We start from the raw sequence: 66,473 nt of genomic DNA on the forward strand, positions 1-66,473 counted from the left end.
TGAGAAGTGTGTCACCAGCCATTCAGCCATGCCTCAGTGATGCTGCTTAAAATTACAGCTGACAAGAGTCAAGAAGTGACATACATGCACTTTGTGTAGCTTTATAAACAATAGGGGCAACACTTTAAAGGTATAGTTCACCAAAAATGAAATTGCTTTCATCCTTTACTCTCATGTCATTTCAAACCTGTATGACTATATCTTTCTTGTGCACAACACAAAAGAAGATATTTTGAAGAATGTTGGTGACCAAACAACACTGCCCCCCCATTGACTTCTATTGTATGAACACAAAACCACTGAGACATTTCTCAAAACATCTTACAGGTTTTGAATGACATGACGGTGAAAAAACATAATGAGAATTTTATCTTTGGGCTGAACTTCTCCTAACCTTTCATATCCACTCTTGCAAAGTCCAATAAACCGAGGCTTTTATCCGAAGCGTTCACATACATTTTGAATATATCCTTTATCAATCTAATCATTCCCAAGGTATATGAGCTAAGCGTGAACCAATGAGACCATAAGCATTGCTAGCATTATGCTAGTTGTTCTTCAGGAACATTTCAAAAACACAGTGGAAAAATAACAGCAAAAGTGACTTTGTGTGATTTTTAGTACGCTCCAAAACATACCATGCCATGTTATTATAAGAACAAGGGGTCTATTGCTAGTTGAGGGAACAGGATGTGATTCCAAGAATGTCAAGAGTCTTATGCCACATGTAAGTAGTCGATAGTTCTGTTACAACTTGCCAAATTGCAACAACTGGGAATATGAAGTTGTGAACTTTCACATACTTGATGTCTTTTTTAATAGCAGAATTAACTATGTTTTAATTGTCTATGGTTTGTAACTAATATAATAAGATGACATTTGTAGATTGGCTCACAGCTCTTTAAAGTCTCTGGGCAGTGGGCAAGCTGGTTACTTGAGGAGGAATTAGCTGTGGTGCTTTCTCTCTGTTCTTGGGCTCTGTTACGGCTCAGCTCATGGTAATAGGAGAAAGAGAGACTTTCAGCTGGGAAAGTAATTATTGACACCCCACACAGCCAACAGTGAATCCTTCCTAACCAAACTCATTTCAAACTTTGGAAGCTTGAAGCCTTACCGGAATTATTTTTTTTCTAATGAACACAGTAAACTTATCACAGTCAGATTAGGTTATTACTGACAGCAAAAACTAAAATGAGCATCAACGTCTTTTTAAACTAAAAACTTTCTTGCAAAATCACTTTCTTACTGTTCCTTTGGACGTCATTAAAGCCTCTGAATCAGTTTTTGAGAACCACTGGAGAGTCATTCGTGCTGAGTCGGCAGTTCACATTAAGTGCATTTACACATACTTAAAACACCCACTGAAGTGCATTGAAATCTGCAGCTTTGTTTGATCCACTGACAATTTCCTCTGAAACAGGAAATTAGGGCGAGACGTACCAAGTGGCTCATGCCCTTTTAAAATAGTCAAAAATAAGAATGAACACTATTTTTTCGATTGAGCTTTTGATTGGTCAGAAAAATCTGACGAGTATGATGTCATAAAATGTGATATCGTCACATTTTCGCCTTTTTTACTTTACTGAAGGAGAAAACATATTTACAAAACACATTGAGCAGTTTGTCCATTTAGAGCTACTGTAGAAACAACATGGTGAACTCCATGTGAGGGGACCTCACATGGCTGTGTATGTAGATACAAATTGCTCTTTCTGAGGTAATAAAAACGAAATGCTTCATCATGTAAGGTCTTTATACACGTCTGAACACATAGTTATGCATACTGCATTGCATTTCTGTCAATACATCCTCCCAAAAATTGCACATAGCACCTTTAAGCAATGATTCAGCTTTTTAAAACGAATTGTAAATATTACAGTTACAATAAAATTCTGAATTAAATTGTATTAATTATGATTGAATCTCAACCATGTTTATCAAGCCATAGCCTACAGCTCGATATAATTTGATTCGGCTTTGTTCTCCAAAACAGAGGTGAGGCAAGATATGTAAATATTTTCACCCACTGTGTTATGTATACTTGGACGGACAGATTAAACAGTTCGACTAACCCAAACCATGTGGCTATCTCGATTGCAGCCGCCCATGTAAACATATTTATATTTAAAAACAGTGTTATATTAATTGCGTTACGTAGTTTTAAACCCTAATGATTTCAAGTGTGTTTGTACAGTCCTTAAAATCTGTTTCAGTTCCTGCTAACATGTGTTCTCCTCGACCTTCATGTTTGCCCTTGCTTTGTTTAATGTACACAAACGAAGGTTGAACTTGTCAGTTACAGTTAGCAATGCAGGCTGCTAAATATCACTCCCTACTGTCTTTATCTGTTAGTAAGGGAAAACTGTTACTCATTTAGAGTATTTTGAAGACTAAGCAGACTAAAAGATCTTGTCATTACCACGAGTCACCAAATCATGGGTCTAAATGGAAATCTGTGGAAATGAATGTTTTGACAAACACACACACGAACAGTCATGCGTTCTGAGCATCATTCAGTTAGCATTTTTATTATTAACTTGTCTTTAGATTTAACGTACATTGAATGTTATATTGTCTTGCAGGTACAAAACAATACTTGGAAAACAGACAAGCAGTTTTTATGTCTCTCTCCTATTACCTCAGGGCAAAGCTGAAGGGTTATACCCAAATATGATAAATGGATTTAGGTTTCATAAATAATGTTTTCAAGTGCTCTAGGAGCTCGAGGAGACAGAGAATGAACACTATTAGACAATTTATAAACTTAAAATGACATAATGGTCTCAAAACAATATTGTATATGTCAACATACATCAATCGAAACATGTTCATCAGTTAGCTGGTATCGGGAGATTTTAACAAATCTAACTGAAACCCTCAGGAAATAAACTTGTCAAGAAGTGATAAGTTGAGAATGCACTATAACTGTTTAAACACTGCTGTAAACAACCAAATCATCAGGATGACTCACAGCAGGCTTGTAAAAAAGGCATTTTTATTCTTTAGTTTTACAGCTCATATAGTCCCGCACTGGAAAGACCCTCTGTAAGTGTGTAGTTGTGTTAAAACTCCAACATTAGAAACGTAATTCACTCTTATATGAAATACTTTTAATAAACAGAAAAAAACACTGAATTTGCAGGGGCAGAAAAATCACAATAACACTAAATTGTTTTACAGTGCTTGTAATTGCTAATATCTGAAACGTCAAGACATGCAGTAATTCTTGTGCTGTCACTGGTGCACCAGCTGGTTTGTAGAGACACCATCACATTGCGTCTCACGTACAAGGCAGAAGGAATATGTTTACTGTTTCTTGCTCTAAAGTTATATATAGAGATCAACAGAAAGTTTGAACAGAAACAGGGTGCATGTCAGGAGTAAATATAAAACAGCCCTCACTGCTGCTGCTGTGTTTTAGTGACATATTGAAGGATCAACCTGTTGCTTTAATGCTGTTTGGTATTTTGGTCACAGAATACAGATATTTGTTGCAGTTGTTTTCTGTTGACCTTTCACTTTATATATTTGTAAAAACAAAAGGTCAACTTTCTGTCTTTTTAATAAGGTGTTGTACCACCATTTGGTTTCAAACACCTCACAGCATATTCATACAACATTTGAAAAGTCTCCAGTGGACTGTGGTACCATTCGTCTATCTCAACATCTTCCATTTGGGAAACCCCCTTTCACTCTTTTAATAATTGTGGAAACTGTTGCTCATAAAAAACAAAGTTGGTCTGTTAAGGTTACAGATAGTCCTGCTAAATGGGCTCCCGAGATTTGTCCTCTTTGGAAAACTGACAAAAATTCTGTACCAAAAAGGTTTTGTAAGTAAGACAGTAAGTAACAAAAGGTAACTTTTTTTTAGCCTACACAATTAATAAGACACTCTTAAACAGTATTGGGCCAAAAGGGGGAAATCTAGCCGTTGGGTTAAATTAACCCAGAAAATGTTTATATTTGACCCAATGCTGGGCTGAAAATAAACAAACCTTCTTTTGAGTGGTTTTGCTAAAAAATGAGATAATGGGATTACATTTTTTATTCATCATCTCATTTTGGAACCACACTCTTCATACCGTATATATATAGAGATATAAACACACATATATGTACACACACACACACAAATACACACACATTTTCATGAAAATTACATGTTAAAGCTGTCATTTAAAATTTTGCATGATGTTATGGGAGACTACCATCTACTGATATTTGCATTGAAAAACTTCATGCAAACACATGAATTGCCGAGGCCATTGTAGAAATTAGTTTTTCTAAGTCACCCGTGATTCATTTATTCCATGAGTGACAGTGTCCAATAACAGGGGGTTACCGAGAGACCAGTTTATGATTTCAACATATCGGCCCGCACGTGGCGACCCTCTCCATCTAGAATATAAAAGCTTTTATTTGGTTCCTGGTGAGTCTTTATTTCGTGAGCGTTCATGATTTGAAACAAAAGTACTAATTATATCTGATTGGTAATACTTCTAGGGGTAAAAGCGACTGAATGGGACTTAAAATGAACTGTAATTTAAAGGTGGAAATTTGTAGTGTGTCAAAAACGTTTGGCCTCTGTTGAGAGCATCTTTCCAAGATTATATGAAAGGACCAGCACATAAGATTTTTCTCAAAGGTGATGGTGAGAGGTTCAACCGGTGAATACCAGCCTGCTTCCATATGTAGACCTTAAAGTAATTGCCCCGATACAAGATCCACCTGAGAGCTGAAAATGATGGATTTCATAATGAACACGCAAAATAAGCGTATATGAGAATTTAAAATGGCATGAAATCTGCAATAGTAATTTATTATCATATTGTTTGGCAGATAACGATAATTTCATTAAAATTCTATTTGCATTAGGCCCATGCTTTTATTCAAAGTAGTACGTTTGATCTCTGGGATTCGAACACGTGACTTTGTCATCGCTAGTGGCATGCTTTACCATTTGGGATTCATCTCTGGTTTTCTTTTTGTTCGTTCTTTGTTTGTTGGTTACTATTGTTCTCTCATGATCAAAAAATGTCAAAATCGATGACAGGCATTAAAAAACTATCATTTGTCACCACAACAGATAACCGTGAATGGTAAGACGTATTAAAGATGGGTGTTTACAAAAGAATGATCTTTCACCAAACTCGCTATTAAAGTTGCCTTGACGTCTGTTGCACATTTGAAAGAAATTGTAGAACCTGACAATACTGGTTTTGTTGTTTAGATTTGCCGGTGGGCTCAGTATGATCTAGCATGCTGTAATGGATCATGCTCTTTGGCTGGCTACACTGTCTTTGTGGTTATCACGAGTCCATCACACACTGCTTACATGCCCCTGTGATACAGCAGTTTGGCCTCGGTACACTCCAGCCAACTTGTTATTTACTTCAAATAAATGCCAGAAGGTTTTTTTTCACAGTGGATCATGAATGTTATAATATATGTGGAGATACAGTCAATGAAAAAATGTATAGAGTCCAGTTTAGCTTTTAACAAGCATATCTACATGTATTGTGGTCATTCTGGAAACAAACCTCACACTGAAAAAATCACCTATTCCATCTTATTTCACCTAGTTCAACAGCTGCCTTAAATCTTTTTTAAGTTAAATCAAATTGAATAGATATTCTAATTTTTTTTTAACTTAATTTATATTATATATTAGTTGAATTTTATATTTAAAAAATCAAGTTGAATTAATTTCAACTTAATTTTATAAATTCAAGTAACTTCAAAAGTCAATTTGATTTAACTTAAACATTTTACACAGATTTTGAACTGAAGTTTCTAAGTTGAATTTTTTACAGCAGTGTCATAAAGTAAATATTGAACTGATTCTAAAAGACTTATTAAGTTGTTTAAACATGAATATGTACTTGTTTTTTTCAGTATTCAAGACCTGAAAACATTGCATCTTTTTAAACTAGTTCGTTCCGTTTCAATATTCTGGAAATAAATGCAAATAAAAAAATGATAGAAATCGACTTCACAGAATTAAATACATAACCTATTAATAGTAAATTTGGATAAATGTAAAGATATTTTGGAGTGGTCTCTTTAAATTCTAGCAGCAACAATGGCAAACAGACTCAGCAAAGATGACTGATTTAATATTGAATCAATGTTAAATAGATTATTCTGAACATTGTTTAAACATTAAACACATTTTCTTTGCTATGCTCCTGGGCTCCAACTATTATCTATGGAGGTAAGAGTAAATAACCATACAATTTTGACTAAATAGACATCTTTGCATACTGGTAATGTGCATACTGGACTGGTAAATTATCAACGATTTCAAAGTTAGATGAGATATATAGAAATAAAGATCGAATTGGCTCCATTGACAAAGAATGCCCTGCAAGATTTAAATTTTATGATCCATGTACCCTTTTCAGGGAGGCAGGTATTACCGCGTGGCAAACCATTAGTCTGCATTCTTTGTATCTGTAATGCTCCTGTTGTGTGGGAGAGGAGTATGGCCATGCTGTCATGAGTCATGGGGTCAGGGATACAGACACACACACATTAGACTGTAGCGAGCATATGCGTCAGTTTAGCTCTTAACTGAAGCCACATGCCGCCCTCTCACAGCCAAACCAAATGAATGAATGACTATTTTGAATAAAAGCTGAGCCCAGCTCCACGTATTTAAGGTGCCAGGCAGTCATGTGATTAATTTGCTAGCGTGTTTGTTTCATCGCTTCCATTTCTCTTCGTCAGAATCTGTTGAAAGCCTTCATATTTTGAGGGGAATCTCGCAGCGATGGTTCCCGAGCGATAGTTCTTGAAGAATTCCTTCCTTTGTGCTTTTGAGACCGCTGTTTCTTGGGCCTTTGGTAAAGTGAAATTAGAAAAGAAGCCAATGCACATGGCTTTTATTTCTGAGTCACATCCTCAGTGTCTCAGCCCAGCAAATGGATTAATAGGGTTCAAAGTGAAGGACAAGATGTGCGGGAATGATACGACAGCGTGTGCGACATCTGTAAAGATCGGTCGTAAAATTTGCAAATCTACCGTTTGCTTGTTAATGTGACAAGGGCAAGGAAGACTTTAAATTTCACCTACTTTTGAGTCTGAAACAGATGAGACAGGTTAAGACTTGAGTCACTGCTCCCAGAGAAACATCCAGTTGCTTCAGGAAAGATTCTATCTATCTATCTTTCTACTGTATCTACAGTATCTACCTACCTACCTATTTAGTATAAATCTATCTATCTACCTACCTGTCATTATATTGATGTTGACTATTTAAATTGAAATTATGTCAAAAATTAAGAACGAAGAAACAATTCATTGTAAAAGGCTATATAGCAAATTATACTTATTTTTACTTGGTAAAACAGACAAGGGTGGAGATTTGTTTTATCGTTATAAATGTCTTCAAAATGTTCATGTCATACAGGCAGGGGTGGAGCTGTGATTTCTTCGGGCTCACCTTTGTCATGCCTGTAAAAATGGGTGACTCATGTATAATTATATGGGTTTAAAACTTGAAAGAGGGTTTTACTTGAATCACAGGAAAATATTAATGCATTTGTGGATTCAAAAAAATAAAAACTCCCATGGGTAAAACAAAAAAAATTATTCCCTAATCCTATTGTGACACATAGAGGATTTTTATTTCAACGCCAGTGAAATCCAAAGAGCAGTTTGGAATGGTTTGTTTACAAAAGCAGCGGCTAAATCAACTGTGCCAAAGAGGCGACAGTTCATTCAGTAAAGATTGCTCAGTGGTAAGAGCATTAAATTAACAACGCAAGGTTGTGGGTTTGATCCCGGGTTATTGCACATACCTAAGTATAAATGTATAGGTTAATGCAACGTAAATTGCTTTGGATAAAAGCATCGGCCAAATGCATAAATGTTAATAAAATGTTTAGTACGCGACGTGGCCTCTTTGAACTGGCAATGGTGTTATTAGCATGTTGGATTAACAGTGAATAAAAACAATAGTTCATTCATCCAAACCTGAACAGCCTTGTTTGTATAACATGAATAGAAACCCATGAGAATATACAGCAGCGAATGTTCTTAATCCTTGTATGAATGGTTGGCTTCACTACCAGTGAGTTGCAAATAAGCATTGAAAAATAAAAACTACCGCAAAATTAAAAACGGTTGATTTCAGAGTTTGAACGAATGTCATAAGACCACAGATCAGGAGATGCAACATCATCTATAATACCCAACAGGCAGCTTTGTTCTTAAAGGGACATTGAACCCAAAATGAAATCTACTCTGTCATCATTTGCTCGCCCTCATGTCTGGCCTATATGACTTTCTTTCTTCTACAGAACACAATATTTTGACAAACGTTTGTAACCAAACTTTTTGTACGATTTTGAATGATATAATGATGAAGTTTTATTTTGGGTTGAGCTATCTCTTCAAACCAACCACTAGAGATTCTTTCCCACTTGCCAGGTAGGAAACAGTCAGGGGAGCTCCATATGCTTGCTGTGTTCTTCGGAGACTTCATTACATTCATCTCACATGGTGTAAAAGCCACAAAAACAATTAGACCACGGTCAGCCTCACTGGATGATCATATTGTTCATATGAGTCAAGAGGGAGTTTTAAGTAGTCAATCTCTAAACAAACCCAATGATGCATGTGCCTTCAGCACCCCTTGAACTTGTAGAGCTGTCCGGTTGCAGATCATTAAACCTTGAGAGTAATTATACGGCTTGCTATTATGAAGGTGATCATCTAGGCGGGATTACACATGAGAACAAAATTATATAGTGCTTACTGAAGAGAAGCAATTACACCCCCTATCCCCACCCCTGGTGAAATTGTATAGTAATGTTATAACATTTTATGAACTGTTCTTTCTTTATAACAGCTAGTAAATTGGTCAGCACTCATGGACTGTATGCTATATTTATACTTAGCAATGTTATATTTTTTAATTCGTTATGTGTTCGAAGACATTATCGCAGACATAACTCTGCCCTTCTTGACAGATTTGAAATAAATAGTGATCCCCCATATTATTTCCATTCAAAAGGTCCTGTTGTTTTGGAGTGAATTGCACAACTGTATACTCATGAATTCAGTAACATGTTGACATGTTTTCATTGTCTTGTGATGTGAATAGGAACATGAAAAAAATTGGGCATTATTTTGTAAATAACTTAATTGCATAACAAATATCAAATCAAGTATGTATTTAAAGGGACAGTTCACCCGAAAATGTTCATGCCATGAATAACTCAACCTCAAGTTCTTCCCAATCTGTATACTTTCTGGTAGCACTTCAGTATAGTGGATAATTCTCACTATTAACTAGTTGTTATTAGCATCCATATTATTGTCATATTGGCTGTTTATTAGTTCTTATAAGCACATATTCCGCATGACCATACTCTACTTCCCTAATCCTACCTAAACCTAATAGCTATTTACAACAAATTAAGAGTTTATCGGAGGAAAAGTCATAGTTAATGGTTTGTTAATAGCGAGAATTGCCCCTATACTGAAGTGTGACCAAATTTCTTTGTTTGGTTGAGCACACAGCAAGATAATTGGAAGAATGTTAGCAACCGACAGTTCTGGGGCACCATTCCCTGCCATAGTAGGAATTGTGTAATGATTGTGTCCAAGATATTTTGAGGAATTTAGGAAAGCAAACAGTTTTGGGTCACCTTTGAAGACCATTTAAAAAACAATATGTTTTGTAAGTCAATGATGCCCAAGAAATTCGTCCAAATATCTTTCTACAAAGAATTGTATACGGATTTGGAACAACTTTGGTGGGTAATTAATTTTTGAGTAAAGCCGTATTTTTTTACAGATGACACCTGGTTTGATGTTTTTGACACGAGCGTGATGTGAGTGTCCAAATTATTTTTGTGGCCACTGTATTAGAAACAAGATCTATGAACGCTGTTTAATTGTCTATCTTGAATCAAATCTAAAAGTGTTTGGATTGATGACAAAGTGGGAAAGTCACAGTAACAGAAATTCGGTGAATAAACATATTAAGACAATGTTCATGCCATCGCTGTAAAAAATGATTTCAACAAAAATAATTTCAACTAAATTATGTAAATTATGCCAATTTTTTTCTAAAAATATATTGAAAAGGCTTGAGTTAATGTAAAATAAGTTTTAATAACTCAAACGCAAGCTGACTGTTTTTTTGTTTTTTAACAATGATTCTGTCCCACATTTGTATTGTTCATATCTTTGACCTGTGCATAATTTCACAACACAGAAGAATGTAATTTACTGTTGAGATGTTTTTCAGGTTTCAGTAACCAGATGGACATGGCGATAGATAAAGAAGAAACCTTGTGGATTGAGTAAAAGCCTTTAAACAAGTAAGGGCATTGTCGACAATTTCAAAATTGTCTCTGAAGAAGTAAACAAGAAAACATACAGACGTGAAGGCACCCCTTATTCCCCAATTCCATGTGACTCCAGAAGCATATGACTTCCATAACTTCATCGCTTATCAACCGCTGATGGAAGAACACAATTGAGTGAGTGTTTGTGGAACTTTCCCCAGATATTCAGGTCCCAGCGGTTGGGCAGATCTTCTCCTATTTCACACAGCTTCACCCTGACTGACAACAGAGCGCGAGGAACTTCACATGTTTACCGTGGAATGTGAAGACCACTTCTGTCCATTAAAATCCAGCATCCTTCAACAAGTCTCACACAGAAGATTATTTACCATCCCTGTGTTATTAAATTACCTCATTTACACTTTAGTATCTATAAAGTCACTTTGATGGCTTTGTGTATAGACAATAGTTGTTATAAAAATGCAATGTGAATTTTTGTTCATCCCGGGTTGTGGATAGAAAAGGTGCCAGAAAAGGCTCACAAATGTTTAAATGTGAGGATTTCCCATAAAGATCTTATAGTTTATATGCATCCATATGTGACTAAAGTCATGCATGAATAGCGACACGGAAACAAAACATATTTTTTGTATTTGTTTTAGGAATTGAATATATTGAGTAATATCAATAATGAATATTTTATAAGGACATATCAGTTGAAGAATATAGCTAAGTGAGTGGTGACCAAAATTCTTTTGTTGTCTATACGTTATGTTTAGATGAAAACTGAACGAATGGTGCCACCTACTGGTAAGTCTCGAGCAAGCGTCAGTCTGGTTCATCACACAGGCCTTCATCACTCTCCAGGGTTCTTGTTCATTCAGATCATACAGCTTTTAATAACAACAGGCCCTTTAAATGAACCTGATGTCATTTCTGTGTAATGCTGGGAATGAGAGAAAGGATAAGCGCTAGTCGCGGACATATATGAAAAGACTTTTAAGGACACGGGTTGAGCTGGATTTCCTCTTTGGCCTATGAAGTCAACACAAGCTTTGCCAGAGTCAGGATTCCCATCATTCCCTAGATATTTTTTATCACATTTGTTTTAAGTAAGGGAAGTTGCACACCGAACCAGCTAAGGTAGTGCTTCGGTGTGATCCATTCATTTCCTGTCAGATCTGCTCAGTCGTGTGTGTACAGTATTCTTACTATGTGTTGATGATGTAACATTATTACATTATTTATTTATTTAGATTTATATCATTGAGGATCATATTTTGTAACAGTAAACAGGTCTTACAATTCTTTCAGAACGCAAATTAAAACAACACACCCAAACTGACACACATTAAGGCAGGTGTCAACTCTATAATAAAGAACGATGAGCAACAGATTTAATTCCAATTTTAGGACGAGTGTTTTTCATAAATATCATGTCTGGATAGGTCCTTTGTGAGTGTGATTTATTTGTTTTATTACAAATTCTATTGGCCAGACCAATGGTTTGATAATTACATAACAACATAACAATTGACAATTTGGCTCTGGTCTCTCCCACAGGAAACACTTTTGGGAGCTTATGTTTGACTAAAGGCATCAAAATCTAAAAGTAATAATAAAAAGATAATAATATAGACAAATTGTAACTAATTTGATCATTTTAATGAATTTTCCTGGTAAATGTAGAACACTGCCTGTGAAAACCTAGTTTGTCTTTTTTTGTGATTTACTGTTTTAACATAAAATCACCCTACATAATCTAAAGAACATTCTGTTAAAACATAACCTCAAAATACTGACTGAATAATACCATCTTAAACATTCAAATTCTGGAAGCCATCCTCCGATATTTCTCCAAAAGAAGGCAAATTGTCAATAAATCCATTCATTTCAGTATTTAAAATAACTAGCTTTAGTATCAAAAATGAAATTCTAAGAAGAGTATCTTAAAATCTATTAATATGCACTGATAAACACAAATACCTATTTTTGTATTTTTTCAACCTAGCAGGGTCACATATTTAAAATACAAACTATGCAATGTTCTCAATTATTTTTTTAATAAACATATAAAATTAAACTAATAAATGTTGCAGGTAGGATGTTCATCACCACAGAGGAAGTCAGGCCACAAAATGTATTGTTCGTTGAATGGTGCTTTTCCCAGACATTTGGCTGCCTCTCTGTCACATCGGCACAGGATTTTCGCACATCTGTCATTAAGCGAGTCTGCATTGAAGAAGCATCAGAGAAATTTCAATGATTGAAAAATATTACAGCCATATTGTGGGTATTACAGTTTTTCTCAGTCGCTTTGGTGCGTTTCTCAAATCATTCTCAACATCATGCTTTATTTATCCTTTTTTTTTGGGGTGTAAGATATGGCTTCGGTTTGTAATGACACTGATTGATAATGCAAAAGACTGTATATGCGACACTGATAGCAAAAGATTTAACAAGATTCACTTTACACTTGTACTGTTGGTCTATCAACAAGTTACACATCAAGCTTGAACAAAGTATCTGTGATGCAGAAGACAACCTTATTTAACAGCACAATGGGAAAAAATGCTATAAAAAGATAAACATAGGAGAGACCCCTCAGGCAGAACTGCATGCAGTGCTGTATGCGAAATCAAACTTCATATATTCTACACCCCCTTTGGGATTTCTTATTGTTGCAATGCAGCCGTAAAACGCAACGATATCCGAAATGACCACATGCTTTTGCAAATCATCGTGAAACAGAGCCCTCTCATAATCAGAGATGAGATCCTTGTGAAAAATCTCTGTACAGTGTGCGTGTATGTGTGTGTTTATGAATGAAGGATCGGAGTTTCTAACAGTAACCTGTGAGCAAAGTAAATCTAGTCACAGTTCGGATCAATAACCCTGTAAGCGTCAGAAAAATGAATATGCCTGTCAGATTATGACAACGGATCCAACAATTTTACATTGAATGACTAAGACGATGAACAAATGACTAGATGTTAAGCGTGGTAAGACAATTGCACATAGAACTATATGATTCATTTTAAGCAACATGACATACGCAACTGATAATGTCGGAAAAAACTGTCAATTGAAAATAATCAATTGCATGAATGAATTAAAGCAATTGCAACTTGTTCAAAAGAATTCAAAAGAAAAATAAACTACTTTCTGATGTGCACAAGTGACAAGATGATGCTAAAGTTGAATAAGTAGTTTTGAGAAATTCATTTCTGATCTGAGAAATACGCCAAAGCCACTGAGAAATAAATAAATCATAGCAACACGCTGTAAATCTCATGAATGTTTCCAGGTGTTTACTGAGGGAAACTAAAATATTGTGTGGTTTGGTGAAGAAAGCGCCCCTTTTAGCCTGAACTCTTCAATCTGCTATAATACACACCCTGTATTTGTACTACCTCCTGAAGTTGATGGGAAACCCAAACAAAACATTTGTAGCATTTCAGTTCCACCTCCGGAGTTTCATTCACAGGATTAATAACCATGTTGAAATGCAGTCAGTGTAATCATGCAAAAATATAATGTAGCCTATAAAGATGATAACACATACCACAGTCAACCTCCTCATCTTCACACTTCCACTGATACATTTCTGTCTTAGTTTGACAGCCTGCAAACTCTGCGTCAGCATAACAGCAGTCGTGCTTGTGGCAACACCTGGATCAAAGACAAACAGAATAGACGACCTGCATAACTGCTTTATGTAAAAAATGTATCTGAGTAAAAGCCTATTTTTATAAGACCTTTATGTCCTTTTAATATTAACCTTAATATTTTAAATAGACTAGACGTTGCCAAAGCGCAATGTGATCTCATTTGTGAGGGAACGTTACAACAATGACACAGTCGAAAGATTAACAGCTGAATGTGTAGGATCTAAATTAGTGCTTGTCGGTGGAATCTGCGGTCATAATATGTTCAGGTTCAGGTGTCGCTGGCTGTCATATGACGGATCTTTGCATCCTAAATAAATCCTGTATTCCCTGTATTTTTGTGTCTTGAAATACACTCTCATGGTTTGTTTATGTAAGTCATGTGCTGTCCTATTCGTGACCCCACCCTTGTTACCCGAATAATTGATCTCATTATGGTTTTATGCTCCTCACCTGCCTTTTGTGATAATAGGCTTGTTCGACTGTCGAATCTGTGCATTACCTTATCAATACGAATAAGCCTAATGTTTTGTTTGCTGCCATGCTTATTGCCATTGTGTCCGGTGTTGGTTTGTTATGGGGTCTCCCTTGTCTGGTGGCTTACTGCCCCGAAGAAAGTTTTGAGGTTTAAGTTCTGGCCATACTGGTTTTGCCTGTTTATGTTCAACGAATAAAATATCCACTGAATGCTGTGTGCGACTGCATTCCATTTTGCAAAACAGACACTGGTAAAATGGCTTTCATTTTGCATGTGGGTGTGCTAAGTGTAGGTGTTTTCCAGATGTTTGAGGAAATGCCCCACAAAAAGCCACTTGGACTAAGATTGGGTTTATAGAACGGGCAAATCTAAACACTGCAAAAAAATAGTGCAAAAGTGAATAACAATGTTATTTTACCAGTCTGCGCGGTCCCTGGGCCACCCTTGACCTCCAAGGCCACAGTAACATCCATACATCGTATAAGCTAGCGCTGATCTTCCCGTGCTGCACTTGATAACCCCGGCCAGTTCCAGGAGACCCCTTTTGGTCCGTGAAGACCTCTGTGACTGCAGGGAAGCCATGCTGACTGAAAAAGGTAAAACGCTGACATTGAGAAACACAGAAAATCCGACAACACTTTAAAGCGACAGTATTATCCAAAGTAACTTGGAATGGCACAGTACTTTTAACATATCTTGGTCGTGCAATTATTTGCATTCTGAGCAGGTTTGATTTTTTTTTCCATTTGACTTTGTAAATAGAAACTTTTTGTAAACAATGCAAAGACCAAAACATGACACAACGTAAATAAGATGTCAAAGAATGAGGAAATAAAACTCAATTTTTACAAAAATGTCACAAGGGAGGTTAGGTTGTTCTGTTTTAAAACCCGATTCAACATACCTATCGCATTTAAGCAAAGAATATTGTGTTTTTTATCAATGGAGTGTTAGATTCCACAGAAGTGAAGTGTTAGAGTCCTGAATGTGTCATGTTTATTAAGAGTAAAAATGAAGAGTTAAGAGTTATAAATAGCTATACTTGTAAAGAGGTAGATGGTTTCATTTACAGTCATTTATTGTTTTGATCCAGTTGGGTCTCATAAATACCATAGGTTTACAAAACCTAGCCATTTACATTATTTACATAGCCGAAGTGTTTTTTAACTTGCACATGACTTGTCTTTAAAAGGTCATTATTAAAAAATGTAATATTCTAAAAGCTACATTGGTTTACAAGATATTATATAATAATGTTGCAGTTATATTGAAGTGCAGTCAACTGCTTTTAAATAAAATCAATCTCTAAACAGTTTGTACACTTTTCCGTTGCCTTGCAAAATCGAAATGTTTTAACCAGTCAAATGAATGAGCACAAAAGAAGAAATTAAGTATATAGTGAACGGATGAGAGCTGAGCTGACTCACCTGTAAAGAGCAGAAAGGTCCAGTACAGCGCAGACATTGTACTGTCAGGTAATAGCCGAGTGTCTGTTTACTGTGGGATATACAGGCTGCCTTCAGTGCTGAGCGTTTTATAGACGTTAATATAATTCAATGAGTAATCTTAGGGAAACACACTCCTTCCAGCGTCTCTCTCTCTCTCTCTCTCTCTCTCTCTCTCTCTCACACACACACACACACACACTTGAAGGCTACACTGGGTTAAATTACGAAAACTTTGAAATGAGGTTCATTCAGGGAATATCGAGTTACGTTTCTCCATACGGGTTGGATGTTTTTGTCAGTACCGCCCCATGTCATTTCTGTTCATGAATTCATGGAATAGGCAGAGGCCAAATGTTTGCTTTAGGGCGTTTGCAGGTGAGGACAATTAAGCCAACAAACAACCTTTATGTAAAATACCCTTTGTTTATTGCACAGGTTGATATCCCCATTTACGGTTGAACTGAAAGTTAGATCTATTCTGCTAATCTTTTTGTCAGTTGCCTATTTGTGCAGAAATGAGACTATATTTACTAATGCAAATTAGTCGCATTCGTTAAACCTTGCTTTGGTGAATCGCCGTCATAATTCTAGCCTACAGATACTTGTTTTATTAAAACTTTTGTCGCCTTGAAATGATGAGATTCCCAAATAAAAAGTCTCCCTTCTGTACACAGGGTGAAGAATAAACAGCACATGTAAATGAGTTGTCACAGAATAAAAACTGGCCGTGTGAATAACTCATTTTGACAAAAATGTCCAATTTCAAGACGTTTTGTTTAAGGTGGAACATATATAAGTGATTGACAGCCTTCGTCCTCGTTTACTCTTGTTTTGTGGAAAACCATTTCCATCCATATTCACCCAAATTTCTCTCGTGAAAGGAGTAAAAACGTGAAGTCTCGACAGAAGTTGCGCCGTTTGCGTTGACGACGGGCGCTGTTGTGGAGCGCGCTCGACAGGGGGCGCTCTGACCACCTTCAACTATTCACCAAAAAAAGTGAACAAGACGTCATGTGGATCACGTTGCCCATAGATGGGACTGATTGAGATACACATGAAAACATTAGAGTTTGTATGAAGACCTCTATTTCCTACTGATTACAGTTATCTTTAAGGTGAGTTTGTACAGACATGTTCGCGTACATGCGCTCGGCTGAACGCTGTTTTAGCTGGTCGTGGGGCCACAGCTGCGCGGGTAAAATGCTACCGCGCTAGTCTACCTAGCGACTGTCTATGTAACGTTAGCACAATAGGTTGCATGGCCATCCATCAAGCTAACACACATTTAAATACACACATCAGTCCTGATTTCATCGAAAAACAAGCCAAATACATTCGTGGGCATTTTAGCACAAGTTAAAGATAAAAACGTATAAATTATTTTAACTTGGGAAGGTGTGGCCAGGCAATCGACCTGTCTCAAACATTGGCGAGATACTTATCTTAACAGTTTATTAAGGCATCGAATGTGGGTTTATATTTCCCAAATCATTGTTTGAACGATAATGTGACGTCGTTTTTAACGCGCATGCTGCGATTCATGCCGCTGTTGCGTTGAAATAAAGATTTTCCTAAGTGTCTGCGTAAGAAGTTTCCACAAGTCACGCCACCTCGCATACTTTGGGATGAAGTGGTTGACGCTTATCTAAAACGTCGGGCCAAAGTTGAGGAAGTGTGTTGTTTAACTACTTTGCTGCCGTGTATCGCGCCATGTTGATTGTTGTTAATATCGCCAACCCGTTGTGAGACATTTGCTGGATCGAGGCGTTGTTAGATGCGCTTGTTGAACCGAGCGGAACAGGAAGGATTTTCCATAAAAGGATTCGCATTACGCCATAGGAATTTTAAATCTGTATGTTGTCGTGTGACCTGTCTGTATATCGAAATATTTCCAGGTGAGAACAGAGTCGAGTCTCGCATGGGAAGATGTCAGTCACATCACAGGACAGAAGAAGCCGGTGGCAGGACATTGAAGAGGGACTTAAGTTTATTCAGTAGGTTTGAACGTCTTCATGTGAACTTAAGTTACTTTGATAATAAAGAAGAGACTGTCAAGTGATTCACTTTGGGTTGTACCTGTGAAAGAAGAGGGGAAATTGACGTCATTTCACGTTGGCTGTATTTTGTAATATGATGTAAATGCAATTCAAACAGGAAGGAAACTTTATATCTTAGGTTAGCTGGTGCTGATTTTTCTTGCTTTCTTAACAAATGTTTGTTTTTCTGGTTGTTATTGTTTAACTTTTTTTTTTAACTTAAGTCACATTGTATTTTAATGCCTTAACATTCCACTTGTTGTTTTTTAGGTCCACGTTGCCTTTTCATGGCACTCAGGAGCAGTACGAGGTTTGTTGCTCGCGTTCATAACAAATAAATGAACAGATAAACAAAGTTAACAAATAAACTTTAAAAGCCGTAGAAGTTCTTGAATACATATTTATCCATTCGTTCCTCCAGGAATTCATTCAGGCTCTTGTGAGAAATCTGTTTGCCGAGGGAAATGACATGTTCCTTGAAGGCGAATGGACGAAATCTGTTGAATTACACACGGAGGCCTTAAACATTGCCGAGTATGCGGAATCGGAGGATATCGGCATCTCTCAAGAGATAAAGGAGAAGCTTCACGCTAACCGTGCCGCATCCTACTTAAACATTGTAAGATTATACGTTCTTTGTTTTCAAAGGGTTTTAATGTGTACGCGGAGGCCAAGACCCACCCGATGCGAAGGCTCTGCAAAGTGCATTAAAATCCTTCAATGCTTTGCTAGCTATGGATTATCCCGCTTATACTATGGTCAGTTGCCAAGTTAAAGCTTTAATTGATGTCATTATTGACCATACAGATGAAGTTATTTTCATCAGTTAAATTCAAATGTTGATCAAACTGACTAGAACTACTTGTGCATAATACCGTTTTAATGCACACCATCCAGCCAATCAGAATCAAGTATTCAGACAGGCCATTGTATAAAGTGAATTATTGTCCAGGTTGGTTTGTTAATGCGTTTGTTTGTGGTTACCTATCCAGGGGCTGCATGATCAAGCCCTGGAAGACTGTGAAAAAGCTCTTCAGCTGAACGAAGGCAACTACAGAGCACTTTACCGGAAAGCTCGGTGTCTGAAAGAGATGGGAAAACATCAGGCGGCGTATGACGCTGTGGCTAAATGCTCGATGGCAGTGCCTCAGGTCAGTGCACTTTACTACGGAGATTGAGAGAAATGTTGAAATATATTATAAATATTTACTTTGAATTTTTGTTGCAGGATGCCCACGTGATTGAAATGACACAGGAGCTTGCCAAAATGTTGGGCCTGAAAATCCGTAAGCCTTATGTGAGAAGCAAGGTAAAACAACAAAAAAAACACACGTTCACATTAAGAGCAAATTCGTTTTTTAAGACCTAGAAAATAGATGTGAACGATAAACGTCAAGTATAAGCCAAAAACTACATGGAAATGGAGATTTTTAATAACCATCCCCCAAGTTTGCACTAGATAGAATTGTAGCTTGATGATCAGTTCTTCGTTCTCTGTTTTTTTTTCACACAGCCTGCCTTGAATGTTTTGCCTGGCACAAGTCTATCAGGAGCTGGTAATGATAAGGTAAAACTTATCAAGGTCATGCACACAGTGTCTTAAAAAGTAGAAATGTCAGTCACCTCACAAAGTCGATTTTTTTCCTAACAGCATTCTCAAAGCTCTGCCTCTGTGGAATATATTGAAATGGGTATGTCAGTGTTTTTTTTACATACGGTAGTTTTTCAAAATGTATTATTTGCAGTAATCTAATTTATGCTTCGTTGCATAGAACTGGGCTCGTCTGTACAGGGTTTGGAAGGCTCGGTCAGTATGCCGGTGTGTTCTACTGTAAATGAGAATGTCGAGGTGAAGTCTCAGCCTATCGTCGGTGTAATCTCGCCACAGATCATTCCAGTTGAATCCTATAACCCAGAGCCTGTTCCATTGACCATGCACATGCCCCTGGTTAATGGAACCAGACACACTGACTCATACACAACAGAGACCCGGTTGGACTATGATACCGATATTATTGGGGATGATCTGGATGAGCTGTTGGACAGAGCAAGTCCTCCCGAGCCTTCTTTGGTAAGCTACAGATCCACATTTTTGGTCACAAGCCCAAAGGTTTGATGCAGATGTGTGTACAAATAATAGGCTGAAGCAAGAATTTGTTGTAATACTTTGCTTCTTATCTTATCTCAACAAGGATATTCCCACAGCAGAGGGACCTATTCCTTTACCCACCAGTATTGCTGTCAGTAGTTCCATGCAAAGTACTCTCCACATGCCCTCCCATCTGAGTCACCCGTTTATGACCGTAAATTTGCCAGCACCATACCACAAGCCAATTTCATCTTATTCTTTTGGTCTGGACACATTTTCCTCACCGTTGGATTCGTTGGATAATTTGTCAATTTCAGAGTCTCAAACAGGTATGTTGACTCTGTGAGTGTAAAATTATGCATCACCTGCAAAATGATGGGCGAATTGAGATTTGTATCCGTAATGACTCAAAAGTTGGGATCTTTGTGGTGAATCATTTGTGCCTCATTATGACCTCATATTTATATCACATCATAAAAAAATATGAATCCCCTCATTTATGCTTATTGTTAATAAAGACATTTCAATTGGGTCTTTGTGGTTTTTGTTTATAAATTCTGATTTCCCTTTTTATCTTTTTAAATCTCAAAAAGGACCAGATAAAGGTTTTAGCCAGCATCATTTCATGTCGGTAAGAGTTTATTTTCCCCGTGGTTAACGTTTTTATAAAAATAAAAAGCTTTCTTTTCTTTCAAAGTCACCTTTTTCCTCTTTCAGCTGGCCAACAGTGACATGTCCATGTCAAGCATTCCACCCATCAGGATGGGTTTCAGCACATCCGACGGGCTGTACGCGCAGCATTATCCCCCTCAGCTGGATCTTGCCAAGAACCCACTTGCTGATAGCCACGAATTCAAACAAGCCTGTACTTCATGCTACATTAAAACTGGTAAGCGTTAATCAATCATGCAGAAGCGTTGCTAGGCAGCGGCTGCCAATGCCGTCTTTTTGAAGCCAGAGGTTTGCATGTTCAGTGTTATTAATCACCCGGTGTCCACAGGACCTGGAGTACTGGATTACAGCTACCATCCAGAGGACCACAAATGCAAAAAAGATTTGCTGTTGGGCAGACGTAAGCATGTTGAGATCTCAACGTGGAAGCTTATTCGCCCGAGACCCAAAAACCAGTACATGGGTCCTTTTTATGTTTGCAAAGGTAATTGTTTGTGGCTTTTCTGCTTTTGTGACATTTTCACCTATGCATTTAGGTAGACGCTTAAATATAAAGGGACTTACATTAAAGGTATGTGTGCTCCCTGGTAATCAAACCATTGACTGCTGTGCAGTCAGCATAATTAGCATAATGGTCTGATTATTCAAGGGATAGTTCACCCAACAATTAAAATTCTGTCATCATTTACTCACCCTCTTGTCATTTCAAACCTGTATGACTTCTTTCTTCTGCAGATCACAAAAAAATATATTTTTAAGAAAGTTGAAAACCGAACAGCACTTGCACCCGTTCACTTCTATTGTATGGACACAAACCTAATTCAAGGAAATGGGGGTCAGATAACATTCTTCAAGATATATTCTTTTGTGCTCTGCGGAAGATGATAGCAAAATGTATATTTTTGGGTGATTTATCACTTTAATGGAATGCACCTAAACGTTTTGTAAACTGTTGTTTTATAGATGTAGCAATAGGGGAAGAATGCAGATATCTTGGACACTGTACCTTTGCTTACTGCCAAGAGGAAATTGATGTTTGGACGCTGGAACGCAAAGGCTTCATTTGTAGAGACAATCTGTCCGATCCATATGGACCTAGACCTAAGATCAATTTGACGGTTCCAAAAATCCTACAGGAGCACCATGGGATATTTATGTTCCTCTGTGAGGTACACCACACCTTTTCTTACAAATGGTTTGCTTTGAACAGATGGAACGATCAACTAACACCTTAACAGTAACTGATCACTTTAAGGGACATTTTAATGTTATGAATTAGAGAAAAGTATTTTTTCTGTAGCTAAACTGACTTCTAAAACACTTCCTGGGATAATTTTTTCTGTATAGATACGAATTTCCGTATTTTTTACCTTGTTGGGATCAGCTGCCCAAATGGCATAAATTATATATTATTTTAATTTGTGACGGGGTGAGGGAATGGAGATGTGCACGTAGTTATCATACAGCCGGCCAACACGATCCTTTCTGCGCTCTCTACGCTTGTTATAAATGCAGAGCGACTACTTCATTCAGAACATAATTTTGGGAGTTATCTTTATTTATCCAAAGAGTCTGTGAGAATTAGATGCCAAACACAGCTGTTTATATAAATTGCAAATACCTTTATTATTATTTATTAAAATGTCACCTGCATCCTCTGCTTCAAATAAATTATCCACCTGCCAAGCACCTGTACGTATAGTTTTCTGTGATATAGATATCCGCACCAGACCTGCATTGGAACTTATCTGCCAATCTCTGATACTAAAATAAAACGCTGATCGTGAAATGCTTTTAAATTAACATTAATTTATAAAACAAAAGTTTTATCTTAGGCCAGATTGGCCTACATATTCTTAATAAAATAAACACAGACTTTACTCCCTTCATACTTTGAATTATGCCTTTTCTATCACTGAACTTTCGATTTAGCACACACATGATGAACAATATTCGAGGTACCAGTCTTGTGGCTTTCATAACAATTCAGTGCATCACAGTCGTTGGATATAACACACCCAGCACTTGATTCATCCTTGTTAACCACTTCGCTAAAACTTCTTTCTTTCTTTCTTTCCTTCCTTTTGTTTTGTTTTTAATTCTCCTTTTTAAATTTCTCGGATCTGTTTTAAGAAATGACCCCCCTCTACCGCCGACACGCACGTATTTATTTTAAATGAGTGCAAATTGGCGTCTGCCTGCTGAAAATGCATTTAAAACACATTCTTATTTATAGAGAAATTTTGTTAATATTGTTATATGATCTCATCCAATCGCGACCCACCCGCAATTAATCAGAATGTATTTTTTATTACCTGACCCACCCGACCTGCGGATCATCGGCAGCGCCCGCGGATGTAACCGTCATCCGCGCATCACTAGTATGGAAGTCTCAAGGCCACAGTTTTCTTTTCTTGTGTTCAATTATTCTTTCAATTGTATTGTAATCGGCAGTAATTCATTAAAGTTGGTTTAAAATAGGTCTTATTTGACATTAGAATAAGATATTTACAAAGCATCAACCTAGTATTATATATTGTTTAGGTCACTGTTAATCTAATAAACATTTGAACATATATTTCCAAAATTGCCAGTCAGAATTAGTTAATTGTAATAGATCTTTTTCACTAAGCAACACAAAAATAAACTATTTTTTGCAAGCATGTTTTTAAACATGTAACATTAAAGACTTGTTTTTGAAGGGGATTGGGGTTGGGCAGGGTGTGTGCAGTTTTGTGCATTCCTCCACTTAATTGCATCATTAAACTGGACTGACTGGTTTTCTAATGAAATTCCAGTTTGTTCTTAATCTAACATTTGACTTGCTCTGTAGGTTTGCTTTGATCACAAACCCAGAATAATCAGCAAAACCAATAAGGACAACCCCGGTCTATGCTCGCACCCTGTGACAAAGCATGCATTTGAGGAAAAGAAGTAAGCATCTCTTCTTGTGTTGACGTGCTTTACAGTGAATGGAGTGATTTTGAATAATCACTACACTGCAAAGAAATCATTTTCTTGGTATTTTTGTCCTGCTTTCTAGTACAAATTTGTAAAAAATATTAATTCAAGCTGCATGTACTTAATAAACAATATAACCTGAAAAATTCTTAAAATGTTCCTATTTTATAACTATAATAATAATATAGTATTATAATATAATATAAACAATTGAAATAATTAAAATATTTTTTTGCTATTCCCACTGTAGGACACATGAATGGTTTATTTGTAAACTACCGATGTGTATGTATGTATCGAATTTGGACAAAAATACTAAGAATTCATTTGAATTCGTTTGTTGATTTGTTTTTTTTTTATATACACGTTATGCATGTACATACATGATGGAGTCTGCAAACTGTATCCGCTTCCATTGTTAGAGCAGAACACTACTTTTACGTTTTCATATAGCAGATGCTTCTATCAAAAGCGACTTATAAATCAGAGAGCTTTTAATTTAACCTCAGTGCTTTTGTGTTACATTGGTACAAATACATTGTGTTCATCAGTCATAGTAATGTATAGCTTTCCTGGAGATCAATGGTTAGAGCATGGCGCTAACAACGCCAGGGTCGCAATCCCAGGGGATTGCACGTGTTTAGAAACTATGATGCATTAGATGATGCAATGTAAGTCGCTTTGGATAAAAGCGTCTGCCAAATGCATAAATGTAATGTAAATGTGTATTCCTGGGATCTGTCAAAAGCGTCTTTTTAACTGATATCTGTTATTTCTCAGATGCCTTGTACATATTATGAAGGATAAAACGGTGAAGTACACCAAAATTCGTCCCTACCACAGTGCAGGCCAAATGGATTTGTGTAGGCACGAGGTACGTTACGGCTGCCAGCGTGAGGATTTCTGCTTTTACGCCCACAGCCTCATCGAGCTTAAAGTTTGGATGATGCAGAGTGAACAAGGTGACAGTCTAACATCTCATGAGTTATAAGACATCAGAGCTGACAGAAACACTAAACCTTGTGTTTTTTTTTTAGGCATCTCGCATGAAAATATTGTTCTAGAGTCCCAGAAATATTGGAATATGAACGCTGCTCCTCAGGTAGAATATATATATATATAATGACCCACAGACGTGTACTCGTGTCTCTATGAATGAGCTCTTGGAAATTCTTTTTTGTGGCAAACCCACAGGAGAGCCCAGCAACCTTGCGCAGATTTGGTCCGCCCAACCTAAAGATGCAATTTGTATGCGGTCAGTGTTGGAGAAACGGCCAAGTCATCGAGCCAGACAAAAACAAGAAGTATTGCAGTGCCAAGGCGAGGCATCCGTGAGTCCCTTTTGTATGCTAACTTGCTAAACTGCTGTTATAAATTTAATCTTGTGCAAATGTCTGATCGTATCACTTTTCTGTTGACCAGTTGGTCTAAAGAGAGACGGGTGGTGCTGGTTAGCTCTGTTGAACGGAAGAAGTGGACCACAGTTCGAACTCTCCCAACAAAAAAGCCTGTTCCTCTGCAGTTTGAAGTAAGTGTAATGTTTTGTGTGACTCACTCTGAAATCCAGGTTTAAATTTACAAATCTTATGTTGAAAAAAAGTATCAAAGTTTGATTAATACCATTGATTACATTATGATTTCATTGTTTAACGTGGCCTTAGTTAATATTAGAATTTCCCAGGTTATATTTTATTACAGAATGTTCTTAATATTATGTTGGATGATTTTATGAAGAAAACAATAAATCGCACAAAAAATTACTTGTACAAACTGGGTCTCGTTTGACAAAAGAACTATAAACAAAAATAGTTTTTGTTTTTAATAATATTGTCTCTTAAATAATCATTATTTCTATGCTTGTTTAGATTTGCATGCATGTGGCAGCTGGTAAAAAATGTCAGTACATTGGAAACTGCACATTTGCGCACAGCACAGAGGAGAGAGATTTATGGACCTTCATGAAGGAGAACAATGGTAAGTTTATCATGCTTCGGACTAGCAAACCCTTAAAGTTACTAGAACATAATGTACATAAGGAATGTCACATTTATTTTATTACATTTATCATTCACCTATAGGAATGCACTGCAACATATATATCATTTACTGATTACTTTTTCCCCCTTTTTTGTGTGTAGTTCAGCTTTACTGTTAATTATTATTGTGCTATGGCAAAAAAATTATATATTTTGGGTAATGTTCAAATCTGACTTTTTTTTTTTTATTTAAAGTTCAGATTATGTTTGGAACATCGAATAGTGTAAAAGATGTTTGCATGCTTAATGATCATTTGTGTTTGTAGTTTCAGACATGGAACATCTATATGAGATGTGGCTACAGTCTCAGAGGCCGGGCTGGAGTGAGGAGACCTTCAACAGTTCTCTGAAGGAGAATGGCAAACAGATTCACATGCCCACAGATTATGCTGAGGAAGTGGTATGAAAACACGTTATCAAAATACAAGTTTTGTTTTGTTTTTCTGTATTATTGCTTGATCTTAGTCCGTGCTTTTTCTTTTTTCATTTATATAGAACATTTTTTTAATTTAAATGATTTGATTTCTGATTATTCATTCTAAAAGTAACACGCCACCCAAATATAAAAGTTCCTTCAAGATTTAATCACCCTCAAATTGTTCCAAATCTGTATAATTTTTTTGATTTGCTGAACACAAGTAAAGATGTTTGGAATACTCTTAGCAACTGAGATTTCTGGGGCACCATTGACTTCCATAGAAGGAAAAATATTTATTTTATGGTACTTTTGAACACAATAGATATTTAGAAAATCAAACCAGTTATGGAGCACCTTTGATGTCCCAGAACTGTCCGTTGCTAACATTCTTCCAAATATCTTTGTGTTCAGCAAAAAAATATACATGTATACAGGTTGGGAACAACTTGAGGGCGAGTAAATAATGACAGAATTTTCAATTTTGGGTGAACTATCTCTTTAATTCCCTAATAATTTCCCAACCTCACACCATAAATTGCTTCCTAAACAGAATCTTTATAACTGAAATGTTGTTTTATCAGGCTGGAAACCATTGTTGGTTGTGTGGGAAAAACTGCAACAGCGACAAGCAGTGGCAACAGCACATCACCTCCGAGAAGCATAAAGAGCGAGTGTTCAACTCTGAAGATGATCAGAGCTGCTGGCAGTATCGCTTCCCAACTGGCACTTTCAAAGTCTGCGAGCGGTGAGTCGAAACGTCAGTCGGAAACGTTTGAGACAGGTTGAGGTAGTGTCAATGCTAACGGATGGGTTTCGATCTTTTTAGGTTCCTCAAGGGCACCTGCACGGAAGGGGAACTCTGTATGCTGGCACATGGAGAGGAGGAGTTGAACGAATGGAGGGACAGACGGGAATTTCTTTTGATGAAACTTGCCAAAGCCCGTAAAGATCACTTAATAGCACCAAATGATGATGACTTTGGCAAATATAGTTTTCTGCTTAAAGATATTATGTAATGTTTTAATTAATTTGACAGTTATCGCAAGGTGTTCTGGAACTAAAATGTCTTGGGTTCAGTATTGAATCGGGCGAGCATGGTGTAGCTCTCCGTGGTGGATGAGACGATGCTCCTCCTAGATTTTCGTGACAGCACAGAGTTGGCCTTGTGTTCTGAGTAATCACGGCTTTGTTGCTTTCATCACCGGTTAAAATCAATGCACCGCCGCCTTTTTATGTTTCTGTTCTTAACTAGCACACAGAGGATCACCTTTCAGGGTCTGGAATTCTGATTTTGTTATAGAGACCCCAAGCGGTAGGTATGACAGAAGGTGTATTAAGAGGCATGTTGAGAAACTCCTGAGATTCCCGTGGAATGTTTACGCCACAGAATGTCGTCTCCGCTTGTTTGTTCTTTATTTTCTTTTGGCCCTGTATCTCTGTTCTTTAAATTAGTCTGTTGAATGAGTGTTGTTCGTTGGTATTATACTTACCAACGCAAACGCAATAAAGTTTTTATTTTCTCATCTGTTGATTCTGAGAGCAAAATTGTGTTAGAGAAATGATACCATCTGTGTGTATTAATAAAGGATTCGAAGATTGAAGGTTTATGTCGAGAACCGTTTTGGATGTTGGAAAAGTGATTACCTGCTAACTGCACTTCTGTGATGATAATAAATGCATTGTGCATCGAATCTGGTGTTAGTTACTTTTTATACAATGAAAAAAAACCTGGTTGCAAAACTTTTAAAAATAAAAAAGTTAACGCATTAACACACCTCGCGGTACTTCGCCGTACATGACGTCACACACTGATCGTTCTGCGCAGCGCTGCTTCAAGTCAAGGGCGCCTACGGGTTTTTGCAGTGACGCAACTGCCGTTTAGGAACCACCCACTGAAGGGCAACAAGCCTTTGTTTCGCTGCCCGCCAGTTCTTTTTAAAACGTTTTTTCTTTTAACCCAAAATGCCGGACAGTTGTTGTTCAGTAGGATGCACGAACAGACGAGGAGACAAACCCGGGTTGTGCTTCTACAGAATTCCGTCGGAGAGAGAAAACCCGGAGAGGAGGAGATTGTGGATTTGTGCTATCAGACGCGCCTTCATCCCGGAAGAGGGCACACAATGGCAACCGTCAAAGTACACACGACTTTGCAGCGAACATTTCATCAAAGGTAAGCTTAAATAAACATCAAGTATAAAAGCTGTTGTATACGTAGTCGTTTTATCTTTAGATATCCGTTCATACGTGAGATCGTTTTCGTGCAGAGACGCAACCAATTGAAATGGCCTTGATCAGTTAAAGGGATACTTCGCCCAAAAATGAAAATTCAGTGATGAATTACTTTACCTCAGGTTGTTCCAAACGTGTATAAAGTATTTTGTTGTGCATGGTTGAGATGCACCCGCCATTCGTAGGTTATTTCTTAAATGTGAACGTAAAGTCCGCACTATGAGTCTTAGCAACTTGTTCGTATCAACTCTGTACTGTACGTTTGTCGCTTGCACTATTGGTCTATTAGCTAGTAGTTCGTAAACTCTCCGTAAAGTAATGCGTAGTGGCATAAAATGACGTGCATGCAAGAGTCCAATAGCAGCATTGAAATTTGTGAATTTCAAAGCGTTCTTGATTTAAACTTATTTCACCTGTTCAAATGCTGTTTAAAAACATTACAGCACAATAAAATTCTTCTAAATATCTTCCTTTGTGTTTAGCAGAACAAAGAAATGTATAGAGGTTTGGAACAATCTGAGGTTGCACAAATGATGAGAAGTTTCATTTTGGGGTGAAGTATCCCTTTAACACATGTTGGTTGTGAACCCACGTATATTATAGGTGCCAAATCTGACGACCCGTCGTCCCCTGACTGGATACCATCTGTCTTCTCGCAGTCTCCAGTCACCAAGAAGAGGAAGAGGAAGAAAGATGTGGATAGGTCCGAACAGAGCAAGAGTGAAGAGGAGATGAAGGAGCAGGCTGCAGTGGATGTCCTTCTAAAACTGTCATCAGCATCACATACTACGTATGACCGAAAGTGTAACAGCAAAATGTGCAAGGAAAAGATCACAAGACTTCAGGAGGAGTGCAATGACCTCAGGAAGGAAAATCGAAGGCTGAAGGACATTATAAAAACAGGAACATTTAATGAACTGGCTTTAAAAACAGATGACCACGAGGTCAAGGCAATGACTTGAATGGCCACAATTCATGTTTGAGGTTGCAATTAAATGTTCCACTTTCACTGCTTAGTTGTATCAATCTTCAAGGTCTAGATTACAAATGCTAGTGGAGCGATAAGAAGATCCATTGAAGTGTTGACACAAGACTTGTGTCTGAACGAACCGAGAGCTTTAGCCGGAAACACCTATGATATTTAAATAGGTCCTCATAAAGATGTTGTTGGCAAACATTGAGTACATTTTTATCTGTTATTAATATTTTGTTGATCCGCTTGTATAGTAATATTCTGGAGTCATTCACTTGGGCTTTGTCTTTATAAACCTTGCACATGTGTTCAATTCTCAAAGTTGAGTTTCAGTTTATACCCCAAGTACAACTATGTAACCTGAATACAAACTTATACTTCTTTAATAAGATATTTCAGTTTAAAGCAAGGTGTCTATTGTCCAAAGTTGTGCATCAATTTTGGTTGGGACTGTGCTGCTTCTACCAATTGTGCTAGAGGAACAAGGGGTTATTTGATCTAAATTGATTTGGTTATGATATCATAAATACTTAATATCATAAGGCAACATTCATAAAATAGTTATAACGGTCTCACAAATGCACATGAAACCCATGAACAGACACTTAATAAACATTTTCCCCAGTAGAATTTTTTTATTGTTCAAGTAGAGTCAAACAAACACTGGACAGACTGAGCAATACAAGCAATATACTGTCTGATCACCCTACTGGCAAAACACCCTCAAGTTGACATGCGTGTACTGTCCATTTGGATTGCGCTTCTGTAAAGTCAACAAATAATTCTCAAATTCACAAAAATGTAAGTGACAGTTCCCTAAATGTATAAATCATATAAGTAATGACAATGAAATCATTTTTGTTGCATATTCTAGTTTTGGCTACCTGTTTAAAGGCCTGATTGTTCATTTTGTTTAATACATTTTAATAGACAACATTTGAATGGTCACTATATAAAAATAAATCATTTCTTTTTTTCTTTGCGGTGACACAAAAACTAAATGAATGATAAAAAATAATACTGTGAAAGAACTCTGTATCCGGCTGCACAGCACACAGACCATCTATAAAAATAATATTTACACTTTAAAATTATCAATCTCACAATTTAGAAATGTGCTCAACCACAACAACGAATGCCTCTGATGCCCCCACATCAATAAAAAGGCTTCAGTCATTGGCTTTCACTCATATTGTGGCTTCCTAGCAGGTCTGAACCGAAAAGAGCAATCTCTGTAACAAAATCTCTTGTATGCCAAATGAAAAATAAAAACTGCATATGAAAGCATGATAATGTAAGAGCATTGATTTGGTTTTTACTTTACAACATTTGGCAATTTGTCATATTGTGAACGACTTATATTACTTTTACTTATGTATAAAGTGAGTCATAATACATGACGACAAAAACAAGCTTAAAGCATCTTATTAAAAATCACCAAACAACAGTGCAAAATATATTATGCGAACAAAAAGCCTCATAATCATCTAAAGCTGACCATGTTTTTGACATGGTCAGTACAATCAGTCCATCTTAAGCCCAGAGCCAGCTCTGGTCAAAAGCAGCACAAACAGAATCTGTCCTGGTTAAGCGTCAGATCTTCGTTCAAGCTCTACAAATAATACGCATTGCATGTGATATCAAACGCAGCCGATCATCAATTTCACATTATAATAGGGTTCTATTAGACCACCACAAAATGGGGGAATCAAAACTCATTACAACAAAGTGACTTAACAACTGCATGCAATAGGTTTGTCTTTCACCATTTAAAAGGGATGTTCACATCAGTGTTGAGTGGTTTTGAAATGATTCGAGACATGATAGTCTGTACACAAAAAGTCTGATAGTCTGTATACAAAAAGTTAGGTGTGGCTTTCAGTGCCATTAGGGGTGAGCTTGGTCTTGTGCTCTACCTTTGGGCCCTTGGCTGAATACTGGACCAGCAGGAAGGGCTCCTTGGTTTCACCTTCACCAACAATGCTTTCCTCATCTTCAGACTGACTGATGCGCTGCAGCCGCAAGTAGCACCAACAACCAAGAATTAATGCCCCTAGTGCAGCAATGGCAATGAGTATAACGATAATTGTCACAACCCCAGTGGTGGGGCTATGGTCCATGATAGACATCCTGACAGCTCAAAGAACAATTTTATTGGGTTCTGTTTTTTCTGGTCCACGGGTGGCGGATTTGGAAAGGTTATAGGTAATGTCCCCTCCTACATCTGAAAGACATTAATAAGACATACGACTGCAACATTTAGAGGGAAAATCACACAGAGGCCTACAGAAATTAATTTTGGTCCCTGGGTCAAGTGAGTAGACATTAACATTGACCAGGGGGTCAACAGTGTTGGGTGTACCTAATCACTTAGTAATTAGTTACTGTAATTTAATTAATTTACCTTTGAAAAAGTAAAGTAAGGGATTACTCTAAAGAGTTTTCTGTCCACTATTACTGCCGAGTAACTTGAAAAACATGGAAAAATCTGTTCTTTAGTTTGAAAACAGCTGGTAAATAAAAAAAGTGTTTGTATTATTAATAATACAATGGAATTGGAGGACAAAATGTGAAGATAAAGATTTACAACTCTACTTTTAATTTGAGACGTTATGTATGTGTTTTATATGTCGGTCATTAGGGGCTACTTGGAATAACATTTTTTTTAAAGGTGGTACTTCATCTGAAACGTTTGAGAAACCCTGCTCTAATGTTTCCTCCTCACATTTGTTTACTTTGGTCGGTTCATAAGAATAATTTATGTAGCTGTTTATTATTTATTTGAATGGAGCTGCTTTGGAACAATGCACATTGTGAAAAGCGCTATATAATTAAACCTGAATTAAATACACTTGAATTGAATTAATGAATTAAGCCCTTTCATGTATATTCTGGATGTAGGTTGATGTAGGATATAGAATGTAATCAGTAATAATTAATAAAATACTTTGTGGAGAGAGTCAATTTTACAGAAATCTAATTACACTATTGAATATAAAATTAATAACTAGATAGTTAACTTACCCAACACTTCCAGTCAACCACACTATGCTTTGTTTTACTACTGGCTGTCAATTTGGGTCACCTTAAGATTACTATTTGTGAAGTTTAGATATCAAGTACATTTTTTTCCTTCTGTCCTCTGCAAAATATGGGTTGTAATGCAAAAGCGTATTGAGGACCAAAGTGATTCCCCTCATCTCTTGGAAAACAAACAGCATTCTAAAATTGTCCATTTGATACTATAAGCAATTAAACGTGCTTCGTTTAACTGCATAACGAAGTAGGCACACGACCTCAATAAAGCTACAGGTTATGCAACACATTTGCTGTGAGCATCTCTTGAAGACGTCAACGTTGCCCACGCGCAGGTGTTAAATGCGCATGAGCTTTGATTATCGCTGTTAATGTCACTGAGCCATGTTTCATATGTTGCAACATTAATGCAAAAGTGTGACAAATAAAGCCAAAACAATTCAAGTAAAGGAAAGTGTCAAGTAATGCCGCAGCCATCATTTTTGCACACAAGCGCTTTCTAACATCAGTTATGTACTAAATAGATGCAGTTGCTTTTTATGTAACGTCACGATCTATGATCGTAAACTGAAACGTAGCTTTTTATGATACAATATTGAGATACAGTTAAGGACGAAAGTGAAGCTTACCAGCATCAGGAGACGGTCCATTTTATCGACGAATAACGTTTATGTGCTTTTTCTCACCCTGAGACATTTTGCGGACACTTAATGCTTCACGCGCTGACACAAGATACACACGTCATTCAAACAATCGTCCGATATGTAGTATAAATCAAATCAAACGCGTATATTTCCGTCAGCCTAAGCATAGAAATATAAATAAAAATATATAGTTCATTTGTCACTGTCCAGGATATGACATCACGAATAAAAAAGCATACATCCAATCACATAACAGTACATCCCTTTGATAGGGCCATATGTAATATAAAAGTCCTGTCGCTTTTGTGTAAGTTGTTCTATATTTGCATAGATATGGTTTTTATGAATTAAATAAACTTATAGGTAAAAAAAACTATCCATGAACTTTAGACATAGATACGATGTTTTCAATAAAACTGTCCGTTAAAACGTTTTTATGCTTTTATAAATTTTATTTGCAACCAATAATAAAATAAAAGCACTTTTAATTGCTGCTTTAAAGTTGAAGTTTAATCAAATTGTTGCATGTGATTTGAAGTAAAAACTTAATTGCTCTTTCTGACCACTATGAATGAACGGATCTTGGAGTTTGACACCACATGATGTCTATATTTGATACTTTCAAAACTTCTTCAATTAATAAACTGCTTTTTTATAAGATTACAATGTATGTTTAATAATAATTTAAATATTGATTAAATCATCCAAATTCGTGCATTTTTTGTGACTTTTTTTCTCAGACTCGTAGTAAAAAAATTACGTTGGGTTTGCTGAAAACATGCTATGTATCAGAAACGTATAGCCTACCACACTATAACATTTACACAAAATTCACACCAAAAATCATTTGGATCATCAATCTATAGGTGTGTATAGGGTGACGATACACGACGAAAATTTTTAACATTAACGTTGCGTTTAATACAAACACAGGCCTTTGTTGAACTCAGTGGATGTATCTGGTGACCAAACACGGAACTATAAAGTATCCATCTGGTTAACTTTTCACCTTTTTCCGCCACTTTTAAGAAACATCTTCACATATATATTCCGGGTTTTACTTTATGCGTGTTTAGATCACTGTATCAACAGCTTACTCCACATTTTCTGGTGTTAAATGATCTTTTATCGAACTGGATATATCCCCCTTCACGTCCCACCCACCATCAGTTTCGGGAAACAGCAAGTGCGTAACAAACCTAAGCAGGAAGCGTCTTTTGTTGTGATTGTCCTATCAAGAAAACACGAACAAATAGTAAGTTTTTGTTAACATTTGTTAACACTTGTTTTATCAAAAAGGTTAGTTATTGGTATACTTTTGAGAATATAACCCATTGCGAAAAGCTTTGATAACTTAAGTTTCACTTTGACGGAAGTTTGGGATATTTGTATGCCTTCGGTTAGACTTGAATTTAGAGATATAGCCTTAACTAACCAAGGTTGTAGTAAAAAAGTTGTAACCATATCCTTTGACGTGTCTTTTTTTTCAAACCATATAGTTGAACTACAATTTTCATGGTTCAAGTATGGCATATATAGTAAGACTATGGTAAATTGTGGTCACTGGGGTTTTACTACAATACCATAGTTAAACTATGCTTAGTGTTGTTAAACCATTGTTAATTTTCATAAGGGTGGTTTTAATAAGTTCAACCACTAGGAACTTAGATAACATATAATGATACAATATTTTTTATATGATCTATATCATTTTATTTGTATATGTTATTGTTAATACAGCACCAAAGGCAATGGCAAGCGCACCTCCGTTGGAGACATCAACTCTCGTGGGATTCCCACCACCTCCACCCTATGAGGAGACAATGGGTACAGTCCCACTGTACACACCAGGACCGATGTACTATCCTCCAAATGATGTGAAGGGAGCTCAGCCTCCATATCCACAACAAGCCTATGGAGAGATGTATCCACCACCCCCAGGAGCTCAACCGGTCACCACACCTGTTGGTAAGACCCCTTCTCTCTCATTCTCAAACAGAGAATACACGGGACAGATCGGTTAAGATACATGGGTAATAATTTATAATTATGGTTAATATTTGGATTTGCCATCTTGTTAATGGGTTTTAAATGGCAGAATCCTCGGAATCAGCAGATTCTTATTTGTTTAATAAAACCTTTTTGTATGTATTACATCCCATCCCTCTGTGTACTTGAGAGTCATTTAAAATGTTGAAATAGATTTTAGTACTACTTTAATTTTAAGCAGATTAATATAGGAATAGTTTATTCATGTTTAAATAACATAGCCCAAGTTACAAGCGTTTGAACAAAACATGGTATGACCTATTTCTGTGAATACAACTTTAGACATTGTTCTGATAAACGTTGTTAACCTATAACCATTTTGATTTCCGCACCACCGGCTGGTAGTCTAGATAGTAAACCACACAAACCAGCTAGTTCAGAATAGGTTTTTCTACAGGCCCCTTTATTTAATTTGAACAGTTGACAGCACATGTGTCAGTATTTTAAGGTATTTCTGTGTTCTTCAGTGTCTGTTCAGACGGTGTATGTCCAGCCTGGTGCGCTGTTCAGAGATATCCCAGTTCAGGTACATTGTCCAGAATGCACACAGAATGTGACGAGTCAGCTGGATTTCACATCAGGTACATTAACCTGGCTCTCTTGTGCAGGCCTGGCCATTTTTGGGTAAGAAAAACATTCATACATCAGTTTTCATGTTTTTCAACTTTTACTGATGACAACTGGATGCTTGATGTCACATGAACACGTTTTTCATTGTTCCTCTTTGGATCGTTTCTCCCTTCCTCTAGTTGTTTCTATGGGTGTTGCCTGATTCCCTTCTGTGTGGATAGTTTGAAGGATGTAACCCACCGCTGTCCAAACTGCCGCAGAACTTTAGGTGTTTACACAAGAATCTGAAGCATTTGCAGAGGAGCTGTGAAACATACCTGATGTGTATCTGAAGAACAAAATCTCATCAAATTAACTTGAGCATTTTCACTGCTGTTGACACAACTGAAATACATATACATGTTTATCAATCTATCTATTCCTTAATATGCATTTTACACTGACATTCTTAAATTTATACTCACTGTGATAAAGTAAATAGCACATATACATGTTTACCTGTTGGAATGTTTATTGTATACAGGTTAAGTATCTGCAATACTTTTGCTTTACTAAAAATGCCCTTAAAGTTGAACAATTCAAGAAAATTAAACAAGCAACCAAAATAACATTAAGCTTTATGGCAAAGTCTGCTGGAGATCTTCTACTTCATTTCTCCAGTTTTTCCGGTGAATGGTGGCATTGTCAGAAAGATCTGCCATCTTAACTGCACGCAGAACTGGTTCTGGACTATGAGACTGAATGACCCCCATAATCATTACATATTTACCTGTAAACAAAATTTAAAAGCATTAACGTTGCATATATCATACTTTCTTGTCAATTAAAGGTCAGTAAATGTTTTGTCAACTTTGTTATTAAAATGCGCTTAATAGTTTCAAAGTTGATTTGTGTGACGTCATTATTTCCCACAATAAACATAAGTAATCCAGATTTGGAAGTAAAGTTATCGTAAACAGGGTGTAGATCGGCGGCATTAGTTGTTATTTTATAATGTTAATGTAGTTTAATAATGTCACCAGATACAACTTAGGTTGAAATGCTTCAGAAGGGTTTAAATTATTATACGATAATAAATACTGTAAAGCTATTGTTATCATGTAAAATAATGTTAAATGTTACCTTACTGTAACCAAACCGTCAGCGTCAGAGAACAAAGTATTAATGTGATGCCTAACATATGTCATAAGTTCTAACTGACCAGGACTGAGACACGGCTTTCCCTTTGGCACGTTGTTAACGCCATTAACGAGGAAGTTTCCGGTCTCGTCCAGCATCAGTACTGTGTTGAGATCAGATTGGACCTCCACCACCGTCCCCTGCATCCAGACCACAGAAAGCCGTAATAAGTTGTCTTTGTTTGAACCCAGTCTTTTAATTATATACTCTGGCTTTCCATTTGATGCCTGACACTCGTTTCCCTCGCGTAGCTGGCTGGATAACACTTTCACTGGAGGACATCGTGTCTTATCGCCACTGATAAAGCTCGAACCGATCATCCCTGCGCTTCTTGAATCCGCGGAATCCCGCGGTAATTTTCTGAAGAGGCAAAACCGGATATGGGGAGATCGTTTCAAAATAAAAGACACCGTATCGAGAGAGCAATTGAACCCATCGAACCCACATGCGCCTATGCCAGTTGAATACATGAGACGCACGGAGACCGGAAGTCGGACAACTGTAGGTTTCTCAGCGCCATAGTATGGGCTTGTTTGAGATGGCCAAATTCTGTGCAGCATCGATCACAGGTGACCATAGCAAGATGCATAACGTTACCGGTTAACGTAAATGTGTTGATATCTTTTTTCTTAAGTGTTCCATTGATAAGTCCATTAACTGAAGTAGTTTAAGTTGTTTTTATGTGGAAAAACACACCTATGGGAAATATATTGTCCCCACAAACAACTTCATGTAAAAGCATTGGCAAGTAAATTGCACCTGCGATAATAGCACTTTTTATATTTAAGTATAACAAAAAAAATTACAAAACAAGATGGTATGCAGTTTACATTCAAAAACATACATTTTAATTGGGGCTAAGACAAGAAAAAAAAGATAATACAACAAACCAAGAAAAAAAATCACAATTTTCAATCCATCCATTTTAATACACTCAAAACAAGAAATACAATTTATATTATCGAAGAAGTCTAAAAACATTCCAGCTTTTTATTTTTGCTTCTGAAAGCATTTTTGAATATTGTCCTAAAGAATTCTTAAATATTATAAACAGGGTGATATAAAAAATACATTTGGGAATAAAATTCTTAGCTGACAAAAGTTAGTTATTCATTTTAATTAAAAAAAAGTCTGACCTCCTTTTCACAGTTTCCATATTTTTTTTATAAACGACATGTTAAAGTCTAACACATTTTACTCATTTAACCAAAATAATTGCATTTTGTCCAGGAATGAAAGAAAATATTGCTTTGAAAGGAAATCTGTGTTTTCTGGACACGAGTTACAGAATTTAAACAATATAGTTACACTCCTGAAGGACAAATATCAAATACCAATTTTAAATGAATTTCTTTGATTTTTGGGATTAACTGGACACTTTAAATAGAAGATTCTTATGTTTAAAGTCACCATGCAATCTAAGATGATATTTCTGTTGTTTTACACAGTTTTTTAAAATTTAATTCAATTAAATAAAAATTGATGCAATCAAAAATACAACTAATTATTATAATATGTGACCAGTAGGAAACAAACCAACATATTCAAAAATAAATCTCAAAATATTAAACTTTATTTAGGTAGGAAAAATAATTATTATAGGAGTTTACCGCCACCTGCTGTACAGTATATGTTACGACAAGTGAGAATATGTCTTGCATTTACATTTAGTCATTACGCAGATACAAAGTAGGGGAGGACATGTGCAACAAAAGAACAACAATGCATAGGTGCAGTTAAACTAGTCTCAGTTAAGCTACCACGGTATACGTAGCTAAGAATATGGAGGGGGGAGTTGGGGAGGAAAGTAGAAAAGAAGTAGAAGACTGTACTAATGGGTCAGACGTTGACGGAAGAGATGTACACATCCCATACCACTTTCAGATTTACAACATCCACTGGCCTCCACTTTATGAAATAAACTAATAGCAAATGTTCAGGGAGCACCAAAAATATCAAATTTCTATGCTTGCCATTTGTTGCCTTAAATCGCATCTATAGGCAACAAAACCTTTTCTTTTCTGTTGCCTTATATAGGCTATCATACGAATGAAAAATTGGTGCAAAAGTCTAGCTAACGATCAAACTTTATTAATCAAAATCAGTCATGTTTTGGCATCTGTTAAAGCCTAATATAGTAGTCAACATTTGAAGTGGATCAAAAAAGTTTATCAAAGTTGTCCTAGACAAGAACGGGTGTTGTTCTCGTCTTAGGACAACTTTGATGAACCATTTTGATCCACTTTAAATGTTGACTCATATTCACCTTCTTGTACCTGATAATATATCAGAATATTTGATTTATTTTTGTTATTAAAAATAATTTTATTTGGCAACGCTTTCTGATAAGAAAAAAATGAAGTTATGTATGCTCAACACATAGTTTATTTTGAAAATAGCATAATACATTTACATTTAATTAATACCATGAAACCAATATCTCACCTTAAATATAAATATGTCATCGCATTTATTGTTAATGAACTAGGTCTAACTTGGTCTCAACAGTTTTGCAATAGAACCAGGCCAATCATTTAATAATTTTAATCTTATTCTTAAAATAATAATGAACCATTTGTGAACAACTGCAAGAATGAGCTACATCCCTCAAGTACACATTTACCTAACATACTTTTCACTTCTAACCGGATCTCATTAAACTTCTAACAAACTATAATAAACAATAGTTTGACAAGTCTTTCAAAATGACAACCAATATCTTTGTTCTTCATGCATTACCTTTTATTTGTTTCTGTACCATAGACTAAATTTCCCATTATCAGATATGATCATCATCACAAATAAACAGATACCAATCATAGAACATTATACACAGAAGATTATTTTTATAACAATTTAAAGTTTGAGAAGTTTTTGTGTAGTATAAAACAAAGGGCCTTATGAAGTTCCAAAGTACGGTCTGTTGATAGCATAATTTATTTGTCCAACATATTAAAATGAGTATAACATCCAGATAGTGTGAGACAGCACATTGCTTTAAATCAAAAAGCTACATATACCTATGTGTTTAGTGCAATATGTCTGATTGAAGAGATGTCAAATATGCAATTATAACATGATTATTGATATTGTATAATATACAGGAGTACATAATGTAAAAAATTTAAAATTGTAAATAACATCGAAGATGTAGGAGAGGATATCCCTTTATAGAATGGGACCAATAATAACCAAACAGAATGAGTAATTATAGGCAAATGGTCGTTTTTCATTGGTTAGTATTCCACTTTGATGATTGTAAAAATGAGCAGAAGAATGGTGAATGAGAATGACCATTCGTTGGCTCTGATTCCTACGAAAACAAAAGACCAACAAAAATGTTATTGAGTTCTAATAACAGCCGCATTTTAAACCTAATCCAAAACTTGGTGAAAGGCATGCATGGACTATTTGTACCATGTCTTCAGTCTTATATCATGTGTGTGAGATCCTACCTGAAGCTCCTGAAGGGGTGGAAGGGGTTATTGTTGGTGTAGCGTCAGTTGTTTTGCCTCCAATCAGTCCGATTTTCAGTAAATCCAGGTCCGATTGGAGCTGCTTTGAGATCCAGCTGCGCACGAGCGTTTGATTTTCATATGTTTTTAGTCCCCCCAGATTCAAACCAAGAAGCCCCTTAACTTCAGAGACGGTGAGATTCTGTAATGCATCATGTCAGGTTAATCTTAAATTCATTTATAAAGCACTAAAAACACCGTATAGCATAAATTAATGTAAAAAGATGCGTTTTTAACTTTGATTTAAAAATATGAACTGTTTGTGCTGTCCTGATATGAGTGGGAAGACTTCCAGAGTTCGGGTAGAGCTACCACAAAAGCCCGATCACCCCTAGATTTTAATTTTGACTTTGGGACAGTTAGTAGTCTTTGATTTGCAGATCTAAAACTACGTCCCGGATGATGTTCATGGAGTAGGTCAGCGAGATAAGGCGGGGCAAGATCATTCAAGCATTAAGAGACTAGCAAAAGCACTTTAAAATCAAGTCTGGAGTGAAAAGGAAGCCAATGCAATGGGTTATATGTTCACGTTTTCGACCACCAGTTAAATGTCTTGCAGCTGCATTTTGGACCATTGGAAGCCTGGATAACAGAGAGTTGTTTAAACCAAGATACAGGGAATTACAATTGTCCAGTCTGGAGGAAATAAAAGCATGAATTGGAGATTCAAAGTGTTTAAAAGAAAGAAAAGATCTCACTTTGGCCAGTACTCTTAATTGATAATAGCTAGACCTTATAACAGAATTTATTTGCCCATCAAATTTAAGTGCACTGTCAAATAAGACACACTGGTGTCTTACACATGACTTTGCTGATGAAGATAAAACACCCGAGTTTAGTTTAGCAATGTTTGGGATAGCAGAGGAGCCAAACACAATAATCTCAGTTTTGCTCTCATTTAGGTTTAAACAATTTGTTGATATCCAAGCTTTAACTTCCAGAAGACAAGCAGAGAGAGAGTTTACATCATTTTTGTCTTTTAGAGGCATATTCTCGTTTGGCTCTCAGCGGAGGCGGTCGCATTTTTCACTCCCCGTCCTTGCCCTTATTTTCCCTGCTCTGTCTCCTGTCTCGTCTCATCTATTGAGAGACTCTCTCTGCACTGCTCTCCAAACTTGAAAATTATGGATCTGATCAACTGGTCTCTCAACGCAATTGACACCGATGGGTTCGGGGGAACCTAACTGCCCTGATGGAACTGCCCTGATCCGCGTGGGAGAGATGGCGGATCGTGTGTCTGGTGGCTCTTTTCGTGGAGGACATCGAAGACATCTACCTATTCGGAACCATGATAACAGGTCTTATGCTGATTGGATTTTGCCCTGGGTTATCGAAGAATTTCATAAAACGGGAGCAGCTGTCCAAAGCCTCACAAGGCTGCCCGTATCGATTGAAGCTATTGGAGATCTAAATGGACAATAAGAGTGGCCGTGAATTGGATACGGTTTCTCGCCTCAAGACTAAAAAAACGCAATCTTATCTTTTTCGGCTCCCTGGAACCAGCACTGGCCTTGGCCAAGGCCGCAGCTGGAAAATCAACCCTGTGTAGAGCACTGCAGTGAGACGCTCTTGCGTTCCTCCCCCCCTCTACAGACTCATGATGATTACAAACTATTACACACACACACATTGCCCTCACCCGATCCCACGCCTCCGTCGCTTTGAAACGCCAGCCTGAGAAGCGGGTCTGTGAACGGTGCCGTAATGGCACTGGACCGGATGGCTGCTTGCCGGAGCTGGATTAACTTCCCCTGTTGCAAGTCTTGTCTATGGTGTATTATGTGTATTTGTTTTTCTCCCCACATTCCTCATGTTATGCTGTATCTTTCTTCTTAATCCATTTCGTTACACTGTACTTGTATATGTGTAATGACAATAAATTGAATCCAAATCCATCCAAATAAAGTTGGTTAAATGGGGAATGAGGAAAATAAATGGCATGATGTGTAATGTCTGTCTGTGCTCACCTTGACAACGCCTTCATCCAGTTTAATAAAAGTGGGCAAGCTCATGCTGACATTTAAAGATGTTAAATTCCTGATGTACGTTACATCAGCACCCCCTGCAAGCACAGAAGCGGATAATGCTTATTTGATCTAAATGTCTTTCAGCATGTGCAAACCAATGCTTGTATTGCAAGAGTGAGACGTCGTACACATGAAGGTGCATATGCATATTTTAAGCGGTTCCTTACCGAGATAGGACTCAACTAACTGAAAGGCTGTAAGGATAGAATTTTCCCCACTGGCAGACGCAATGGGGAACGCTGTGTTAGCTAGGGAGAACAACACCTTTTTGTCGTCAGAAGAGCATTTTGACACATCCAAGCCTTCAGCCCCTCTGTTATTGAGAAAAATGATGTGAATTTACAGACAATGTGGGGTTTATACCTAATGAGAAATATAGTGAAAAGAAACAGTGGAAGTGGTTTCATAGACACATAGTTTGACTAACTTGATGCTATCGGATGATATTTTTTTCAAGGTGCTGCTGTTCAGAGAGCAAAGATTTGGTCCTTTCACTATATTCAGCTCAGTTGCAGTCAGATTATTGTTAGCGCTGAGGTACCTTGTGATGATTTCATTGGCCTAAAAGATAAAGTCCATTGGCAACATACAACAAATGTTTCAGTGGCACCTCCAAGTGAGCTATACATACGATGATTACGCACGAAAATTATAGATGTAAATGTCAGTAGAATGAAAATCTGCACCTGTGTCGAGTTCCAATCGCCATCACTTGAGGTCATCAGTGCTGCCAATGTGTCAGATTTAGTGATGTTCCAGTTCTGAATTTCATCCGTTGTTGCAGCTCTAGACACCGGGCCCAGTACCTGGACCTGACTCTCCGAAAGGCCACTTGGTGATATCTGATGGATAAGAGCATGCAACGTTAAAACTATCCTGGATGTCATGTTATAAGATTTCACCAAACCTTAGTATATTCCATATTACCTCCTTGAGTTTGTCCAAAACGACTCTCTGGAAGGTATCATCATCGATTTTTTTACACAGGCTAGCAAGGTTGTCCCTCACCACATCGGCACTCAGGCAATTCTTGAACTGTGTAGCATCATATCCAAAGGGGAAGTCCTCACCGCTGATCTCAATACTGGTGATGCTGCCATTAATACAGGTGTTATCTTAAAAATAAAAGTTTGTTAGTATTTTGGGGGAGTATGAAGAAACAATATCACAAAGAATCCTGAGGTTTCAAAGATGATAGGAGACGGTATACCTGCTCTTTTGACCCGTGGTGTTGTTACAATGAGAGCGCCAAACAATTTCTTCATTAGGACTTTTGGGGTTTTATTGGTACGCAGGGATTTCAGGAAGCTTTTCAGGAACATCTTTATATTTCCCTGTTTAAAGCAAGAGTGACATACAAAAAAGGATCAGAAAAATATTTTCTGTGTGGTCAAACCACGAATGTTTGCGTATATAGAGTACCTTGTTGAATGATCCCCAAAAAGACTTGGAGAAATACAAAGGAAGAATTCCGAGATCGTCAAGTGTTTTCTGATTCCATGAGCTTGCTTGTCTGCAAAATGTAATTGTAAGAATTTGTAATAATTCTGTTTTTTCTGCATCAAAGCTAAAATGCTAAATAAAAATAAAAATGATGCAAAACCAAATTCTATAAGTATAATTTACCCGTATTTTGACGTTCCCTTCAAGAGAACTGTTTCCATGGCTCCCATCTGCTCATTTGAGAGATCTTTGCAGTTCTTCAAGTTCTCGAGGATATCTGGGTCGGAGCTTTCGATGTAGTCTTTGTCCATTACGCATGCCAAATTACCCAGCACTGCCAAATCCTTCTTCTTGATGTTTGTTCCAACAATGTTCTTAAATAAAATAATGCACGTATAAATATTAAATCTAATATGAAATAATAACATCAATTGGTTAATAAATGTCTGAAATCACTTACAAGGCATCCTTGAGCATTACTCCACAGAGTCTTCTTTTTCTCTTGCAGTTCACTTGACAGGACTGAGATGTCGGCTGAGCCAACCTCAGTAAAATATGATGTACAGTTGCTTTTTGAGATTGTTTCGTAACTGAGAAAGACAGCAAACTAAACGTTTAAAAATCTGTAGCTTAAATCGGTTGTCAAAACACAACCATTATCTGTCAGCCTAAAGCTTTACATCAAATGTATAGACATGGTTTAAAAAAAGAGTATGAATAACTCTTACTTGTAGTAAAGCAACATTTCTTTTGGATAACTGACAAAATCCTGTGACGAATCATCTCTGATTAAATTGTTCATGCATATCAGCTAGAAGAAATAGAAGAACATAATTTTATGGAGATTATTTGGTCAATTGCTAGAGTTCTGTCATCATTCAAAATAAAAGTGAACAGATTTGGGGATTTTTTTTTACCTGTGACTCACTCAGTTTGACATTCTTTTTTTTTCGGCAGGCACTTATCAGGCCCTTTGTTTTAGTTTTATCGAATTTCTGCACTCGGGAGCATGTGAATCCTTGCAATACATCCACTGACAAACTGCAGACAATTCACAGTACACCATTCATTCTTACAGTGCTAATCATAATGCATTTACACAAACCTTATTTCAAAATCAGTTTGCAGAAACACTTACTCGTCAGGATTACTAAATGTGCCAGCAACAGAATCGAAGAACAGAGAGGCCTATACAGAATTTAAAGTAAAAAATGTTTAAAAGAAAATTGATTTGCATGTATTTTTTTGTTTATGCAGTGTACTTTAGCCGAAGTACCTGTTCAGGTTTCCACTTTTTATTGTTAAACTCTTTCAAAACTGATGTGTCTACTGTGGTGGGAATAATCAGAAGGTTTCTAGGAATTTGAAGGGCCATTTCACTGGGAACATTTGACATTAGAGCAGATACTGACGTGTTGACTTTGATTAGCTGGAAAAGACAATTAAATAATTAATTTTAAACTGTTTCTTTATTATACTGCATTGATAAACCTAGGTTTACATACGGTAACACTGAAAATATACATGAATCTTGTTGACATACAGTACCTGGTTCACAAAGGTACTCTGAACAATCTCTGGGGCGGTGAGGATGTTTTTAACAAACACTGGATCACGAGATGTTTCAAGAATTTGTTGTGGAGCAATAGTGACCAGGCTTTCTGAAGGGAGTCCTCCAATCAGAGATCCTAGATTCACCAAATTGGTACTGTTGAGCTGCACACAAAAAAACATTCTGCATAGGTCGAACAAACAACTTCTAAATCCATTCAAGTGTTACCCGCAAACTATTGACTCCCATGTGCAAGGTAGCGCTATAGACTTCCATGTTAACCTGATTCAAGTTGAAGTTTACCTTAAAGTTTCCATTCAGAAGCACTGTTATGATGGCCTGGGATTGTTCAACGCTCCAGCCGGTCACATTGCCAAGTTCTGACAGCACACTGATCAGAACTGACGGAGGTGCTTTGTTTATTTGCACAGTGGTTAGACCGACACTTTCTTGTCCCAAGTTTTGAATAGCACTAGCATCAATGGTTTTGATGTTTCCAGCAAGAGCAGTAGATATCTGAAAACATTATTAGAGAGTTAGACCACTAAGAAAATTGATATACGTCATTCAATACAATGAATATGTTGATTGCCAACAAAAATAATGTAATCTGGTTTAGGGAGACCATATGAGCCATTTCTCCCGGATGCGTCCTTGCCAGGATTCGGATGCGTCTTCAGTTATATCCAACAATGCAACTGAATTGCATATTTAATTTTTTGTTTGTTTGTTGCCATAATCTACATAATAACACACATGCTGTCAACTGTGGTCAACTCTATCAATCCTGAAACATTCCTCAAACTAAATATTACTTACTTGAGGATCTACGCCGGAGCAAGATGTTTTAAAGTTTCCCAGAATGACATTAGTCTGACTCTCATTTAGTTTAGTGAAGACTGATACCGGGGCATCACACTGCAACGACGATGGCAAGCTAGAGAAACACAGAAAATGGGTAAAATTTTGCTACATGAACTCATCGTTATGCATCGACATTTTCTTCTGTTTTCCCGTGCAAACGTACAAAAACAGATCGAAGCTGGGGTTTTGCAGAAAGATGAGCTCGGTGTAGCGATTCAACACTTTCTTCTGGATCCCAGGTTGATTGAACAGCTTGATGTTGTCAGGATCCACACTGAACGTTTTAATCTACAAGAGACAAATGGAGATGTGACCGGATTTGTCATATGCGAATTTGAATGGCAAAGAAACTATGTTGTAATGGGGTAAAGAGGTCATACCGCGCTCTCAGGACCGAAAGAGTACAGATCATCAATGCTCATGAAGCGGATGAAGTTGACACCGATGAAATTGACAAACCATGAGGTTGAGTTCAATCTTGTGTCATTGACGTTGAAACATTTTGGATTAGAATCTGAAATTGATCAATATTATATATCATCACTGCAAACTTAGGTTCTTGCATTCTGTACATCATTGAAATCTTATAATCCTTTTGTTCACAAAGAGAAAAAGCAAAATTTACCTGTTTTGAGATACTTCTTAATGGTTGTGTTGTATATATCCTCACCGGAAAGCTGAGAAGCATTAAAAGATTTGCTGCCCAGGACATTGACCCTAAAAGAAGAAGGAAAGTTATTTCATTTCCAAACTTATAAGCGTTATTATGTTAACAGCTTAAAAACACTCACATTTTTCTGTACGACAGGCACGGAGCATTCAGGGTGTCGTTTGATCCTATCAGAGCCGTGTTCAAGAACTTCAAATAGACCTTCAATCGACGGTCAAACCACAAGTCAATCTCAGTCTGATTGTCACTTGACAAAGCCAAAGGCCAGACGCAGGGCAGGATTGAACGTTTCACAGGATCCGGTACCTCTACCTGTGAAAAGAAAAAATAAATGACTAAATAAAAGTTTTGTTTATATGCCACAGCTTTTACAAATGGAAAAGCGGAACTTACATTTTCCAAAAACTCTGGGGTTTTGCGCATGTTTTTGAAGATGAAACAGATCTCTGCATCACTGTCCACCACGTTCGGCTGTGAGAGGTAGCTTCCCAGCTCAGAAGGAGATATAGAATTTACAATCTGAAATACGTGAAACCAAAGTCAGTTCACGTCTACATTGACAACACAATAGAGCCCTTATAAATCTTGCCTCTATTTTCTGAGATTGTGGGACCAAAGAGAGGAGGGTGGTCACATTCGGAGGTGGCCCAAATCCTAGCAGGCTTTCATTTATGAATGCAATGAAGCTGTTATTCCTGTAGCATCTTGGAGGCTGTTGTCCTGCAAAAAAAACAGAATTCTTAATATAATGTATTGAAAAAGATTCTATGAGTTGCTTCAAAAAAGTTGTTTTTGATTTATTTTGATGCTAGAGTATTTGATTTCCCTGACTTCCTCATACCTTTGATAGACTTTAGAATGCTACTGTAGATTGCATTCTTGGTATTATTTGGCATGGAAGGTCGGACGCCATCTAGCAGCTTCACTCTGTAAATGAAAAGTGAAAATTGAACGACGGTGTTCAGGATGTTCAGTCATTGTCTTTGAATATCCACAGGTCTTACGTATTTAGAGTGATATTGCAGTCTCTTGTGCTGAGGATGTCGAAAAATGGATTGACCAGGCTGTCTGTAAGGTTGGTGAGCAGAGGCTTTATTCTAACGTTGGTCCATGTTACAAACTCCTCATTACTGGTGTTCGCATTAGACAGGTTAGCTCGATCAAATATCTGTGTGATCAGTGCTGCTTTTACGGTTTGTGTGAGAGGGACGTCCTGAGAAAGAAAGAAACATGAATTATTGTCAAAATCTTTAATCTTTATGATTAAGTCTATATTAATGCCGGACTTGTTCGTACCTGCACTGCTGGGGAAAGTCTGTCAAAGAAAGCACCCAACTGGCAATCCTTCACATACTTCATTACATTGGTGACACCTGGAGGGTCCATCAGTGATCCAGGAGTGGCAGCAAACTCGGATAGTTGTTTCAGAGACAAAATATGCAGGACCTCCATCTATCACAATAAAGACAACTAAATCAAAAGAGATGTTTTGCCTTATAATGATGCCTAATGAAGTATTATTCAACACTCACGGCCGTAAAGTTTTTGTTTAGTGTCTGAAGTGTCTTTAGAGGAGCTGACTGTGAAAACGGCCCAAAGTTTCTTACAAGCCACTGTGTGCTGTTGGCTGTATCTCTTAGACACCTGGGATCTGTGGAGAGGCCAGAAGAATATTTATCATTTTAAATTATAATAATAATAAACTATACATTACATGTTTATGTCATTTTTAGACTTGTTACTTGGTACTGTTTATGAATGGAATGGGAAACCAACAGCCAGATGACATCAAAGTCCCCTTATATGTCATATCAAAACAGTCACACTGATATATTTGAAGATATGTCAGTGCGAGGTGGTTTCGATTGAGACACCTCTTACATTTTAGTTAAATTGGAACAACTTATTTTGTACTTTTCTAAACTTTGCACTTTAATTGTGCAGAATAAGTGCTAAGGTACAACTAAATCTATACTTGATTGTGCTAAAGTGGAACTATTGCAAGTATACTTCAGGTACACTTTAAATATCTTGATTTAATATTAAAAAAAATCATACAATCCTTATCAAAAGTGACATTAAAACACATTTTAGGCTTAAAATTAAGAAATGTGCAAGTAGTACTCCAATTAAAGTTTACTTGTAATTTTATATCAGTAAGTCTTAAGCGATATGTCAATAAATACATGTTAATACATTTGAACTACTATTTGAACTCTAATATATTATGTTTATAGTTGTTGATGCCATTGTAGAAGGCCCCAATTTACATTTATGTCGGTCACTACACCTACAAAATAAAGTTTATTTATAAGTGGGCCTACCTGAACTTTGCTTAAGTATACTTATTAAAATAAATTTGAAGCATGCATATTTTTGGAGTATAAGAGATAAAGTGACTACCAACATGTCTTTTGGACATATTAACAACATCCCAATACAATTAGATTATAGCTCTGTCTATTTCATGTTCTCCAAAAATGTTTTACTAAAAGTGTGTTTAAATAACATCACAAATCAGCAAAGAGCATCTGAAAACAATGATTTCATCACTTATTCAGCTCAGGCTACAACAATAACACAGTATTTTTGTATTTTTTTTCTACAGTCTATAACATTATTTTATAAGGTCTCTGGTAGACGGGAACACCTCAGTTTTGAATATGGGACCCGGATAAGCACATTCTTTCAAACTCACCGTCAGTGTTATTGCGAGAGAGGAATGCATTAATGAATTCTGTGTAGATCAAATCTTGTTTTTGGGTGACAGGATAGGGCTGCAGTGGTTTGCAAACATCTTGTCCATTTTGTGGAACTGCATTTACAAACGCCTCAACACTGAAACATTACAAAAAAACATATTTACATTTTATTTGATCAGCTGCAAAACTGCGTGCTTTGGAAATGTAAACAACAGATCAACTTACATTCTGCGATAGGTGTCACAAGTTAAGTTTTTGGTGCTGAGACAGGACAGAGATTGCTGAGACAATGATGGTAAGAATGGTTTTAGTCTCCCCTGGAACCATGTGCCAATGAACGCAGCATCTCTCAGTCTCTGGGGACTTAAGCGATCAATTCGGACGTCGAATATCACATCCAGAACATTGGACAAGGAGACGTTGCTGGGACTGGGAGTCTGTGTATTACAACATTAAACATCACATCAAAGACAAAAAATATCCAACATTGTATCATATAAAGCAATTTTTACGTGCGAGTATCATACCGTGTTGGAGAATCTCTGAAGTGCATCGTCAAGTTGTTGGACTTGACATTTGGTGAAGAAAAGCTTCCAGGTTTCTTTTGTCACATTACTGGATAGTTTGCAGGCCAACATATCAGCCACTTGTTGAGGAGTTAATCGTGAAACCTGACGACACAAAAATACTTGTGTAAAAAACATAACAAGGACACACATACAGAGATAATAGCAAGACACAAAGACAAAAAGAGGGTTTGTTTTGTGATCTTACCGTCGGCAGACAGGCAAACTCTGAGACACTGAAGTTGCAAAGAGTCTGAGAGCCTGTTGCATTCACAGGTTTACTCAAGAACTGATCCAAAGCAGTGCTGTAGGCCAGAAAAACATTTAACTCAGTTTATTATAAACTCAGTTTGTGTCTTCAGAGTTGTGAATCAGATCAGAGAGAACATCTCACCTGTTGACACCCGCACAAATGGCAGTTTCTAAAGGAAGAGAAGACAGTGAGTTTTAGAGAACTCAATAACATCATTAAAATGAGTAAAATCATTATTATTAACACAAACAGAATCATTTACCGTTTACTGGAGTTGATACGCACTGCAAGAGAGAAGAACAAACTCTATTAAAACACCATTGTTTTTTACACTTATATATTATAAAACAGATAAACATTATAGTAAACAAGAACACATTTAGATTTTGTTTGTAACAACTTACTTGGACAGATCTTTGTATGCAGTCTAGAGGGAAATAAGACAGAATTTTGGATTCAATGACTTTGTTGTAATGAATTTATTTGAGAAGACAATTGCATTGTTAGATGGTGTCTTACCATCAGGAGGAATCATCATCAGAGAATCTCTGTATTTCAGCAGATCTTCAGTCTGGTTAGGAAGAAGTTGTGATAATGTCTGGTCCACCCTATCAAAGCTGATTCACAGAGAAAGAAAAGCTTGAATTTATGTCTAACGTAACCAGAACTTTATTTGTTTTAGTTATTTTGAAAAAGCCACTTACATGTTTCTGTAATTTTCACAACTGAAGTTTGCCTGCAGAACAAAAGAAAGTTTACTGTCTTGTTGTACTGGAACAAGAGTGACAACAGTTGAACTAAACTGATATTTACCCTGCGGGCCTGAGTCTGAAGAGACGGGAGGAAGTCATTTCGTTTGTCCCTGTTAGGTGGCTGAAGAAGGAAGTCAGAGACTCTTCGGATGATTTCGTTTCTGTCTCCTGCTCTGGCAGGAGGTGTGAACACCAGTTCACTTAGTTGTTCGGGGGAGAGAATGTTAAGAGCGTCCAGCTGTAAATGAGATAAAACTTAACTTACACAGATTTCGACTGACTTGCTTCAGATTACATTCAGACTTTAAATGCTTCAAGGCAACCTTTATTTTAATTGATAATCTATAGACTCACAGCTGAGAAATTTCTAGTCAAATTGTAGAAATCTTGAAGTGTTGCTAGAGTAGAAAAGGACCCAAAGTTCTGCTGGATGAAGTCTGTACTGTTGGTAAATGGCAATGTACAGTCGACACCTAAAACAAACAAACACCAAACCAAAAACGTCTTTATAATACGTCTGAATTGGTTGACATTTAAATAAAGCGAACCAAATAGTTGTAGTTTATGCCATCATTTAATTAATGTAAGAACCACAAAGTGGCCTTTAAACTATGTGAGTCTATAATGAATATATTTGGAACATTTAAAGCATATTAGCATTATGACAGAGAGAATTTCATTTACGAAAAATGATCAAACAAGAACATCTACCTGAGTTTTGTCGCTCTGACAGGAATGGACGAATGAAGTTAGTGTACACAAGACGCGGACTTGAATTGCCCATCAGTCTAGTTATATTATTTAGCTCCACAAAACTATAAAAAGTAAAAGAGACGTAATGAGACAGCGATACATAATTTCAACATGAGATGTTACATTTCTATGGGACTCCACAACATGACTTGAACTTTTACTTTTTATTGGGTTATTTGAACCCATCATTGAGTCAAAATTGGACAAACCCAACAGTTGGGTTCAATGAACCCAGAACACACTGTAAAAAAATGACAGTTTTACAGATTTTTTACAATATTACTACATAGTGTCAAAAAACCTTTAAATTTACAAATTTTTCACAGATTTTCATGTATTGTAAAAATACAAAAAAAGTACAACTTGCGAAAATGATGGCAAATTTGCAAGGGAAACAGAGACAACATGTAATTTTATAGGGGAAAAAACATTTTGCGGTTTATTTCTGGTGCCTCAGCATAGTGCAAAATATATATTTTTTCAGGATTTTTTGTAAAAGGTTATTTTTGAAGATGCGTTCAAAAACGTCAAATTACTGAAAAAGACCACAAATTTGAAACCAAATTTTTTGTTTTACGGTTTTCATATTCAAATGAAGAAATGGTTAATTTCAAAAGTACTTAATTCTTTGTAAGCTCACACTATCACTTCACACAACCCAATAGAGTTAAACTTACATTTTACGATAACTTTCACAGGTCAGGTTTTTGGTTCGGAGACAGGACAGAGATTGCTGAGACAATGATGGTAAGAATGGTTTTAGTCTCCCCTGGAACCATGTGCCAATGAACGCAGCATCTCTCAGTCTCTGGGGACTTAAGCGATCAATTCGGACGTCAACTATCACATCCAGAACATTGGACAAGGAGACGTTGCTCGGACTGGGAGTCTGTGTATTACAACATTAAACTTCACATCAAAGACAAAAAATATCCAACATTGTATCATATAAAGCAATTTTTACGTGCGAGTATCATACCGTGTTGGAAAATCTCTGAAGTGCATCGTCAAGTTGTTGGACTTGACATTTGGTGAAGAAAAGCTTCCAGGTTTCTTTTGTCACATTACTGGATAGTTTGCACGCCAACATATCAGCCACTTGTTGAGGAGTTAATCGTGGAACCTGACGACACAAAAATACTTGTGTCAAAAACATAACAAGGACACACATACAGAGATAATAGCAAGACACAAAGACAAAAAGAGGGTTTGTTTTGTGATCTTACCGTCGGCAGACAGGCAAACTCTGAGACACTGAAGTTGCAAAGAGTCTGAGAGCCTGTTGCATTCACAGGTTTACTCAAGAACTGATCCAAAGCAGTGCTGTAGGCCAGAAAAACATTTAACTCAGTTTATTATAAACTCAGTTTGTGTCTTCAGAGTTGTGAATCAGATCAGAGAGAACATCTCACCTGTTGACACCCGCACAAATGGCAGTTTCTAAAGGAAGAGAAGACAGTGAGTTTTAGAGAACTCAATAACATCATTAAAATGAGTAAAATCATTATTATTAACACAAACAGAATCATTTACCGTTTACTGGAGTTGATACGCACTGCAAGAGAGAAGAACAAACTCTATTAAAACACCATTGTTTTTTACACTTATATATTATAAAACAGATAAACATTATAGTAAACAAGAACACATTTAGATTTTGTTTGTAACAACTTACTTGGACAGATCTTTGTATGCAGTCTAGAGGGAAATAAGACGGAATTTTGGATTCAATGACTTTGTTGTAATGAATTTATTTGAGAAGACAATTGCATTGTTAGATGGTGTCTTACCATCAGGAGGAATCATCATCAGAGAATCTCTGTATTTCAGCAGATCTTCAGTCTGGTTAGGAAGAAGTTGTGATAATGTCTGGTCCACCCTATCAAAGCTGATTCACAGAGAAAGAAAAGCTTGAATTTATGTCTAACGTAACCAGAACTTTATTTGTTTTAGTTATTTTGAGAAAGCCACTTACATGTTTCTGTAATTTTCACAACTGAAGTTTGCCTGCAGAACAAAAGAAAGTTTACTGTCTTGTTGTACTGGAACAAGAGTGACAACAGTTGAACTAAACTGATATTTACTCTGCGGGCCTGAGTCTGAAGAGAGGGGAGGAAGTCATTTCGTTTCTCCCTGTTAGGTGGTTGAAGAAGGAAGTCAGAGACTCTTCGGATGATTTCGTTTCTGTCTCCTGCTCTGGCAGGAGGTGTGAACACCAGTTCACTTAGTTGTTCGGGTGAGAGAATGTTAAGAGCGTCCAGCTGTAAATGAGATAAAACTTAACTTACACAGATTTCGACTGACTTGCTTCAGATTACATTCAGACTTTAAATGCTTCAAGGCAACCTTTATTTTAATCGATAATCTATAGACTCACAGCTGAGAAATTTCTTGTCAAATTGTAGAAATCTTGAAGTGTTGCAAAAGTAGAAAAGGACCCAAAGTTCTGCTGGATGAAGTCTGTACTGTTGGTAAATTGCAATGTACAGTCGACACCTGAAACAGAACAATTGGTTGACATTTAAGATAGGTCATGTACTTGTATGACGCATGATGTGACCTCAAGTCAATATATAGCTATAGCTAGGAATGTTGAAGAACGTATGCATTACTTGTGTTTTGTCGGCGTGACAGGAATAGTTGAATGAAGTTCGTGTAGAGAAGACGTTGAGTCTGACTGCGCATCAGTCCAGCATTGTTATTCAACCCAGCAATACTGCAGAAATAAAAAAGACAGAATGAAACCACACATCACATTTTACATTACATTTTAGATGTTCAAAAACATGCAGTAATGACAATGGTTCACTTTAACATGTTAATTGTTGATGACATTTCCTAATTTAATTAGAATTTAGTATAAACAATCATACATACATCTCCCTGTATGCCTGACAGCTAAAGTCACGTCTGCTCAAGCAGGACAGAAATTCCCTGTTGACCGTCGGTAGTAAAGGTATCATCTTAGTTTGAAACCAGAATTTTGTGTACTCCACATCAGCAAGATTTCCACTGGTAAGACTTTCTGCAGGAAGCTCCCCGAACAGAGCTGTGAGATTGCTCTGAGCTGAGCTTGAATTCTACAACAAAACCAGATCGGTGTGTATTTTTCAATACAATTTTTTAGCGTACCACTCAAAGTTGAAGCAATTTTGCTTTATTCAATTTTTACCGTTGTAGATTGATTGGCAAATGTCCGCAGTTTGTCGGTGAGCGCTTTGATCAGAAGTTGCAGGTTTCCCTCAGTTATGTTTAGATTTGAAGAAGCAACACATTTGATTGCTTTGGCAACACTATCCGCTGTCTGTGTTATCTGGGAATAAGACAAAGCATAACAATATAAAACATTACAAAAGGTCGAAAACGACTATATTCATGTCACGAGCCACGTCAATGAATAATACTTTTTCCAGTAACAAAATAACAAAAGAGAGATTTGTAGAAAATAGACATCTGGACTTTACATTATTTACTCGTACAAGTTGTTCCAGTTTTCGTCGATAAGAACAAAACCGCATTGTGAAATCTTCACATTCTTTAAATGTATGGCATGCCAAGTGTATTGTTGGACCTGGTCGGTGCGGTTTGTAATGTGAGGGATTAAAAGTTGACAACTCACATGACAGGAACTATTATTGCTGGTGACTCTACAGATTTCCACAGGATCTGCGGGCTGAGGGTCCGAGGCACTGAACAAAACGTGAAGATCAAAATTAGTTGGATGACTGTAGGGTATAGGAACATGTAAAAAAAATATGTTCCACTCACAAGACTATTCTGACAATCTCAGAGTTGATGTTTGAGGTCTGGTTGCTATATTGCTGCACCACAGGAGTTACCACATACTGCACCCAATCATTGATGTTGCTGCTGTTAAAATCTCTTGTTATGTTTTCCACGGACAGGGATGCGTTGAGAGGAAGAGAGGTCAACATCCACTTTAGCAGCATTGTTACATTGGAAGTGATATTGGGTGTATTAGTCTGAGAAAGAGATACACAAAATCAATGTCCTTTTCATGAATACAAACATATTATGATTTCATATTATTTTTCAATGAAAAAGAGAAAATTAGCAGAAAAGGCACTAAAATCCACAAAAAAAGACCAAACACACACAATTATGGTTATAGATGTTCTGATGAATCTTCCCATTGGTTTCAGCAAAGCCAGAATGTATGTGAGATTCTACACAAAGACGACAAAAGTATAAGATTTCTCTTGTTCAACTACATCACAAAGACAACCAGATCTCACAATAACAGGTCCTACCGAGTTTCCCCCAGTGATGTGAACTGTCAAGCTTTGGAGCGACTGATTGACAGTCGCTTTGTCTAAAGTTCCAGATTCCAGAAGATTAAACATCAGCTCGGCTCTCTGCTCTGGCGTGAGCTGATTTATGACAGCCAACTGCAAAGAGGCAACAAAATGTCAGAATAATTCTGACTGATGGCCTGTGTAATATTAAACTGTAAAATCCTTTGTTCTCTTCTTACCCCAGTAAAGTTTGACTTCAGAGTTTTGAAATCCACAAGCGTTGCGATACTGGAGAATGTTTGGAAGTTCATCTCAAGCCATTTCTGATCAGTAACATTGTTGGCACAGGCTGTTTCAAAGGCAAAAACTGAACATGATCTCAAAAAGTCAAACCGAAAACATGGCTGAAAGAATTAACGGAAAAATCGATTACCGTTTACAGCAGTTCTTGACAGAAAAGGTTTTATAAAGTTCTGATAGACCATCTTCTTCCTTTCAGGGCCAATAAGCTTGTCTAGCTCTTTCACCCTGGAAAAGATTACATTTTCAGTACATTTCAATTATCTGATTCTGCTGAACCCATAATGCTCATATGATTTATTCTTTTGTGTATAATGAATATGATGTAAATACACACAGTGCTTGGAAGCTCTGGCAGGTCAGGTTGCTTTGACTCAGACAAGAGAGGGTTTCTTTAGACAAAGACGAGACATACGGACTGAGTTTCAGCTGGAACCAAAGCCTTGCAAAATTAGCATCACCCAGAGAAGCAGTTGTTTGGTTTCCATTCCTGACTCTGTTGATGAAGCTGGCGACCTCACTAGCGTCAAGCTTGGATCTCTGTTTGGATCAATAAAAGAATTTAGATAAAAATGTACTATTGATTTACTTTAATAATCCAGTGTTCTGACGCTAAACTGATATTAAAGTTAACTGTACCAGTAAAGTGTACAAATCAAAGGCATCATCGGTAAATCGCTTGTAATCATTGACGTTGTTCAGCGAGATCCCAGAACATGTGAGGGTGGAATTCAGTAGACTATCCGAGTACTGTAAGAAAAATCAGGGATAAATTAGGGCGGATCACGTGAAAATAAAAAAAACGAATGCCGAACATTATGGTAAATTCATAAACACTTACTGGAACGCATGAACCGTTGTTGACAATGGTGCCTGTAAAAATAACATGAAATTAATTTAAATATCAATAAACCTGTTATGTGTGTTATATAAGAGCAACTAGACCAGAAATAGATGATAATGTGACAAAAAGCCCATACCATTTTGTGATCCAAACACACACTGAAAATAACAGAAAAAAGCCAAAGCATTTATATAATTTAAAAAAAGTCATTTTTGTCAACCCATAAAAAATAACCACTCATTTTTGCCTAAATTTTGTAATCCAATTTAAAAATACAACAAGTTGCATAAAAATTCATTAATTAAATAATGCTTTTTAAAGTTGAGTGAACTCAAAATTTTAAGACAGCAAGCTTACTTATTTTTTTAAATGAACCCAAAACCCAAAATAGTTTTATAGTGTGTAATCCATCATAATAAAAAATATGAATAAATGAACAAATTATTTTTAAGAAAAATCTATACAAATCTAGTGCTTGAAAAGGACTCAATACCTGACTGTTTGTCAATGTGATAAAGCCTAAAAAACCAACAGATAATATGATCAACAGTGTTTTTTAAGATTATTATGACAAAAAATCAGAGGTATAGTACATAATCCAATACGACTCACCAAATCCAAATAGGATGAGACAAAGCTGAAAGTGCCTCATTTTTACAGTTCAACACCCCTGATCCTATAAAAGACACAATTGCTTGGAATCATTTCTAACAAACTTTTTTTTGCATCGGGTCGATAAAGTGAGGATAAATTAGCATTTTAAATATGACACATTTTTATAATCGTCCAAATTTAAGAGAAAAACGCAGGCACTCAAGAAGAGTATAAGCACTTACTTACAGGAGTATCTGTGTGTTTGTTTGTGTCTGTCTGTCAGTCAGTCAGCCCAATGTTCAGCAGGTGCACACTGTTAAATAAGCTATCAGAGGGGTGTGGACCAACTAAATGCTAACTCACAGCATTCTTACAAAACAAGACAAACAGCAAATGTGATATATGGTAAAGGGGTGAAACAAAAGAGTGGGAACGGGAACTGTCGGTTTAACTTTCTGTTTTTGCTTAAAGCTTTCAAATTGTTTCCAACTGATGCTGTGCAAGTTTCATTTTTGCTTCAACATTGATTATTTTTGTCCAGTAAAAGATATTTTCTACATCTATAAATCTTTGTGAGACTGGTTACTTTAGGTCACTTACTGTTTTAACAGAGAATCATCACATTCTTTAGTTTTATAATGTAAAAATGTACTGCTGGGAGGTTTTACATTTTTGTGACAAAGATATTCTACCAGTGTTTCAAGTTATCAGTCTGATCTTTGGACATTTAAATTATCCATTGCTTTTCTGTAAGATTTTGCAGTATTTGTCGAATTTTAACATAAAAAATGACATCAAAATAACATGAAAAATCAGCATCATACATTTGCATAACAATAAGTCTCCTTTATCACACAGTGTATGTGATGTGTGGTGTAACCTGAGATTGTAAAGCAACAAGTCACATGATAAGCACGATTATTGCCCATGATTCCACAAATTTGACATTATTCGTGAGCCGAGGCTCTGCAGTACTGAACATATCAGAAAAAAAAGGAAACCGCATCCAGCAGTGGTGTTACATTGCATCTTAAAGTGGCTAAAAAGTGATACCTTTAATGTTTTTTAACAGTTCAATAACATTAACATATGTGGGTGTGTTACTGAGATCACTGTCATCAATCTAAATAATATGATCGTAGAAGAGGTGCCTTTTCAGTCCAACAGAAAAAACAGAAGAACTATATGCATTGAAAAATAAGCACTAACATTTCAAAGAAAGACGAAACACACAGCTTCGGTCACAGATGATCTGATGAATCTTCCTGATAGTTTCAGTAATACCAGAAAGTCTGTGTGAGTATGCACAAAATTATGAAATGTATCTGTACACCTTCCTTCTTCATTACAGAGACTTGAAAAAAATAATTTGTTCAGCTACACCACAAAGACACAAAACCCTGATCTAACCTTTCTAAGTAAAGTGTTCATGTTCTGGAGTTCTCTGTGGCATGTTTTGACATTTTTTTGACTAATTAATTTAACACGTATGTCACTTGGAGGCATTTAAATAATGCTATGTTAAGACAAAGACAAGCCAGTATCACTTAGCATAATGCATGGTTACACAGACTAAACCTGTTTCCAGAGCTTGTGTTATGCACTTAAAGTTACAAAACAACGCTAAAAAAATGTTGTGCACTTGATGTAACTGTATGAGGAGTATTGTACTGTAGTTACCTGCAATGTCATTGTCAAGGAATCTATTGGAGGAGCAATTACATGTTATTTTCAATGTTATTTACCATGGTGCCTATTCTCTCTAAATTAAATGTGCTAGTGTTTTTGAAGTGATATTTTTTAGTTTAGCTTTTAAAGTCTGAAGAACCCCTTTCAACTGCAAGGAACATCATGTTAAAGGTTCTTTATGGGTATATACATATGTGAGAAACGACTCTGGAATCAAACGCAGGGTGGAACCAAATTTATTAGGCGCCCATGGCCAAAACACACAATATAGCCAATGTGGAGAAATCACAGGACAATTTGAACCGCCCGAGGCAGAGAAATCTCACAATAGTCCAGGGGGGGATAAAAGGGATGGATGGCAACCAGGAGAGGTGGCACTGAAAGATCGGCCCTGGAGGGAAAAGTGGCAGTCTCTAAAGATAGGGAGATTTTAGAGTCCAGAGGGGAAAAGCCTACTAGATGAGCCCCAAAGTTCCGCTTCTGCCCGCAAAACAGTCTGATTAATAAACTACAAGGCAAAAATCCACTGAAGCAAAGTTAATCCTCCACTTGCAAACCCTTATGACCATCAGGAATAATCCACAAGGAGAAAGTCCACTCGACCGACAGGAAATAATCTTCAAGGAGAACGTTTACTCAGAGGGTAATACTACTCAGAGTAGAGATGAGGCAGACACCAGGCAGAGGACTAATAGCTCTGGAGCCTGACAAGACAAGACAAGACAAGGTGATTAATGATAAGATAATACTTCAAGACAAGAAACAAGACTGGCAACCATAAGGGTATAACTCCAACATTCTGACACGAGACAAGAGAAACACCGGAAATATAATGAAAGGCAAATCAGAGTGCAAACGAGGAACAGCCGGAGTAAGAGAAAAGACCAAGCGAAACCAGGTGAAGCGAGGGAAAGCAAGATGAGCTAATTAACAAGGTTACGAGAGGCATGGGGTGGCACACGATGACTCAGAGGACATGGCGAACTTTCAAAACAATGCCCTGTGTCCGACATGACAAAAACAGAGTACGGACAGGCCAAACAAGTAAGTACTACACTCGAGAAATGACAGTACATCCTCCTTCCCCAGTAGCGCCACATGATGTCCTAGAAGGGGGCTCACCTCATCGCCAGTAGAAGTCTATGATCATAGACTGGTCCAGAATGTCCCTGGACGGTACCAAACTTCTCTCCTCTGCACCTTAACCCTTCCAATCCTCTAAAGACTATTTGCCTCTGCCATGGCGACGGGACTCCAGTAATCTCTTGACCGTATAGGTAGGAGAACCATGCACTAGACGAGGGGGTGGAACACGTGGACTCTGAGCACAAGACTAACTGTTAAAACAATGCTCTGTGCCCGACATGACAAAAGCAGAGGACGGACAGGTGAAAGCATGTAAGTGCTTAGACCCAAGAGCTGACAATACAGTCCAACAATGTTTCTTGTACTGGTAATACAGTGTTGCTAAAGTCAATTATTCCTAGGAAAGACACTATTAAAAAGGAGCAGAAAAAGATTATTTACAGCAATGCCAAAAGTTTTTTTAAGGACCAATTCTTTCTTTATTAATAATCTAGAACCCTTTAAATAAAAATAATGAAAATTAAATGAAAATTCTGTCCTAACACCCTTTTGTCATTTCAAACCTGTATGAATTTCTTTCTTCCGCAGAACACTATTCACTTGCATTCGTCTTGTGTCCACACAATAGAAGTAAATGGGTCCTACTGCTGTTCGGTTACCAACTTTTTTCAAAATATCTTCTTTTGTGTTTTGCAGAAGAAAGGAGGTCGTACAGGTATAAAATGACAAGAGGGTGAGTAAATGATGACAGAATTTTTATTTTTGGGTGAACTATCCCTTTAAGGGTTCTTTGTGAAATAATTCATATGGTAACACCGAGGAGGGAGAAGAAGGCCTTCCATGCTTTGGAGATGAATTGGGGTCTCCAGCCTAAGATGTATTCTGGAATGCCATAATACCAAAACTTGTGATGGAAGAGGGGCTCGGGCAACACCATGGTGGTGGGTAGACCTTTAAGGGGAATCAGACGACAAGATTTAGAAAATCTATCCAACACTACGAATATACAAGTGTTACCAGGTGATGGAGGTAGGTCCTTGATAAAGTCCACCCCAAGGTATGACCATGGACGGTTGGGCATCGGGAGAGGTAAGAGTTTTCCCTTGGGTAGATGGCGAGCACTCCTGGAGATCACAGACTCCCTGCATCCCTGGACGAAACGTCTCACGTCCGCTGCCATAACGTACCACCAGAAGCTTTGTCATACAAGCGAGAATACGAGAGCACCAACCCCTCGTCCATCGTGATACCTTGTCGTGAGATGTTTACGAGGAATTGGATGGAAGTTTGGTCCAAGCAGTGTTTCTCAGCCATCAGAAATAGCTGGTTTACTGTCAGCAGATGTTGGACCTCTGCAACGTGGTGATGATGTTTTTGTGGGTCACGGGAGTAAACGAGGATGTTGTCAATATATACGAGTACGAATCTATGGAGGATGTCACTGAGAACATTATGCATAAAGTATTGGAAGACAGAGGGAGAATTTACAAGTCCGTATGGTATAACTTTGTTTCATTATGGCCAGCGGGAGTAAAATAAGCCGTCTTCCATTCATCGCCCTTCTTGAGATTTTAATGCGCAGCGGAGGTCCATCTTGGTAAAAATTGCAGTAGTAACACTAGTAAGTTTATAAAATATGTGGATGTGGTTACTGTTGGGTTAGTAAACAGGATCATTATTGTGTGTTAAAAAACAGCACTGCACTATTGCATTGCACATTAAAAAGACATTTTTTTCTCTACAAGCTAATTCAAGATATCAAGACCCAAAAAACATTATAAAACGTAGATGTGCTAACATCATAGAGATCTACTTAACTGTGAATCAGTAAATGTCAACCACAAGAAAACAATAAGTTGTCAATTTAGAAACATGACAAAATGTATTCAGAATCATACTGTACCCTTTCAGATAACCGGGCATCTTATCTCTACATATTTTTGAGATATGGCATACCTGAAAGGCAAATAGTTTTTGTAAGTAAAAAAATAAACATGAACCATATTTTTAAACATTATACAGTACATAAGAAACGGGTGTATCTTGTTCTGTTTGTGTAAGGAATGTTGGGACTGTCAGGGGATGACGCATGTAGATGGTTCAGTTAGATTTTTGAATAGAGACACTGTTGAACCAGACATGCAGATAAAAACTTTCCGATCAAAACATGCGTGCTTGCTGGAAACTGTAACCAGCACAGTTGGCTGAACCTGATTTTACAAATGACGACCATGAACAAGAATCTGAAAAATCTAAACATCCAATCCTAATGTATAGATGGGTGTATCTGGAACTACGGGCACTTTTGACACTCCAAAAAAAAGAAAAATCCCTGTGAATTTGAGCATCTTAATATACATGAGTCAAACATTAATATACATTTATTTTTACAAAGTACATAATTACTTAAGGACACACAATAAATACTGACACGGATAAGATGATATTTACCTTATATTTTGGGAATCTTGTGAGTGAGTTAGTGAGGTTGCCAGTAGTGTTGTGGTAACTTCTGTTTCTATAGAAACTAGACTTGTTAGTCTTCGATGAAATGTCATAAAAAGATGTATTTCATAGTTAAGGTAGGGACTCAAAAGTGTGGGACAGTCACACTTACTTGAAAAAAATCATAACAATGATCAGTAAATAAGACAAACAAACAATTTATTTTGAAACAAGGTCAAATTGCAATTCAATTAACTTATTTAAATTATTTTAACATTGTGACCATAGTTGGGGGTCATGAACAAAAAAGGTGTTTGTACCTATACATGCTTCATAATTTTATATTAAATCACATAAATCATTAATTATATTTTTTGTCAATGTGTAAGGAATCTGTGACTATATTTATAAAGCGTCATATGACAAATTTTTTGTTGAGTTGTTTAAAATGCAAAGTTAAAGTATGCGCAACAAAGTTTTAGAAAAAATGACAGAAAGCCTGACATTTCTAAGATGACAGTGTGATGTATTTTAAATTCAAAGGTATTATAATCTTGTCTTGTCATCATTAAGCTGCAGCCAAGCTGAACTCATTGGGGTGGTTTCCCGTACAGGGCATTATACAGATCCCAGACTAAAATAACGTCTAAACAGAAAACAGCTGTACTGACATGTATTAAAATAGGTCAGTGCCATTGTTTTGTCTCAAGATGCACACAGGTATAATGTTTTTATGTAATGCATGTTTGGAACAACTCCTGAAATGACCTAATTGTTTAAAGCCTATTCATGGCTCGATCTACCTGTCCGGTTATTACTGTATGTCACCTGTATGACAAACCTCATATGAGTTTCTTGTTGTGCAACACAATATAAAATGTTACAGTAGGTAAAACAATCAGTGGATTGCAGCGTCAAGTCTCTATTTCCTCATTTGGAACTTTAGAACTTTGTTTGAATTCAGTAGATGTTGAATGCACCATGTGACATCATGAGAGGGGGTGTGCTAGAGGGAATAAACATTCCTTTAAGATGGCTGGAGGGCGTTCTGGAAAGAACTTTAACTCGCAGCTCACCAACGCAACAAGATGGCACTCTATTGAAACTACAAAGCCCAGACTGCCTGAAGAAGAAAAGGGGGTCAGTTGCAGCTAATGAGTTGAACCATGTTTTGGAAGAGAAGAAGAAAACTATTTCCGTGAATAGAAGAGAAGCAGTAAAAGAACTTTAAGTTAATTTTGAGGATGAAGAGGCTTATGTTAAAATGGTGAGACTTTATGTTGGATTATTAAACCTCACCTACTTGTTGAAGAGATTGGTGAACTTGTTTTTATTGGAGAACCTGTACAGGACACTTAACCTCTCGCGTTACCACATTTGGTGGAGAATGCGGGCACTTGATGACTGTTGATGTTTCAGAGTGACTCGTAGGACATCACACACCTGTTTTTAAGTTAAACGGGGGAGAAGGATGATTTTGATGCATACTTGCATGCTGTTGACACCATAGCTATTGCAGAAAAATGCCCAGAAGACCAGTGGGCCAAAATTCTAGCACCTTTTCACATGGGGAATATAAGATAGCCTTCTTAGACCTTGATTCTGTACTGGCCAACAGTTTTTCCATTTTAATGGTAGAAATATTAAGTCAAAGTGGCCTTACAGAGTTCAGAACGGCCCAAAGGTTCCATGGGTGGAGCTTCAAGAAAGACCAGGCTCCAGGTACACAGATGCACCAGTTGATGTGGCTGACCATAAAATGGTAAAGCCTGATGAGCACTCAGCAACAAAGGTTGTTGAGTCCGTTATAATGGACAGATTTTTGAGAGCCCTACTCATAGATGTCAAACTATTTGTCTGTCAGGATAACCCAAATTCTCCCCATGAGATGATAGAGGCAGTTGAAAGATTACAAGCTAGCACAGACATGCTGAACACCCGGCCCTTAAATGCGCCACAGCCCCAACAAAAGTTGTTCTCTAAAGTCTCAGGTTGGGTCAGTCCACAAAAGAGACGGTCCAGCCAGCATGAATCCCCGGCTGGATGTACAGTGTACAAATAAAGAACATGTTGCAAGTGTCGGGAAGAAACCCACCCATTGCCAAAACTCTTGAGCGTGATGTATTTCACCAGCTCTCCTCCATTCTCACGCAGAACAAGCTCCTGGACAGCAACCAGTCTGGTTTTAAGAGCAGGCTCTGCTGCCTTTGACACCATTATCCACCTCATCCTCCTGTCGACCCTCAAGGCTATGGGTTTCTCTGGAATGGTGCTACAATGGTTCAAGCCTTACCCCTCAGGTATGTAATTTAGAGTATCCCGGAGAGGTGAGGTCTCCGAGTCCCAACATCTCAATACAGGGGTGCCACAAGCCTAAGTGCTTGGACCGTTGCTCTTTTCCAAATACATGACATTCCCAGGTTCTGTCATTCGGAAACATTTTTATTATCATCGTTTACCCAAGGTTTTTCCCCTTGATTGTGGACTGTACTTTGTGGATTATGCCCTATGGATTTTGTAAATTGTTTTTTCACCAGTGGACCTAAATTAAAAGCTTTCTGTCTGGTTTGCATCATATTCGTCGGAGTAAATTGTGACAATTGGAGCTAAACCAGAAGAGAATAAGAATCGAAAGAGCTTCATTGTACGGTGTTTCTGAAAAGAAACATTTATGTTGCATTTTATCTGATTAAAAGATGACTGAAATTTTGACACTAATGTTTTATTTTACTTTCTATTCCTTATCTTTTTATGCATTTACTGTTCTTTATTGTGTTTTCATATATTAATTTATTCTATGTATTATTATTTTCCTTTACTGTTGTTTAATCTTATGTTAGGTCTGTATTGGTTGATTGGTACAGAAAATGTAGGTTTTCGCTGAGCAATCTCTTGTCACAAAATCAAAATGAGCATCGAACGCAAGATTATTTAATAAACTCTTCCCCTCCGTCTCTGTAACTGCCTCCTGCTGGTTGAGTCGAATTGTGAAGTGATTTCCCTGATGAAAGAGATATCTAGTTAGGCCTGCAAGAACTAAACTGGATCTAAACCTAGTCGGATCTGTCAGTAGGTGTTCTTTAAACTATTACCAGTGTTGCTGGAATGTGTGATTTTGGAAAATCTTATTTGTGATACTGTACCATATCAGAAAAACTGAAGAGCCAAATATATTACAGAGAACTCATTAAGATCTGACTTGGGGGCTTTATTGAAATAAAAATACTGAAAAAACTTAGTTAGCACCATGTTTGAAATAAACAACATGCATGATGATCTGATTGTATGTCAGAATATTAGCAAGTTGCATCTGTGATTTTGTGTTTAAAGCACAGTATTACATTTTTCTCCTTGATACATGGGTTTTGGTCTAGG

General features: G+C 37.1%; 7 protein-coding genes across 10 annotated transcripts; 3 read left to right on the plus strand and 4 right to left on the minus strand.

Annotated features, from left to right (window-relative positions):
* Positions 1–12,345: 12,345 nt before the first annotated feature.
* pla2g10 (phospholipase A2 group X) lies at positions 12,346–16,386 on the minus strand. Its single transcript, XM_056752526.1, has 4 exons — positions 15,875–16,386; positions 14,866–15,034; positions 13,867–13,973; positions 12,346–12,533 (listed from the first exon to the last, which is right to left on the minus strand). The coding sequence occupies exons 1-4, from the start codon at positions 15,909–15,911 to the stop codon at positions 12,385–12,387; spliced, it is 462 nt and encodes a 153-aa protein (XP_056608504.1). The 5' UTR covers positions 15,912–16,386; the 3' UTR covers positions 12,346–12,384.
* Positions 16,387–16,832: 446 nt separating this feature from the next.
* Positions 16,833–27,798, plus strand: zc3h7a (zinc finger CCCH-type containing 7A). Of its 3 annotated transcripts, XM_056752524.1 has the most exons (24): positions 16,833–17,010; positions 17,791–17,889; positions 18,202–18,241; positions 18,353–18,550; positions 18,924–19,082; positions 19,160–19,240; positions 19,445–19,498; positions 19,583–19,622; positions 19,704–19,738; positions 19,820–20,002; positions 20,124–20,349; positions 20,614–20,651; positions 20,738–20,909; positions 21,021–21,176; positions 21,656–21,861; positions 23,526–23,626; positions 24,434–24,615; positions 24,691–24,755; positions 24,848–24,984; positions 25,076–25,181; positions 25,519–25,627; positions 25,956–26,089; positions 26,689–26,852; positions 26,934–27,798. In XM_056752524.1, exons 2-24 carry the CDS (start codon positions 17,822–17,824, stop codon positions 27,121–27,123), a joined length of 2,844 nt encoding a protein of 947 aa, XP_056608502.1. In that variant the 5' UTR covers positions 16,833–17,010; positions 17,791–17,821; the 3' UTR covers positions 27,124–27,798. The 3 variants fall into 3 exon arrangements, with proteins under 3 accessions (XP_056608502.1, XP_056608501.1, XP_056608503.1); XM_056752523.1 differs by having other exon boundaries at positions 16,840–17,010; positions 19,704–20,002; XM_056752525.1 differs by lacking the exons at positions 16,833–17,010; positions 17,791–17,889 and adding an exon at positions 17,906–18,070 and having other exon boundaries at positions 19,704–20,002.
* Positions 27,799–27,991: 193 nt separating this feature from the next.
* Positions 27,992–29,766, plus strand: LOC130426965 (THAP domain-containing protein 11-like). The gene is made up of 2 exons (XM_056753992.1): positions 27,992–28,277; positions 28,940–29,766. Exons 1-2 carry the CDS (start codon positions 28,070–28,072, stop codon positions 29,296–29,298), a joined length of 567 nt encoding a protein of 188 aa, XP_056609970.1. The 5' UTR covers positions 27,992–28,069; the 3' UTR covers positions 29,299–29,766.
* A 154-nt stretch (positions 29,767–29,920) lies between these two features.
* snn (stannin) lies at positions 29,921–33,253 on the minus strand. The gene is made up of 2 exons (XM_056753993.1): positions 32,975–33,253; positions 29,921–31,533 (listed from the first exon to the last, which is right to left on the minus strand). The coding sequence occupies exon 2, from the start codon at positions 31,436–31,438 to the stop codon at positions 31,175–31,177; it is 264 nt and encodes an 87-aa protein (XP_056609971.1). The 5' UTR covers positions 31,439–31,533; positions 32,975–33,253; the 3' UTR covers positions 29,921–31,174.
* Positions 33,254–34,027: 774 nt separating this feature from the next.
* litaf (lipopolysaccharide-induced TNF factor) lies at positions 34,028–36,099 on the plus strand. Its single transcript, XM_056753032.1, has 4 exons — positions 34,028–34,244; positions 34,730–34,957; positions 35,506–35,662; positions 35,788–36,099. The coding sequence occupies exons 2-4, from the start codon at positions 34,741–34,743 to the stop codon at positions 35,894–35,896; spliced, it is 483 nt and encodes a 160-aa protein (XP_056609010.1). The 5' UTR covers positions 34,028–34,244; positions 34,730–34,740; the 3' UTR covers positions 35,897–36,099.
* On the minus strand, positions 36,096–37,169 carry rmi2 (RecQ mediated genome instability 2). Its single transcript, XM_056753031.1, has 2 exons — positions 36,810–37,169; positions 36,096–36,377 (listed from the first exon to the last, which is right to left on the minus strand). The coding sequence occupies exons 1-2, from the start codon at positions 37,105–37,107 to the stop codon at positions 36,226–36,228; spliced, it is 450 nt and encodes a 149-aa protein (XP_056609009.1). The 5' UTR covers positions 37,108–37,169; the 3' UTR covers positions 36,096–36,225.
* A 2,338-nt stretch (positions 37,170–39,507) lies between these two features.
* mslna (mesothelin a) lies at positions 39,508–58,171 on the minus strand. Of its 2 annotated transcripts, none has more exons than XM_056753786.1 (66): positions 58,125–58,171; positions 57,897–57,960; positions 57,778–57,803; positions 57,421–57,442; positions 57,282–57,313; positions 57,080–57,190; positions 56,778–56,980; positions 56,574–56,668; positions 56,380–56,489; positions 56,156–56,293; positions 56,003–56,071; positions 55,653–55,867; positions 55,504–55,573; positions 55,057–55,197; positions 54,762–54,964; positions 54,497–54,600; positions 54,262–54,380; positions 53,969–54,145; positions 53,860–53,891; positions 53,675–53,772; positions 53,560–53,582; positions 53,418–53,439; positions 53,297–53,324; positions 53,111–53,207; positions 52,864–53,007; positions 52,562–52,773; positions 51,843–51,946; positions 51,486–51,604; positions 51,193–51,369; positions 51,084–51,115; positions 50,899–50,996; positions 50,784–50,806; positions 50,642–50,663; positions 50,521–50,548; positions 50,335–50,431; positions 50,088–50,231; positions 49,786–49,997; positions 49,557–49,696; positions 48,391–48,509; positions 48,155–48,310; positions 47,863–48,071; positions 47,700–47,785; positions 47,448–47,578; positions 47,252–47,377; positions 46,980–47,170; positions 46,814–46,905; positions 46,569–46,702; positions 46,352–46,476; positions 46,144–46,261; positions 45,628–45,840; positions 45,321–45,488; positions 45,049–45,201; positions 44,911–44,960; positions 44,690–44,813; positions 44,501–44,583; positions 44,233–44,362; positions 43,956–44,146; positions 43,752–43,842; positions 43,540–43,663; positions 43,257–43,444; positions 43,016–43,171; positions 42,757–42,890; positions 42,497–42,642; positions 42,270–42,364; positions 40,243–40,444; positions 39,508–40,100 (listed from the first exon to the last, which is right to left on the minus strand). In XM_056753786.1, the coding sequence occupies exons 2-66, from the start codon at positions 57,934–57,936 to the stop codon at positions 40,024–40,026; spliced, it is 7,539 nt and encodes a 2,512-aa protein (XP_056609764.1). In that variant the 5' UTR covers positions 57,937–57,960; positions 58,125–58,171; the 3' UTR covers positions 39,508–40,023. The 2 variants fall into 2 exon arrangements, with proteins under 2 accessions (XP_056609764.1, XP_056609765.1); XM_056753787.1 differs by having other exon boundaries at positions 58,121–58,165.
* Between the last annotated feature and the right edge of the window lie 8,302 nt (positions 58,172–66,473).

This window comes from Triplophysa dalaica, chromosome 7 (genome assembly GCF_015846415.1).
Source record: "Triplophysa dalaica isolate WHDGS20190420 chromosome 7, ASM1584641v1, whole genome shotgun sequence".
Lineage (NCBI taxonomy): Eukaryota > Metazoa > Chordata > Actinopteri > Cypriniformes > Nemacheilidae > Triplophysa > Triplophysa dalaica.

What these genes read in the sequence shown, in the direction of transcription:
- litaf (XM_056753032.1), top strand. Translation starts at nt 34,741, where the DNA reads ATGGCAAGCGCACCTCCGTTGGAGACATCAACTCTCGTGGGATTCCCA. An exon ending in ACCGGTCACCACACCTGTTG is followed by an intron (nt 34,958 to 35,505) that starts GTAAGACCCCTT and finishes TGTGTTCTTCAG; the next exon opens with TGTCTGTTCAGACGGTGTAT. An exon ending in GCAGGCCTGGCCATTTTTGG is followed by an intron (nt 35,663 to 35,787) that starts GTAAGAAAAACA and finishes CCCTTCCTCTAG; the next exon opens with TTGTTTCTATGGGTGTTGCC.
- pla2g10 (XM_056752526.1), bottom strand. Translation starts at nt 15,911, where the DNA reads ATGTCTGCGCTGTACTGGACCTTTCTGCTCTTTACAG. An exon ending in GACCTTTCTGCTCTTTACAG is followed by an intron (nt 15,035 to 15,874) that starts GTGAGTCAGCTC and finishes TACCTTTTTCAG; the next exon opens with TCAGCATGGCTTCCCTGCAG. An exon ending in AGATGAGGAGGTTGACTGTG is followed by an intron (nt 12,534 to 13,866) that starts GTATGTGTTATC and finishes TCTTCAATGCAG; the next exon opens with ACTCGCTTAATGACAGATGT.
- snn (XM_056753993.1), bottom strand. Translation starts at nt 31,438, where the DNA reads ATGTCTATCATGGACCATAGCCCCACCACTGGGGTTGTGACAATTATC.
- mslna (XM_056753786.1), bottom strand. Translation starts at nt 57,936, where the DNA reads ATGAGGCACTTTCAGCTTTGTCTCATCCTATTTGGATTTG. An exon ending in ACATCACTGGGGGAAACTCG is followed by an intron (nt 56,072 to 56,155) that starts GTAGGACCTGTT and finishes GTCTTTGTGTAG; the next exon opens with AATCTCACATACATTCTGGC. An exon ending in GAGATTGTCAGAATAGTCTT is followed by an intron (nt 55,574 to 55,652) that starts GTGAGTGGAACA and finishes CGTTTTGTTCAG; the next exon opens with TGCCTCGGACCCTCAGCCCG.
- LOC130426965 (XM_056753992.1), top strand. Translation starts at nt 28,070, where the DNA reads ATGCCGGACAGTTGTTGTTCAGTAGGATGCACGAACAGACGAGGAGAC. An exon ending in CAGCGAACATTTCATCAAAG is followed by an intron (nt 28,278 to 28,939) that starts GTAAGCTTAAAT and finishes CGTATATTATAG; the next exon opens with GTGCCAAATCTGACGACCCG.
- zc3h7a (XM_056752523.1), top strand. Translation starts at nt 17,822, where the DNA reads ATGTCAGTCACATCACAGGACAGAAGAAGCCGGTGGCAGGACATTGAA. An exon ending in CCGCATCCTACTTAAACATT is followed by an intron (nt 18,551 to 18,923) that starts GTAAGATTATAC and finishes TTACCTATCCAG; the next exon opens with GGGCTGCATGATCAAGCCCT. An exon ending in TTCATGCTACATTAAAACTG is followed by an intron (nt 20,910 to 21,020) that starts GTAAGCGTTAAT and finishes CGGTGTCCACAG; the next exon opens with GACCTGGAGTACTGGATTAC.
- rmi2 (XM_056753031.1), bottom strand. Translation starts at nt 37,107, where the DNA reads ATGATCGGTTCGAGCTTTATCAGTGGCGATAAGACACGATGTCCTCCA. An exon ending in AAAGCCGTGTCTCAGTCCTG is followed by an intron (nt 36,378 to 36,809) that starts GTCAGTTAGAAC and finishes TTTTGTTTACAG; the next exon opens with GTAAATATGTAATGATTATG.